Source organism: Triticum aestivum, chromosome 1B, assembly GCF_018294505.1.
Source record: "Triticum aestivum cultivar Chinese Spring chromosome 1B, IWGSC CS RefSeq v2.1, whole genome shotgun sequence".
NCBI classification, from domain to species: domain Eukaryota; kingdom Viridiplantae; phylum Streptophyta; class Magnoliopsida; order Poales; family Poaceae; genus Triticum; species Triticum aestivum.
Genome location: NC_057795.1, coordinates 675,516,172 through 675,587,772, shown reverse-complemented (window position 1 = coordinate 675,587,772; position 71,601 = coordinate 675,516,172). Strand labels below are relative to the sequence as shown.

Genomic DNA, 71,601 nt, shown 5'->3' with positions numbered 1-71,601 from the left:
AACATTATAAAATGTTGGTCTCTCTTTTGGATAATCCGCAGTCTTAATAGTACATGGATTCATCTTTTAATTGCTTTATCACTAATATGTGTTTTACAAATCAAGCTTCAAATTTTCGAGAACTTGAATGATCGGCCTCGATGAGATTGGACATTACCTGATGCTTTGCCGAGAACTTGAGAGCTTCACCCCCTCTGACCAACCCGACGCCATCACCTGGAAGTGGAGCGGTAGGAGCACGGATGCACATACTCTGCTAGCTCATGATACAGCGCCTGGAAGTTCATCTGGAAGAGTTGGTGCCTCCACATGTTAAGTTCTTCCACTGATTGGCCAAAAGAGATCGCTGCTGGACAGCAGAACATCTGCAGCATCGAGGTCTACAACACCACCCGAGATGTCTCCTCTGCGACCAGGCAATGGAAACCATGTCGCATCTCCTCATCGAGTGCCCATTTTCCCGGCAAGTCTGGCATGAAACCTTCTCCTGGCTAAGGTTGAAGCTGCCCCTGGTCTAGAGCCCTCCCCTCTGCCCCAAACACAGTCGCGCGCATCAAGGAGGAAGCTGCCCTCTGGTCTAGAGCAGGGGCCCTCGTCCTTAGAATGTTTTTGCCGACAACCTGGGACGTCCACAACGCCCATCATGTATTTTCTTAGCCCTCCTTAGAGGTTCCTGTATTGTTTTCCCCACCTTTTCAATGAATGAAACGCGTGTTTTCTCAAAAAGGAATTTGAATGAACTTGAGTAAACCAATGCCAATTATCAAGATTACATATGCTCAAACCTTGGTTCTATAGCTTGGTACAATAGGGAACAACTTGAATGAGAGTAATTTTCAACTTTGTTGATGGCCAGAGTTAAACTGAACAATTAGCTTGATACTAATGCTACTTTCATCAAAAGAATTAAATTCCAATGACTAATACGTTTATGCTACACCATTAGTAAAAGCAAGACAAGCATACTTCAGGTTATCCAAAAGATTCTAAGGTAAAATATGTGATATTCTAGGCCAAGTTTACCGACAGATGCAATTTGTATCATTGGTTTTCTTGATCATGCAAGGCCTATTCATGTCATATACCTGTCGTATTAAGTATTGAGCTCATATTCATGCTTCTGGTGGGAACAAGACTGTAATCAAGAACGGTGCCAAGTTTGAAGGGGAGCAGTAAAAGAATTTCAAGGGATGTCATGTGATGCATCAGCTCACTGTGCACTGAAGTAACCATCTTCGAGTTATACATCACATCAAGAATTAGTGCAGTTCAGGTTCACGCCACACATATTTTCACAGAACCAAGCAAAACATGGACCAACTAGCGATTGTAAAACAGGGCATGTCCTCTTGACATGGTGAGTTAAATAAAATGGTATTGCAAGATAATTCACAACAAGTAAGATCATAGGAAGCATATAGAAAAAGTGCAAGGATTAAATAAGTAAATGCAGCCCATGGTGCAGATCCTATGACATAATTCTCAACCCTAAGAAGTCGGGCTGCATAATAAAAGTTGTCTTTGTTCGGTTACAGTCAGCTTGTCATAATGTTGATTTTAGGTGAAACTAAATGTTGCTAACGATTTATAAAGGAAAGCTAATACTATACACCTCCATAAAGCCATTGTTCAAATATACAGCTTGTTAGCTATGCCTGACTAAAAAAATAGCATTCCAAGAGTTAATTAATCACAAAGAACATTGTGCATAGATTAGAATCGTGTATACAACATCATAAGGAAACAAAGGTGATTGTGCTCAGTTGTGAGATCAGGATGGTTAGAGGTGCTGCAAACGTGGTTGTAAGGTGTACACTTGCTCAATTGTGATACAAATCTCAGACGCAAGAGGAGTTTCTTGGATCTGTACAGGTGCTCGTCAGTGCGTGTAGCAGGGAAGGCATCACCATGGAGAAGAAAAACACTGGATAGAGGAGGAGGAGGAGGAGGAGGAGGAGGAGGAGGTAATAACCTTGGTGAAAGGAGGGTGACCTCCTGGCCATCGTCGTCGCCGGAGGTGATAGAAGCTTTGACACAGAGGGGAGCTGGATGACGCCTGGTCCGTCACCGTCGCCGCTGCCGGAGGGACGGACTGTGGAGGCGGTTCTCTTGAAGGAGGGCGCGGGGGGCGGCGCTGTCCGGTCGTCGAACGGAGATGGAGGCTGGAGGCGGAGGCCGTCACCATCGGTCGCAGGGAGAGCGAGCCAGTCGAGGGTTTACTCCCCGACCTATCGACATCGAGAGATCTATCCCGGGGATGGGCCGTGGAAAGGCCAGGGATCTCCCGCTTCCCCGGGGCGAATTCAGCCCGTGGTGTACCCACCCGGGGAAAATGCAGGGATCCCCCCGGATCCCTTACAACCAAATGAGGCCTCAAGGTGGATCCCGGGAAATTTGTGTCCCTGCCAACGAGACATGTTCGACGCCAACAAGAACGTTGCCGCTCCACATCCGGGATCTTCTCGAGGAGACTGCGGGACAACCATACCTTTTTGAGAACGAGGATGATGATGGCGTTCTGCATCTGATGTCCAACGAGGTGCCGACCTCGTTTGTGGAGGTCAAGCAAGAAGATTGTTGGTGCCGAGCGATGTTGGACCAGCTGTTGTCAATCAACAACAAAACTCCACTTGGACATTCACCATACTGCCTGCAGGGCATCGAGCTACCGGGCTCAATTGGGTGTTCAAGGTGAAAAAGAACGAGCACCATGCCATTGTCAAGCATAAGGCACACCTCGCCGCATAAGGTTATGCACATCGCATAGGAGTGAACTTCAAGGAAGTCTCCGCACCTGTGGCAAGACTCGAGTCTGTTCGACTGATGCTTGCCATGTCGGCACATCGAGGATGGGCGGTACCCCACTTGGACATCAAGTCGGTGTTCCTTAACGGTGATCTCGAGGAGGACGTCTACGTCTCCCAGCCACGTGGCTTCATCGCTGAAGGACACGAGCAAGGCGTGTAAAGGCTACACAAGGCCTTGTGCGGTCTCCGACAAACCCCGAGGGCGTGGAATGCCAAGCTAGATGTGAGCCTGGCATCACTTGGGTTCTCCCATAGCGCTTCTGAGCATGGCATGTACCCGCGTGGCACCGCGAACATGCTGCTCATCGTCGGCATCTACGTCGTCGACATGGTCATCACCAGGGCAGAGCCCGACAAGGTCCAATGCTTCAAGGGAGAGATGCAACGTCTCTTCAGCATGAGCGACCGCGGGTTGCTCCAATACTACCTCCGGTTGGAGGTAAACCAGGAGCGTGGTTGCATGAGGATCACACAGGTGACCTACGCCGCCAAGATGCTGGAGCGAGCTAGCATGTCTGAATGCCACACCATGCAAGCTCTAATGGAGGCACGGCTCAAGCTTAGCAAGGAGAGCCCCGAGAAGCCAGTGGACGCAACGTTCTACCGCAGCATTATCTGGAGCCTCAAGTATCTCGTGCATACCCGATCGGACATTTTGTTCGTTATCGGTTTTCTGAGCAGGTTCATGGAAGCCCCGAGAAGCTATCATCTCGCTGCCGTCAAACAACTGCTCTGGTACATCTCAGGCACGATCATGCATGAATGCGTGTATCAACGTGGCGATGGCGAGAACCTGGTCGGCTACAGCAACTCCGACCATGTTGGTGACCTGGACTCTAGGAAGAGCACCTCTAGCATACTTTTCTTCCTCGGAAGCAATCCAGTCAGCTGGCAATCAATGAGGCAGAAGGTTGTCGAAACTTCTTCGTGCGAGGCAGAGTAATTGCGACAGCTACAGAGCATGTCAGGAATCTCGTTGGCTCGCCTTCTCAACGAGATGCGAAATTGAGACATTGCCCATGCGCTCATCTTCGTCAACAACAAGGAGCACACTATCAAATCAATCCTTAGGAATTTTTCATAAGGATTCACAGGAATGGAATCTTATGAAAAATTCCTAAGGATTGATTTGATAGTGCGCTCCTTGTTGTCGACGAAGATGAGCGCATGGGTTTAGGCTTAGTAGAACTAAAACCGAGTACATGATGTGTGGTTTCAGTACTACTAGGTGTGAGGAGGAGGAGGTTAGCCTTAATTGCCAGGTGGTACCTCAGAAGGACATCTTTCGGTATTTGGGGTCAATGCTGCAGGAGGATAGGGGTATTGATGAAGATGTGAATCATCGAATCAAAGCCGGATGGATGAAGTGGCGCCAAGCTTCTGGCATTCTCTGTGACAAGAGAGTGCCACAAAAGCTAAAAAGCAAGTTCTACAGGACGGCGGTTCGACCTGCAATGTTGTATGGCGCTGAGTGTTGGCCGACTAAAAGGCAACATGTTCAACAGTTAGGTGTGGCAGAGATGCGCATGTTGGGATGTATGTGTGCCCACACGAGGAAGGATCGAGTCCAGAATGATGATATACGAGATAGAGTTAGGGTAGCACCAATTGAAGAGAAGCTTGTCGAACATCGTCTGAGATGGTTTGAGCATATTCAGCGCAGGCCTCCAGAAGCTCCAGTGCATAGCGGACGGCTAAAGTGTGTGGAGAATGTCAAGAGAGGGCGGGGTAGACCGAATTTGACATGGGAGGAGTCCATTAAGAGAGACCTGAAGGATTGGAGTATCACCAAAGAGCTAGCTATGGACAGGGGTGCGTGGAAGCTTGCTATCCATGTGCGAGAGCCATGAGTTGGTTGCGAGATCTTATGGGTTTCACCTCTAGCCTACCCCAACTTGTTTGAGAATAAAGGCTTTGTTGTTGTTGATCCCATTCCTGTGAATCAAATGACCTATGTAGGGGGGAAAATCCTTAAAATCCAAATCCTCCAAATATTCTATCGATTCCATCAAATCAAACCACTCGTGAATCTAGAACCCTGACCAGATGATGCTCCAATAATTCCAGTTGTCTTAACACTGCTAGCTAATATGACAATAGACTCAAGTCCTAGTCGGCATATAACACCACATAAAACCATAGTGCGCAACATTAGTGTTGCCTATTTGATAGTGAATCTGGAATTTTATTTTTTGATATTGAGGAAAACGTTCGGTCATGTCAGGCATGGAAAACAAATGCAGTATTTGATTTTTTTTTCAAAGTTTAATTTCAAATTTATTACTTATTTAGTAGGCAAATCTGTATTTTTTATGTTGATAAAATTTGGGTTCGTTGACTGATGCAAACTAAAACAAATAGTGAAAAACTTCATACAATTTACACATAATTTGTGCTTTTTTTATAGCATGCAAGAATGCACATATAACAATTGAAAGAAAATACAACAGAACTAAAACTAAACCAAAATTTGCACACAATTTACAAAGAAAATGCACTTTTTTAATATGCAAGAATAAGTATATAATAATGAAATTTTCTAAAAAAATAAATTTTCTAATAGGGAATGAATTAGTGGCATTGTTATTGCCCTTAAAGAAAAATAATTAAAATAATAATTTTTTCTAAGGAAGAATGAATTAATGACACTGGTATTACCATTTAAGAAGAAAGAAAGTGAAAAAAAGTAAGGACAATGTGTGCACAAAATTTACACAAAAATTGAGCTTTTTAATAATATGCAAGAATAAGTGTATAATACTGCTATTTCCATGAAAAGGAAGTTTCCTAAGAAGGTATAGATTAATGGCTTGGTATTACCCTTAAAGAAAAAGAAAATAAACTAAAAACCAAAACAAAATCAAAATAATGAAATTTTTCTAAGGAAGAATGAATTAGTGGCATTGTTATTACCCATGTAGAAGAAAGAAAATGAAAAAAATGCACATAACATATAATACTGAATTTTTCGCCAAAATAAAGTTTCCTAAGGAAGAATGAATTAGTCACATTGGTATTACCATATAATAAGAGAGAAAACGAAAAGATGACAAGATGTGCACAAAATTTACACAAAAATGCATTTTTTTAATAAAAATGTAAGAATAAGGTATAATAGCGCAATTTCCGCGAAAAGGAAGTTTCCTAAGAAAAAATAGATTAATGGATTGGTATTACCCTTAAAGAATAAAGAAAATAAAATAAAAACTAAAAACAAAATCAAAATAATGATGTTTTTCTAAGGATGAATGAATTAATGGCATTGTTACTACCCTTTCAGAAGAAGAAAATGAAAAAATTGCATATAATTTACACATAACTTGCACTTTTCATAATATGCGAGAATAAACTTATAATACTTAAATTTTCGTCAAAAGAAAGTTCCCTAAGGAAAGAATGAACTAGTGACACTGGAATTACCATTTAAGAAGAAAAAAATGTAATGACAAAATATGCACAAAATTTACACTAGAATTGCGCTTTTTTATAATATGTAAGAGTAAGTATATAATAGTGCAATTTTCCTGAAAAGGAAGTTTCCTAAGAATTAATAGATTAATGGCTTGGTATTACCCTTAAAGAATAAAGAAAATAAAATAAAAATTTAAACAAAGTCAAAATAATGAAGTTTTTCTAAGCAATAATGAATTAGCGGTATTGTTATTACCTTTTCAGAAGAAAGAAAATGAAATAAATTGCACATAATTTACACATAAATTGCACTTTTCTTAATATGCAACTTATAATAGTGAATTTTTTGCGAAAAGAAAGTCCTAAGAAAGAATTAAAGAAGAAAGACAATAAACTAAAAGCTAAATCTAAATAAGAATAATGCATTTTCATAGTTTATTATAATTTACACTCATTTGTAGTATAATACTTGTGCCTATACATTCATGTAAAAACAAACCGACCAAAAAAACGAAAAGCAAAATCGAAAACACATGCAAATGTCAAAAATTAATTTGAACTATATCTCATATCCATGGTTCGTCTCAGTTTCATGCATATGCACGACACATCACACAGATACACGTATGCACGCATAAAAGAACGTGCAGCTTGTATACCGGCATGGAGGCATGGCACCGCATGCAGCCATGCATACAGCTAGGCCAAAGCCATTCTCGGATGCATGCATGTACAGAGTAAAAAGAAAATCGACTGAACCAAAAGGGAAAAGTCAGGCGACTGTTATATAGCTAAACTGCAGTTATAATATATGAAGAATGTGTCAAAGTCAAGACGTGACTTGATGCCACGATAAAACAACTGTTTTCACACGAATGTCAAGAGAGATCTTATAGGATCCTAGTCTTTGTGAGGAGTTGGTTTTCCCTATTCCAGTTGATCCCCATGTACCATTTCTATTTATTTCTTTAGTATAGAAAACACACATTATATTTCCATTAATTGTTGGCACAATCTGATCAACGCCAATGGTGGGAGCAATTCTGGGACGTGTCGCGAACCAACCTGTGGTTGAGATGGTTAGGTGGATAGTGGTATCCCCAACCCACCAGGGTTCAAATCCTGGTGCTCGCATTATTCCTGGATTTATTTCAGGATTTCCGACGATGCGCTTTCAGTGGGAGGAGACGTTCCGGTTGACGACGAGGCGCCTACGGTGGCTTTGTAAATCTCAAGATGATATGCCGGCTCAGTCTCTCGGAGATGCTCACAGGGGTAGGGTGTGCGTGTGTATGCGTTCATAGGGGTGAGTGTATGCGCGTGTATATGAGCGCTTGTGTCTGTACTGATTCTCAAAAAAAAAGAAAAACTGGGACGTGTCATGCATTTATAGTAGGTACTACGAGTCTGTGAGTATGAAGTCCTGACTTGCAAGATCATAGGAGTTGGTTGCTTTGGAAAGATAGGATCACCTAGTAGCTGGGCATATCCAACTGAATTAACAACCTCCTGAGTGGTTCTACAAACCATCAGCTGTGCTCCGATACACCATGTACTACTATCGATTCATGGGTACGGCGGTGGCGTTTCTTCCTCGTCGGAGCAGGACCTCCCGCCTCCATCAGCAAGATCGGAGATGCGCGTAGAGAGGAGGGGATGGCGGCTTGAACAAGCGATGGATTGGTTAGAGGGTGTTTGTTTCCAGGGACTTATTAGCTTAGGGACTTAAAGTGGGCATTTGAGATTTATGAAATAAGACTCTCAAGGAGGGACTTATAGGGACTTATAGTTGTAATATGGTCTTATAGGGACTTATAAGTCCCAGGAACCAAACAGGTAGGGACTTTTTAGGGACTTGGGACTTATAAGTTGGGACTAAAAAAAGTCCTAGAACTTATGAACCAAACAGGGCCTTGATATAAATCCCGACTTTTTTTCTGCGGGAGATGAGTGGGCCAGGCGTTGGGCTGGGGATCTCTTCTTTTCTGTTCCCATCCTACGCCAAACAGTCGTGCACTGCATGCTCGGGTTAGACGTGTTTCTTTATGGATGATGGACTCGCTCGTACGTGCACGCGCGTGGGTGGTGAAGGAATCGTGACACGACACGATCAACGCAAGAAAGAAAGAAGTCCCATGAAAAAAGAAGAGAAAAGTCTGAAATAAACCTAGAGTTCGTGCTCTTAGCTAGTCTGAATCAAACCCTGATTGCAATCCTTGAAATGTTCTTTCTGATCCTGGTCAATCCTGGTCGTTTTTTGCTCATGCATACCTTGTTTGGATACCGGGATTGATTATGTGGCACGGGATTGAGGAGAAAGTGGCAACGACCCGACGTGCGACGACGACTGTGCATATGCGTATGTGCTCCTTTAACTTATCTTTTTTATTTATACATGATGTGATCCTCCATGGTGTCTGTTTATTGTGTCTTTGGCTAGTAACACGCGGACACACCAAAGCCGGTCGTGTACGTACGTCTCAGCTTTGTTGGAGTAAGCGTCCGGCTCGGTGGATGCATCACCCTTGTACCGCAACCGGATCTCCGTCGCCATGGCTGACACGTTGAGGCATGCCACGGCCTCCTTGTTCTGCCGGAACAACAGGTAGTCCAGCGGGATGACGCTGTTGGAGTGCACGCAGTTGTAGTCCTGTCCGGGATTGTGCTTTTCCCGGCATGACAAACTGGTTTAGGGCGAAGATTGACCGGGATTGGTAAATACAATGGGCTGATTTTAGGGATTAGAAGGTTAATGTTCGATTCAGACTTCGAGTACGAGTTCAAGGTTTATTTCAGACTTTTTCCAAAAGAGAAAGAAAGAGGAGAGCACGAGACGAGCGCCTCTGGATCGATCGATCCATCGTCCGCAAGCAACAGCAATCAGCATCATCATTCTTGCTCAGCTCTAATTAATTTGCCACCACAGCTATATATACCTTGGGCTGAGGAGGTGTTTGATGCACCAGATGAAGTGATACGTGTACTCGATCGGAACCATCAATGCGCCGCGTAGCATGAAGCAAACCGCCATACGAATTATACTCTCACAAACGAATGCAAGAGGGCAGGATCTTCACTTCATGTAGCCTATCTAGCATCAGTACACATCATGCATCAGCGTTCCATCTTATTTCTTTCGCATATTCACAGCAATTTGACAAACCAATTATAGAGTCAAGGGAGAGGCTGCCCTGTGTTGGCAGCTCTCACCAACTTCTGCGTGCCTCCCTAAACCACACCCCGCTCTCATCACTCTGCTGCTCATCATGAAATACATATATTTATTTACCTTCCAAAAATACTATGTCAACAGATTGGCCAGGCTTTGATCAGAGCAGTACTTCAACACCGGTCTGGAATCAAAAAGAAACTCCTTGCTTCCAAGATGAGGCCCCTTTTTTCTGGTTCTGGCTGAAGTGATAGACCCGCGCTCCAAGTAGTTGATGTAAACCGGAGACATCACACGACAACCTGATTTTGCGAGTTGTGACCATGTTCCACGCAGATCTTATCATTGAGCAAGGGGGTAGCATATGGCTGATACCTGATTTGATAAGACCTTGTGGAAACCAACTGAATGACCATACAAATACCTTGACCTGAGAAGGCCCCAGCAAGTCGGATGGCTTCATAAAATGAATTGACAGGCAGACATCACATTTGATGCCCAGAAGCCACACGGATCTGTATTTTCTCATCAAATAAGTGCAAAAAAGGTGACATGCACAAGATGGTTACAATTACAACAGAACTAAAATCACGAATAGCACATGTAACAACTGTCGTAAGGTTCCAAAATAATACAAACTTAAATAGGTTACAAAGGTGACAACAAATAAAAGCTAGGACAAAGTATGAAATTGGTAAGGATGCCTCCTTACAAAGGGATCAGCTAGATCCAAATCATGGACACCAAAATCCTTAATGCTGCGATGAGACCGATCCGGTGTAAAATGAAGACAAGCACCTCCCGAGGCCTTGTTATCCAGCTGAAGCATCTTACGTTGTTGTGCAAAAAACTCATCATTGTAATCTTTTGGATTAACCTGTAGAGTCATTAACTCTAGCATTCTCGCGTTTAGTAAAAAGAATGTGGCGAAGTTAACATGTGACTTGATGCCCTCATAATATTCCCAAACAATCGTCTTCAGACGAATGTCAAGAGATCTTATAAGAGTTTGATGCTTATGACGCCACGAGTTGGTTTTCCAAGATCCTATTGACTGAAAAGAGCATAGACAGATAAACAAAATGAGGACATTAAGTAGATCAAATGAGCACTGAACCATGATAGAAGAACTGTCACCTCAATGTACAACTTCTCCAAGCATGGAAAGCATCTCATCAAGTTGATAACATCATCCAAACTAAGAGCATGCATGTCAATAGCTAAAATCTTAACAGTGCACACTGTTTTCGTCAGGCTATGAACACGCAATCCCTTCATGAAGCATGGAAGACGACATTAGACCATCTATAAGTGCAGATAGTATGTAATTCATATGAACACAAAAATGCAGATAAGAAGGCTGCAGCTACCTGAATAGCCGTCGATTCGAACACGACTCTGGTATTACAATCAGAATAAAGGCAGCCTAAAGTCTTCAGTTTAGGCGCGGAGACTACCGATATATGCAGGGAGTCATGGAAACCAGCGTGGAGAAAATTTTCAAGACAAGGGGCATTCTCAATGACGAGTTCCCCAAATTTGAGCTCTTTTTGATAATTATAAGCTCTCACACCTACGCCTCTAAGACTAATCGAGTTGATTCGGAGACAACGGAAGCCAGAGCAATTCTGAATCAGCAAACACTCCAGAGTGCGGCAAGAAGCAATCATGGCGTGCAATGAGGATTCGGAGATGGTGACCCGCTCAAGCGTGAGCTTCTGAAGCTTAGGAAAGTGAAGCGCCTGAATGGTGCTGTGGCGGAGGTGGCACTCTCCTATGGTGGCAACACAGAGGGTGTCGGAGAAGCGGAAGGCGGCTTTGGGCGGCGGTTGTGGCGTCGCTGGTGGATACAGCAATCTGTAGTTGTAGCTGCACAGCTCAAGCTCATGGAGGTTGTCAAGGGCCGGGGACCGGAGCCAGGCGTCCGCGGTGGTGGCTCGATCGCCCCAGAGGTGGTAGACGGGTGCGGAGAAGCGGCGGCCGGGGCCCGGGTGGGCGGCGAGGACGCGCGACACGACGGAGTTGAAGTCGTCCGGGTGGTCGCAGAGCGAGCGGTGATCAAGGTTGAGCGGGGCTGAGCGCCAGAGATGGCGCCACCGGGAGGAGAGGACCTGGGTGCGTGCGCCTTCCCTCGTGGGGAGGAGCGACCGAGCGAGACGATATCCCCGAGGACGCCGTCGGGGAGGCCGCTGAGGCGGTCCTCCGCCGTAGGTTCCGAGGCGTGCCCTTCTGCAGTGACCTCCGTTTCCATCTCCATCGCAGGCGGCCTGAGCGAGACGGCGTCGGGAAGGTCGCTGATGCGGTCACCGCCGGCGCCTCCTCCGTCCCCATCCGCTATGGGAAGAGCAGGTTCTGGACAGGGCGCTTCTGTAGCCTGGGTAGCCGGTGCTTTCCTCTTCCTCGAGCTAGGAGCAGGAGCGCCTGCCTCCATCCCCATGGCTGACCGCTGACGGTTTGTGCGGCGGCGATGGAAGAACACGCTGAGAAGAAGTAGGCGATGGGCATCTAGGTTTTTTGTAGGGGTGCACGTGCAGACGTGGGCGCGTTGCGAGCCACACGAGTACGTACGTAACAAGATGAAATCAAAGGCCACGACAGAGCCCTGGTCGCCAAACAATTGCTGCTGATTGTTCTGACGAAAAAAAAACAATTGCTGCTGATGATTCTAAAAAAATCAACCGTTCTTTTTTCTTTACAAACTTCTCCTCTTTTAGAGCATCTCCAACAGTCTGGTTCGTTCTGAATTTGTGACACCATGGCATTGGCCTAGGTAAGGTAACTGATACACCTGTATTGTTCCTTTGTTTTAGCAGGCACAGTCACGTACTCCCTCCGTCCTAAAATTCTTATCTTAAATTTGTCTAAATACGGATGTATCAAGTCACGTTTTAGTATTAGATACATCCATATCTAAACTAATCTAAGACAAGAATTTTAGGACGGAGGATACATCCGTATCTAGACTAATCTAAGACAAGAATTTTGGATCAGAGGGAATACAAAGAATTTTGGATCGGAGGGAGTACAAAAGAGACAACTCTGTACTCTTTTCTTTCTGTCTGCATGTCTGTCTGTCTCTTATCTTTTTTTTAATAGACAACTCTATACTCAACAAAGACTGTTAGACAAATAATAAATAAATAAATAAATAAGCGTCGGCAGCAGATACTTTGGCTCTCTGAATATGAGGCCGTGCATAGCACATGGGCATTAGTTTCCAACCCAACACCGTGATGATCCCATGCATTGCACAGGAACCAGAAACCACAGCCTCCGCTGCCCGTGGTTTCATAGAAAGCGTCGTCAATGTTGATCTTCATTCAGGGAAAGATCGCTTGGGGGCGACCACTGAACTAAGACAAATGCCGAGAAGATCGACTCACTACGTTGTCTGTTGACACGACCAGGTCGCTCCACAGCAAATTGATTCACTAACAAGTGCATCATGCTTGCGATAATTGAATCCAATGACAAGTTTACAGTGTTCCATCCTTAGCATATTTATGTCGGCACGCAGCAAATTGACAAACAAACTATAAAGTCAAGGGGTTCTGACAGCGAATAAAATAGGAAATAATCCTGCTTGGCCAGCAGATCGGTGGAACAGCCAACTAAAGCAATTCAGCATCAGCACCATTCACTACCGGAACAGGGCCATACCCCGACGGCCAGAACAATGCCGACGGCCCCCGTCGGCTTCTCCGGAGATATGCCGACAGCCTGGTTCTGGCCGTCGGCGTACAAAGGCCGTCGGGCTACGCAGAGATAAGCCGACGGCACCCGTCGGCATAGAACGGCCGTCGGCCTAGCTACATATACGCCGACAGCTACCGTAGGCTTACGAAAGCCGTCGGCATACACGTGGGGCCCGGCCACCCCCTAGCAAACGGCGTCAGAGCTATGCCGACGGCTTAGACAGGGGGCCGTCGGCATAGGTCCGCAGGCCACGTCATTGATCCAGGCCGCACCATGCAGAGGCTATGCCGACGGCTGCCGTCGGCATATCTGCCACGTCAGTGATCCGCGGCACGCTGGTCGGATCTATGCTGACGGCTAGGCCGTCGGCATAGTTAGATTTTTTTCCGTACATATTTTTTAATGCTTTTTTGTGTATTATTATATCAACTAACATGTAGCATGTTAAATATAAACATACATATGAATATATATGTAGTTTGTATTTTTTTCATATATTATGAATATATATATATATAGTTTGTATTTTTTCGAGCACGTTAATAATGTGCGGTCATGTTCTTTTAAATATAGATCCTTATATTTTATTAAAATCAAAAACAGCTATGCCGACAGAAGTTTTGTGGCAGTTGCAAACGCCCGACACCCGTCTCCAGAGAGTGACCCCCCTCACATCCGCGGTGTGCCCCCCCTCATGGACGGCGCCGCCGCCGGCACCTGGAGGGGGGAAACGGACGCGTCGGGTCTACACGGAGTGGATGTAGCTGTGGGTTTGGCCCGGATGTTGCTCCAAAGTGTTCCTCCAGGCCGACCTAACACAACCGGGTGGAGAGGTCCACTGGTCAAAGCCCGTCCGTGCAAAGTCAAAGGGCTAGATCCCGTGGTCAAACGCTACAGGGTTAGCCGGGACGGGGGCCCTGGGGGGTAGCAATGCCACCGGAGCGTCGTACCGGGCCCTCATACATGCGGGGTGGTGTTGTTGCATGTCCGAAGAGGCGGCACACGTCTCCGGGTTGTGGCCCCCCTCACGGACGGCAATGAAACGGTAGTAGACGTTCTGCGGTAACGATGCAGCGTGAATATTATTAAATACTTGGAGCGCGATAAAATCATGAGTTTTTTACACAACTTGGGCACATGTGCTATAGGACTGATGGTAATTTTTCATAATTTTTTGTGATGGAGAAGTATCTGAACACTTCCCTCTACGCGGATTGCTCTTCGCATGTCTACGACTGTGGCCGGCGGCCTCCGGGGGCTAGCATACCGTCAAATCTTGCGTAGGCGGCCTCTCACAAATCTGGAAGTGTTGAGGCGGTTGCAAACGCCCAGCACGCGTCTCCGGGGTGTGCCCCCCCTCACGGACGCCGCCGCCGCCGGCACCTGAAGGGGGGAAATGGACGCGTCGGGTCTACACGGAGTGGATGTAGCTATGGGTTTGGCCCAGATGTTGCTCCAAAGTGTTCCTCTGGGCCGACCTAACACAACCGTGTGGAGAGGTCCACTGGTCAAAGCCCGTCCGTGCAAAGTCAAAGGGCTATATCCCGTGGTCAAACGCTACAGGGTTAGCCGGGACGGGGGCCCTGGGGGGTAGCAATGCCACCGGAGCGTCGTACCGGGCCCTCATACATGCGGGGTGGTGTTGTGGCATGTCCGAAGAGGCGGCACGCGTCTCCGGGTTGTGGCCCCCCTCACGGACGGCAATGAAACGGTAGTAGACGTTCTGCGGTAACGATGCAGCGTGAATATTATTAAATACTTGGAGCGCGATAAAATCATGAGTTTTTTACACAACGTGGGCACATGTGCTATAGGACTGATGGTAATTTTTCATAATTTTTTGTGATGGAGAAGTATCTGAACACTTCCCTCTACGCGGATTGCTCTTCGCACGTCTACGACTGTGGCCGGCGGCCTCCGGGGGCTAGCATACCGTCAAATCTTGCGTAGGCGGCCTCTCACAAATCTGGAAGTGTTGAGGCGGTTGCAAACGCCCAGCACGCGTCTCCGGGGTGTGCCCCCCCCCTCACGGACGCCGCCGCCGCCGGCACCTGGAGGGGGGAAACGGACGCGTCGGGTCTACACGGAGTGGATGTAGCTGTGGGTTTGGCCCGGATGTTGCTCCAAAGTGTTCCTCTGGGCCGACCTAACACAACCGGGTGGAGAGGTCCACTGGTCAAAGCCCGTCCGTGCAAAGTCAAAGGGCTAGATCCCGTGGTCAAACGCTACAGGGTTAGCCGGGACGGGGGCCCTGGGGGGTAGCAATGCCACCGGAGCGTCGTACCGGGCCCTCATACATGCGGGGTGGTGTTGTGGCATGTCCGAAGAGGCGGCACGCGTCTCCGGGTTGTGGCCCCCCTCACGGACGGCAATGAAACGGTAGTAGACGTTCTGCGGTAACGATGCAGCGTGAATATTATTAAATACTTGGAGCGCGATAAAATCATGAGTTTTTTACACAACGTGGGCACATGTGCTATAGGACTGATGGTAATTTTTCATAATTTTTTGTGATGGAGAAGTATCTGAACACTTCCCTCTACGCGGATTGCTCTTCGCACGTCTACGACTGTGGCCGGCGGCCTCCGGGGGCTAGCATACCGTCAAATCTTGCGTAGGCGGCCTCTCACAAATCTGGAAGTGTTGAGGCGGTTGCAAACGCCCAGCACGCGTCTCCGGGGTGTGCCCCCCCCCTCACGGACGCCGCCGCCGCCGGCACCTGGAGGGGGGAAACGGACGCGTCGGGTCTACACGGAGTGGATGTAGCTGTGGGTTTGGCCCGGATGTTGCTCCAAAGTGTTCCTCTGGGCCGACCTAACACAACCGGGTGGAGAGGTCCACTGGTCAAAGCCCGTCCGTGCAAAGTCAAAGGGCTAGATCCCGTGGTCAAACGCTACAGGGTTAGCCGGGACGGGGGCCCTGGGGGGTAGCAATGCCACCGGAGCGTCGTACCGGGCCCTCATACATGCGGGGTGGTGTTGTGGCATGTCCGAAGAGGCGGCACGCGTCTCCGGGTTGTGGCCCCCCTCACGGACGGCAATGAAACGGTAGTAGACGTTCTGCGGTAACGATGCAGCGTGAATATTATTAAATACTTGGAGCGCGATAAAATCATGAGTTTTTTACACAACGTGGGCACATGTGCTATAGGACTGATGGTAATTTTTCATAATTTTTTGTGATGGAGAAGTATCTGAACACTTCCCTCTACGCGGATTGCTCTTCGCACGTCTACGACTGTGGCCGGCGGCCTCCGGGGGCTAGCATACCGTCAAATCTTGCGTAGGCGGCCTCTCACAAATCTGGAAGTGTTGAGGCGGTTGCAAACGCCCAGCACGCGTCTCCGGGGTGTGCCCCCCCCCTCACGGACGCCGCCGCCGCCGGCACCTGGAGGGGGGAAACGGACGCGTCGGGTCTACACGGAGTGGATGTAGCTGTGGGTTTGGCCCGGATGTTGCTCCAAAGTGTTCCTCTGGGCCGACCTAACACAACCGGGTGGAGAGGTCCACTGGTCAAAGCCCGTCCGTGCAAAGTCAAAGGGCTAGATCCCGTGGTCAAACGCTACAGGGTTAGCCGGGACGGGGGCCCTGGGGGGTAGCAATGCCACCGGAGCGTCGTACCGGGCCCTCATACATGCGGGGTGGTGTTGTGGCATGTCCGAAGAGGCGGCACGCGTCTCCGGGTTGTGGCCCCCCTCACGGACGGCAATGAAACGGTAGTAGACGTTCTGCGGTAACGATGCAGCGTGAATATTATTAAATACTTGGAGCGCGATAAAATCATGAGTTTTTTACACAACGTGGGCACATGTGCTATAGGACTGATGGTAATTTTTCATAATTTTTTGTGATGGAGAAGTATCTGAACACTTCCCTCTACGCGGATTGCTCTTCGCACGTCTACGACTGTGGCCGGCGGCCTCCGGGGGCTAGCATACCGTCAAATCTTGCGTAGGCGGCCTCTCACAAATCTGGAAGTGTTGAGGCGGTTGCAAACGCCCAGCACGCGTCTCCGGGGTGTGCCCCCCCCCCTCACGGACGCCGCCGCCGCCGGCACCTGGAGGGGGGAAACGGACGCGTCGGGTCTACACGGAGTGGATGTAGCTGTGGGTTTGGCCCGGATGTTGCTCCAAAGTGTTCCTCTGGGCCGACCTAACACAACCGGGTGGAGAGGTCCACTGGTCAAAGCCCGTCCGTGCAAAGTCAAAGGGCTAGATCCCGTGGTCAAACGCTACAGGGTTAGCCGGGACGGGGGCCCTGGGGGGTAGCAATGCCACCGGAGCGTCGTACCGGGCCCTCATACATGCGGGGTGGTGTTGTGGCATGTCCGAAGAGGCGGCACGCGTCTCCGGGTTGTGGCCCCCCTCACGGACGGCAATGAAACGGTAGTAGACGTTCTGCGGTAACGATGCAGCGTGAATATTATTAAATACTTGGAGCGCGATAAAATCATGAGTTTTTTACACAACGTGGGCACATGTGCTATAGGACTGATGGTAATTTTTCATAATTTTTTGTGATGGAGAAGTATCTGAACACTTCCCTCTACGCGGATTGCTCTTCGCACGTCTACGACTGTGGCCGGCGGCCTCCGGGGGCTAGCATACCGTCAAATCTTGCGTAGGCGGCCTCTCACAAATCTGGAAGTGTTGAGGCGGTTGCAAACGCCCAGCACGCGTCTCCGGGGTGTGCCCCCCCCCCTCACGGACGCCGCCGCCGCCGGCACCTGGAGGGGGGAAACGGACGCGTCGGGTCTACACGGAGTGGATGTAGCTGTGGGTTTGGCCCGGATGTTGCTCCAAAGTGTTCCTCTGGGCCGACCTAACACAACCGGGTGGAGAGGTCCACTGGTCAAAGCCCGTCCGTGCAAAGTCAAAGGGCTAGATCCCGTGGTCAAACGCTACAGGGTTAGCCGGGACGGGGGCCCTGGGGGGTAGCAATGCCACCGGAGCGTCGTACCGGGCCCTCATACATGCGGGGTGGTGTTGTGGCATGTCCGAAGAGGCGGCACGCGTCTCCGGGTTGTGGCCCCCCTCACGGACGGCAATGAAACGGTAGTAGACGTTCTGCGGTAACGATGCAGCGTGAATATTATTAAATACTTGGAGCGCGATAAAATCATGAGTTTTTTACACAACGTGGGCACATGTGCTATAGGACTGATGGTAATTTTTCATAATTTTTTGTGATGGAGAAGTATCTGAACACTTCCCTCTACGCGGATTGCTCTTCGCACGTCTACGACTGTGGCCGGCGGCCTCCGGGGGCTAGCATACCGTCAAATCTTGCGTAGGCGGCCTCTCACAAATCTGGAAGTGTTGAGGCGGTTGCAAACGCCCAGCACGCGTCTCCGGGGTGTGCCCCCCCCTCACGGACGCCGCCGCCGCCGGCACCTGGAGGGGGGAAACGGACGCGTCGGGTCTACACGGAGTGGATGTAGCTGTGGGTTTGGCCCGGATGTTGCTCCAAAGTGTTCCTCTGGGCCGACCTAACACAACCGGGTGGAGAGGTCCACTGGTCAAAGCCCGTCCGTGCAAAGTCAAAGGGCTAGATCCCGTGGTCAAACGCTACAGGGTTAGCCGGGACGGGGGCCCTGGGGGTAGCAATGCCACCGGAGCGTCGTACCGGGCCCTCATACATGCGGGGTGGTGTTGTGGCATGTCCGAAGAGGCGGCACGCGTCTCCGGGTTGTGGCCCCCCTCACGGACGGCAATGAAACGGTAGTAGACGTTCTGCGGTAACGATGCAGCGTGAATATTATTAAATACTTGGAGCGCGATAAAATCATGAGTTTTTTACACAACGTGGGCACATGTGCTATAGGACTGATGGTAATTTTTCATAATTTTTTGTGATGGAGAAGTATCTGAACACTTCCCTCTACGCGGATTGCTCTTCGCACGTCTACGACTGTGGCCGGCGGCCTCCGGGGGCTAGCATACCGTCAAATCTTGCGTAGGCGGCCTCTCACAAATCTGGAAGTGTTGAGGCGGTTGCAAACGCCCAGCACGCGTCTCCGGGGTGTGCCCCCCCCCTCACGGACGCCGCCGCCGCCGGCACCTGGAGGGGGGAAACGGACGCGTCGGGTCTACACGGAGTGGATGTAGCTGTGGGTTTGGCCCGGATGTTGCTCCAAAGTGTTCCTCTGGGCCGACCTAACACAACCGGGTGGAGAGGTCCACTGGTCAAAGCCCGTCCGTGCAAAGTCAAAGGGCTAGATCCCGTGGTCAAACGCTACAGGGTTAGCCGGGACGGGGGCCCTGGGGGGTAGCAATGCCACCGGAGCGTCGTACCGGGCCCTCATACATGCGGGGTGGTGTTGTGGCATGTCCGAAGAGGCGGCACGCGTCTCCGGGTTGTGGCCCCCCTCACGGACGGCAATGAAACGGTAGTAGACGTTCTGCGGTAACGATGCAGCGTGAATATTATTAAATACTTGGAGCGCGATAAAATCATGAGTTTTTTACACAACGTGGGCACATGTGCTATAGGACTGATGGTAATTTTTCATAATTTTTTGTGATGGAGAAGTATCTGAACACTTCCCTCTACGCGGATTGCTCTTCGCACGTCTACGACTGTGGCCGGCGGCCTCCGGGGGCTAGCATACCGTCAAATCTTGCGTAGGCGGCCTCTCACAAATCTGGAAGTGTTGAGGCGGTTGCAAACGCCCAGCACGCGTCTCCGGGGTGTGCCCCCCCCTCACGGACGCCGCCGCCGCCGGCACCTGGAGGGGGGAAACGGACGCGTCGGGTCTACACGGAGTGGATGTAGCTGTGGGTTTGGCCCGGATGTTGCTCCAAAGTGTTCCTCTGGGCCGACCTAACACAACCGGGTGGAGAGGTCCACTGGTCAAAGCCCGTCCGTGCAAAGTCAAAGGGCTAGATCCCGTGGTCAAACGCTACAGGGTTAGCCGGGACGGGGGCCCTGGGGGGTAGCAATGCCACCGGAGCGTCGTACCGGGCCCTCATACATGCGGGGTGGTGTTGTGGCATGTCCGAAGAGGCGGCACGCGTCTCCGGGTTGTGGCCCCCCTCACGGACGGCAATGAAACGGTAGTAGACGTTCTGCGGTAACGATGCAGCGTGAATATTATTAAATACTTGGAGCGCGATAAAATCATGAGTTTTTTACACAACGTGGGCACATGTGCTATAGGACTGATGGTAATTTTTCATAATTTTTTGTGATGGAGAAGTATCTGAACACTTCCCTCTACGCGGATTGCTCTTCGCACGTCTACGACTGTGGCCGGCGGCCTCCGGGGGCTAGCATACCGTCAAATCTTGCGTAGGCGGCCTCTCACAAATCTGGAAGTGTTGAGGCGGTTGCAAACGCCCAGCACGCGTCTCCGGGGTGTGCCCCCCCCCTCACGGACGCCGCCGCCGCCGGCACCTGGAGGGGGGAAACGGACGCGTCGGGTCTACACGGAGTGGATGTAGCTGTGGGTTTGGCCCGGATGTTGCTCCAAAGTGTTCCTCTGGGCCGACCTAACACAACCGGGTGGAGAGGTCCACTGGTCAAAGCCCGTCCGTGCAAAGTCAAAGGGCTAGATCCCGTGGTCAAACGCTACAGGGTTAGCCGGGACGGGGGCCCTGGGGGGTAGCAATGCCACCGGAGCGTCGTACCGGGCCCTCATACATGCGGGGTGGTGTTGTGGCATGTCCGAAGAGGCGGCACGCGTCTCCGGGTTGTGGCCCCCCTCACGGACGGCAATGAAACGGTAGTAGACGTTCTGCGGTAACGATGCAGCGTGAATATTATTAAATACTTGGAGCGCGATAAAATCATGAGTTTTTTACACAACGTGGGCACATGTGCTATAGGACTGATGGTAATTTTTCATAATTTTTTGTGATGGAGAAGTATCTGAACACTTCCCTCTACGCGGATTGCTCTTCGCACGTCTACGACTGTGGCCGGCGGCCTCCGGGGGCTAGCATACCGTCAAATCTTGCGTAGGCGGCCTCTCACAAATCTGGAAGTGTTGAGGCGGTTGCAAACGCCCAGCACGCGTCTCCGGGGTGTGCCCCCCCCTCACGGACGCCGCCGCCGCCGGCACCTGGAGGGGGGAAACGGACGCGTCGGGTCTACACGGAGTGGATGTAGCTGTGGGTTTGGCCCGGATGTTGCTCCAAAGTGTTCCTCTGGGCCGACCTAACACAACCGGGTGGAGAGGTCCACTGGTCAAAGCCCGTCCGTGCAAAGTCAAAGGGCTAGATCCCGTGGTCAAACGCTACAGGGTTAGCCGGGACGGGGGCCCTGGGGGGTAGCAATGCCACCGGAGCGTCGTACCGGGCCCTCATACATGCGGGGTGGTGTTGTGGCATGTCCGAAGAGGCGGCACGCGTCTCCGGGTTGTGGCCCCCCTCACGGACGGCAATGAAACGGTAGTAGACGTTCTGCGGTAACGATGCAGCGTGAATATTATTAAATACTTGGAGCGCGATAAAATCATGAGTTTTTTACACAACGTGGGCACATGTGCTATAGGACTGATGGTAATTTTTCATAATTTTTTGTGATGGAGAAGTATCTGAACACTTCCCTCTACGCGGATTGCTCTTCGCACGTCTACGACTGTGGCCGGCGGCCTCCGGGGGCTAGCATACCGTCAAATCTTGCGTAGGCGGCCTCTCACAAATCTGGAAGTGTTGAGGCGGTTGCAAACGCCCAGCACGCGTCTCCGGGGTGTGCCCCCCCCCTCACGGACGCCGCCGCCGCCGGCACCTGGAGGGGGGAAACGGACGCGTCGGGTCTACACGGAGTGGATGTAGCTGTGGGTTTGGCCCGGATGTTGCTCCAAAGTGTTCCTCTGGGCCGACCTAACACAACCGGGTGGAGAGGTCCACTGGTCAAAGCCCGTCCGTGCAAAGTCAAAGGGCTAGATCCCGTGGTCAAACGCTACAGGGTTAGCCGGGACGGGGGCCCTGGGGGTAGCAATGCCACCGGAGCGTCGTACCGGGCCCTCATACATGCGGGGTGGTGTTGTGGCATGTCCGAAGAGGCGGCACGCGTCTCCGGGTTGTGGCCCCCCTCACGGACGGCAATGAAACGGTAGTAGACGTTCTGCGGTAACGATGCAGCGTGAATATTATTAAATACTTGGAGCGCGATAAAATCATGAGTTTTTTACACAACGTGGGCACATGTGCTATAGGACTGATGGTAATTTTTCATAATTTTTTGTGATGGAGAAGTATCTGAACACTTCCCTCTACGCGGATTGCTCTTCGCACGTCTACGACTGTGGCCGGCGGCCTCCGGGGGCTAGCATACCGTCAAATCTTGCGTAGGCGGCCTCTCACAAATCTGGAAGTGTTGAGGCGGTTGCAAACGCCCAGCACGCGTCTCCGGGGTGTGCCCCCCCCCTCACGGACGCCGCCGCCGCCGGCACCTGGAGGGGGGAAACGGACGCGTCGGGTCTACACGGAGTGGATGTAGCTGTGGGTTTGGCCCGGATGTTGCTCCAAAGTGTTCCTCTGGGCCGACCTAACACAACCGGGTGGAGAGGTCCACTGGTCAAAGCCCGTCCGTGCAAAGTCAAAGGGCTAGATCCCGTGGTCAAACGCTACAGGGTTAGCCGGGACGGGGGCCCTGGGGGGGTAGCAATGCCACCGGAGCGTCGTACCGGGCCCTCATACATGCGGGGTGGTGTTGTGGCATGTCCGAAGAGGCGGCACGCGTCTCCGGGTTGTGGCCCCCCCTCACGAACGCGTCGGGTTTACACGGAGGGGATGTAGCTGTGGGTTTGGCCCGGATGTTGCTCCCGGGTGTCCCTATGGGCTGACCTAACACAACCGGGTGGAGAGGTCCACTGGTGAAATCCCGTCCGTGGGAAGTCAAAAGGCTAGATCCCGTGGTCAAACGCTACAGGGTTAGGCGGGACGGGGGCCCTGGGGGGGTAGCAATGCCACCGGAGCGTCGTACCGGGCCCTCATACATGCGGGGTGGTGTTGTGGCATGTCCGAAGAGGCGGCACGCGTCTCCGGTGCGTGGCCCCCCTCACGGACGGCGCCGCCGCCGGCACCTGGAGGGGGGAAATGGACGCGTCGGGTCTACACGGAGTGGATGTAGCTGTGGGTTTGGCCCGGATGTTGCTCCCGGGTGTCCCTATGGGCTGACCTAACACAACCAGGTGGAGAGGTCCACTGGTCAAATCCCGTCCGTGCAAAGTCAAAGGGCTAGATCCGATGGTCAAACGCTACAGGGTTAGGCGGGACGGGGGCCCTGGGGGGTAGCAATGCCACCGGAGCGTCGTACCGGGCCCTCATACATGCGGGGTGGTGTTGTGGCATGTCCGAAGAGGCGGCACGCGTCTCCGGTGCGTGGCCCCCCTCACGGACGGCAATGACACGGTTAATAATATTTGAAGACAGTTAATAATATTTGAAGACAGTTAATGCCACGTGGCGCCTTCGCCTCCCCTCTGTGTATAGAAATATAACTGATGACTATAAAAACATCAAAAATTTATATGAAATAAAAAAACAGAAGGAAGAAAAAATATAAGCTATTAAAATCATTAAAAAAAATATGCCTACGGCTAAGCCGTCGGCATAGCTGCCACGTGGCGACCTCAGCTATGCCGACGGCTTAGCCGTCGGCATAGGGTGGCCTTATCCACCCACGAGCGCGCAGCAGCCTGCAGCCACTCGTTCTTTGCCACCCCCCCCCCCACCCCGACCTGCCGCCGCCGCACGGCCCTCCCCCGACCCCAACATCGCCCCGGCCTCCCCCCGACCGCGCGACCCTCCCACCCCGTCGCTGTCTCCACCCGCCGTCGCCCCGGCCTCCCCCGGCTGCACTGCGCCGCCACGGCCTCCCCCGACCCCAACACCGCCCCGGCCTCCCCCCGACCACGCGCCAGCCGCGGCTCCTGCCGGCCCGCACGCCCGGCCCTCCCGTCCCCGGCCGCCCCTACCTTGGCCCTCCACCGCCGCCCCCTGCTCGCCGCTGCCCCGGCCGCCCCTGCCTCACCGTCCCCGGCCGCCCCTGCCTCACCGTCCCCGGCCGCCCCTGCCTCACCGTCCCCGGCCGCCCCGGTGAGCTTTTTTTTCATTATTTTGCATTTGTTTTGCATTTTTTTACTGCTTGTTATATGATAGATGCATGTTGTATGGATGAATGGATGGATTGATGTATATTGGTTAGTTATAGCTTTGGTCAACTTAGTGATGTTGTCAAATGTTGTCAAATTTGAAGAACAAAATTGGCATATTTGAGATGTTGTCAAATAGCTATAGTTTCATTTTGTGATGTTGACAAAATTGGTATCTGATGAGTAGTTATTTTATCATGATGATCTTGCTAAAAAAATTGAAGAACAAAATTTGACACTTGATGAAAATTAGGATTTGAAGTATCATGATGATCTAAAACCTTGACTAGATGTCATTAGCAATATGATTTTTTTTCATAGTTTGAAGTGTCAATGCTTTATGTGATGTGGTGCCGTCAAAATTTACAGGCTTTGTGGTATTCATCTCCCTGGAGCCTTCGTCGTCTGGGTTTGGTCTGTGATCCTGCCGCTGCTCGACTACTTCTTCTACAGCGGAGGGTGAGCTACGAATCCACCTTCACCTCCTAGCCTCTTTTAACTAGATTGAATTTTCACATCAAGTCGCGTAACCTAGGTCTCCCGTCCGAAAGGGTTGCATCGATAAATATGCATTCAATTGCATATTTATCACCGCAGCTCTTTCGGATTGTCCAGCGCTTTCCACGGACAGCCCGAGGATGTGTAGATTGGGTACGTTGTTCATGCTCTACCCCGTTCCGAGACAGGATTTCGGCGGCGCCTCCCTGTTGTTCTCCGGATGCACATTCTCTCGGCATTTTGCCGAGACGTGTATTTGGAGAACAGCGGGGAGGTGCTGCCGAAATTTTGTCTCGGAATGGGGTAGAGCATGGACCGTACTCAATCTACACATTCTCGGGTGGGATTAGGACCCATCTTTACCTATTAGAGATGTAGGTGGATTACTCGTCAACCTTGTAAAAAATAAAATATTGATGTTGGTAATTAAAATGAATCCTTAATTTTGTTGTGTGGCTTCCAATAAAGCAGAAATGGCAGATAATCAGTGGATGTATAGTGGGTTTTTCCGTCGGAATCAAGTAACAACAGAGTGGGTCGAGAAAACTGATGTGTTTTTGAAAGAGATATTCCGTAGTCCAATGAGGATGGTGCCAGAATGCCCGTGTGCCAGATGTAAGAGACGTATCCGCAGAGATAAGAGTGAGATGACTAAGCACCTTCGCACGCATGGATTTATGCCCAACTTTAATATGCCGATAAACTTTGCCCAGCGGGACCGTGGTAGAGAGGATGTGATACGACAACGCATCGCTGGTTATGAGGACGATGGGGTTAGAGACATGCTAGATGATGTCTTTGCTGCACAGCCGACACCTCCGTCACATTCAGCGAATGAACCGGAGGAGCCGGAGGAAACCGCAAAGGCCTTCCTGGAAATCTTGGCCTCGTCAAAGAAACCTCTCTATGAGGGTGCCAAGCTGTCTGTGCTGGATGCCATCTCGCAACTGATGGCAGTGAAGGCTGAGTACGGCTGTAGCCGAGGTTGCTTCGAAGCATTTCTGGGAGTATGGGCTAACAGCCTGCCCGAGGGCCATGAACTGCCGAAAACCATGTACGGTACGAAGAAAATCATGAAGGCGCTCTCCATGGACTATGAGAAAATACATGTTTGTCCAAAGAATTGCCTTTTGTTTAGACATGAGTATGCGGATGACAACTACTGTAGGAAGTGCGGTTCCTCTCGGTATATTGAGGTGGTCGATAAGCATGGTCAGAAGCGGCAGCTAAAAATCCCTGTGAAGGTTCTTCGGTATCTTGATTTTATAAAAAGACTGCAGCGCCTTTTCATCACCGAGGAGTCTGCCAAAATGATGAAGTGGCACAAGGAAGGGAAAAGGTACAATCCAAAAAAAATTGTACATACATCAAAAGGTGAAGCATGGAAGTCATTCGATATAAAGTACCCGGAGGAAGCAGCCGAGGCTAGGAATGTCAGAGTTGCTATAACAGGTGATGGGTTCAATCCATATGGTATGTCGTCTAATCCATACAGCTGCTGGCCCATATTTGTTATTCCGCTCAATCTCCCTCCCGGCGCGGGAAGAATTTGAGTGTGTTTATGCAGCCGTTGGTGGATGATTTGCACCATTCTTGGTACTTCCCGAGGTTGACATACGACCGGCATCTGCAGAAAAATTTCTTGATGAAAGTTTGGCTACAGTATTGCATGCATGACTTTCCCGGCTATGCCCTGTTCTGCGGATGGTGTACAAGTGGAAAGATGCCTTGCCCAGTGTGCATGCAGGCCTTGATTTTCATTTGGATGAAGAAGGGTGGCAAGTATGTTGCCTTTGACCAGCATCGACAATTCCTCCCTCCAGACCATCCTGATAGGGAAGACAAGAAGAACTTCACAAAAGGCAAAGTTGTCCATGAAGTAAATGAGATTCCAACGTTTTCTGGTGAGGATGTGCTTGCTCAGCTCAAAGCTCTTAAGCCTGCCTGTGAAGGGAAAGGCAAAGGCAAAGGCAAAGGTAAAGGGAAAAAATATTTTGAAGGATATGGTGAGACGCACAACTGGACTCACATTACCCCCTTCACGCAGCTTCCCTATTTTAAGGACCTCAAACTTCCATACAACATCGACGTGATGCACACCGAAAAGAATGTCGCAGAGTCCCTTTTTAACACGATCCTCAACATTCCTGATAAGACAAAGGATAATGTTAATGCTAGAGTCGATCAACAGAATATTTGTGATAGACCACGTCTTCACATGCAACCTCCCACAGGCAGTCGAAAATCTTGGTTCAAGCCAGATGCTGACTTCGTACTTAAAAAGGATCATAAGATGGAGGCATTCAAGTGGCTGAAACACGTCGTGAAGTTCACTGATGGTTATGCGTCGAATATAAGTAAGGGGGTCAATCTTTCAACGGGCAGAGTGACCGGGCTCAAGAGTCATGACTATCATGTATGGATTGAGCGGATTATGCCGGTGATGGTTCGGGGCTATGTTCCCGAGCGTGTCTGGCGTGTGCTTGCGGAGTTAAGCCATTTCTTCCGAACGCTTTGTGCTAAAGAAGTATGTCCTGAGAAGATAAAAGAAATGCATAAGAAGGCGCCGGAGTTGATATGCAAGCTAGAGAAGATCTTCCCGCCAGGCTTCTTTACTCCGATGACACATCTCATTTTGCACCTTGCGAACGAGGTATTGTTGGGGGGCCCTGTGCAGTATCGTTGGCAGTACGGCCCTGAGAGACAGAACAAGCATCTGAGACGGAAATGTGGAAACAAAGCTAAGATTGAAGCTTCCATAGCTGAGGCAGTTATCCTAGAGGAGGTGGCAGACCTCAGGACAGCCTACTATCCGGACCATGTTCCCACGTTGCACAATAAGGTGTCTCGATACAATACAGAAGAACCCAAGTATAAACCCAAGTTGCCTCTATTCACCGGGCAAGGTGGCAGGGCTGGATGCTCGACATCTTATGTCATGCCACGAGATGAGTGGGAGGATGTCATGTTCTATATCTTGCACAACATCAAGGAAGTTGAGGATGAGTGGATGAGGTAATACCTTTGCACCATTCTTTTAGTCAATTCGTTATGTTCACTTTGCCTAGTTCTTATACCGCTTTTCTTATTGTAGTCGATTCGTTGAGGAAGAATGGACAGGAATGCTGCCTCCTACTGAAGCGGAGGCACTTGCTCTTCTCCGAAAGGGTGCTGATGGAAGGAAAAATTTCGTTGCGTGGTTCATGGAGAAAGTAATTTTTCACACTTTCAATTAAACTCATGCACCCTATAATTTCAATTAAACTCATGCACCCTATAATTTCAATTGAACTTGTAGGGAAATGATCCGACCGAATCAATGGATGAAGAATTGAGATGGGTTTCCATGGGTTTTGACCCTGTCGTCATGACATGCGAAAAGTATGATGTGAATGGGTATCGCTTCCATACAGAGGAGCACCAGAACAGTCGGCCTGATCCCAAAACCATAAATACCGGAGTCTTCACTGAAGGAGATAATAAAATAGATTACTACGGAAGGGTAGGAAAAATATACGAGCTTACATTCAAACTTGGCCGCGAACACCTAAGTCTCACTGTGTTCAAATGCCGATGGTTCGACCCCAAAAAGGGCCTGAGACATACGCCTTCTATTGGTTTAGTTGAAGTTAAACCATCAACCGTCTATGCCGGAGCTGATCTCTTTATCGCCGCTACCCAGGCCACACAAGTATATTATCTGCCTTACCCATGCCAGAAAGAGTACCTAAAGGGTTGGGAAGTTGTGTTCAAGGTGTCGCCGCATGGTAAGCTACCGGACCCGAACGATGATGATTACTACAACATAAACCCCATGACATACGAGGGAGTGTTCTATCAAGAGGAACATGATGACGTGGTCCGAAACAACGAGGATGATGACTTGGGTTATGTTGACCTGGACCCAAACGACGACGACGCAAGGATTGATGGTGAGGCAGTTGTGAATCAAAGAGACATAATTATGCTTGAAAAGTTAAATGAAGACGCTGATGATGAGGAAGAGCCTCCACCTCTGTCAGACAACGAAGAAGATATGCGTGATAGTGATGATGAGACCGCTCCACAAATAGATTACAATAGTGATGATTCATATGGGTTCTAGAAAATGTAAGTTCTTTTAATGATCATTACAATAGTATGCTTAATATGCACTTCTGGTATTAATGTTTTTCCTGTATGCTTGTTTAATTGATATCCTTACTAATTGTTTATTCTCTTCTCAATGCAGGTTTGCTAATCATGGGCAAGTCCAGTGGTGCCAGTTTCCTCAGTAAACTCAAAGGAGGACTTACTCGGAGTGGACGAGCCCACAAGGTTCCCTCCCGACTACGCGAGGATGGCACCTCACAGGGAGGTGGAGGGGTCGGGGGAGGAGACCCTAGAGGAGGAGGCGGTGGGGGGAGAGCCCCTAGAGGAGGAGGAGGTGGGGGGAGAGGCAGCCGGGGCAAAAAACTCCGGGCCGTGTCCGAAATAGGAGGGTCTTCTTCGATGCCCTCCCATACAGAGGCACCTTCTGAGTCTGAGGAGGAGGAGTATGTTCCTGATGGCGAGGAGGAGGCGAGGAGGGGGAGGAGGAGGCCGAGGAGGAGGGTGAGGAGGAGGAGGCCGAGGAGGAGGGTGAGGAGGAGGGCGAGGAGGGTGGAGGGGAGGTTGATCCCGAGTTGTGGGGTGACTTGCCACCGGGTGCTCCGCAGGGGTGGCTGCGTGGTAATGCCGGACTACCTACACCACCTTCTATCGAGGAGCACAAGTGGATCATTGAACCTGTGGGGACAGAGTAAGTGCCTCTCAATCATATTTTCAACACATGACAACATTTTCTTATTGTACACATGGCAATCATTTGATTCTTTTGCAGAAACTGGATCCTTCGCGGAAATGGCCGTAAACCGAACGGCCTTATCACTGTCCTGTTGAAGCACTTTTGGCCTGGCCTATTCTGCCCGCGGCCAGACAGGGACCCGCAGCTGCGGGTTTTGGCCACGAGCTGGGCCCACTACGAGGCTTGCAGCAACGCGGAGTACGGGACAGCCGCTAAGGCCGTGATCACCAAATTTTGGGTAAGTTCTCTTCTTAATCACTTGTCTTCAGTTTCGTTCATAGTTTATCATTGGATCACTCAACTCATGCCTTGTTTGCTTCTGGTTTATGCAGCAACTCTATAGAGTTCTTGACGAGCACAAGGCCAGAGCCGACGTGGTCTTGCTTGCGGCTGCGAAGAAGAAAGCTCGTCAGTTGCAGTACGAGGTGCGCTGGGTTGCCGTCTCGCAGTACTACCACTACTACCTGCACCAAAAGATGACCAAAAGTCAAGCGCAGAAGCAGCGACTTACCTTGAACAGGGAGCAGTTCATGATGGTAACTATTACTAACTTTTCATTGTTTCAAGCAGTCAACTCTATGTTTCGTGCTCACATGTCATGCTTCCAAAATTTGCATAGGTTGTTCCTCGTTGGTGCTATGGAAGGCATGACGGATGGGCGAGTTTGGTGGATAGGTGGCTCGGCGCCGATGCAGAGTTTGCTGCCAAGAGCATCAAGGGCCGGGCTAACCGTGGAGCCGACGGGACACACGGCCAAGGAAACAGGAACCACTGGAGCTTCAAGGCCATGAAGGTATATCTATGTGCATGATGCATTTTTGTTCTTCTTTACCGTCATGTTCTTATGTATGGCTAACTTCTATTTGACGTTGTAGGAGGACAAGTTGAAGAGGCCGCTCTCAGACATGGAGTCGTGGAAGCTGGCCCGCGAGCGGAGTCGTCGCAAGGAGGGCGAGAGCCAGTACTACGGCAAGACCGAGGAGCACCTGGGGTCTTACATTCATCACTATCAGGAGTTGCATCCGGATGTTCCTGTTGCCGAGGTCGCCCAGTCTCAGATCGACGACACGGCGGTGGTGGCCATCCAGGGGAAGAAGAATGGCCGGTATCCGTGTTTCGACGGCTTGATCACTCCTTCGATCTCGTACACACAGCTTCGGGCTAGCAACCCGAGCCAGTTAGAGAGTACGGGGCGTTCACAGACTCCTTTAGCCCGCCAGCATGCTGTAAGTACTTCCTCTTTATCTTTTTCTATCTAGCATTCTCAGTTTATTTTCAGCATTGCTCACTTAGAAACAATCTAAATTATGTAGGCATATAAGGAGTTTGTCGAGCATAGGAATCTCGAGGTGCGGGAGTACTTGAAACGAGTGAAGGCAAACGATGATTACAACCGTCAGATGATGACGGTTAGTTCTGCCCTCTTAAAACCAAGCTAAATTTTTGCACTTTCATTCCTTCTGATCTTCTAGTTTGCTTGTTTAACTAACATTCAGGCTATGTTGGCGGCTTGGAGTAACGGCACGGGTCCACCACAAATGGGACCCCCACCACCACCTGCGGGAGAACCCCCACACGTGCCCATGTTCGATGAATGGGTGGCACTAGGCAGTGATGGTCCGGTTAGTACATTTGCCTAACTACTGACAAACTAGTTCTCGTTCATTCAACACTATCATATCATATTTACTGTTAGAATCTTTTCTGAAACATGTAGGGGACCGGTGGGTCGACTCCTGCTCCGTCGACCCCAGTCACTCCGATCTGGCAGAGTGGTGGTGGTTTTGGTGGAGGTGGTGGTTTTGGCGGAGGTGGTGGTTTTGGTGGAGGTGGTGGTTTTGGTGGAGGTGGTGGTTTTGGCGGAGGTGGTGGTTTTGGCGGAGGTGGTCTTGCTTGATGATTCCGTGCATGTGGCCGTCGTGCCATGCCTTTCATATTCCTACTTTTATGATGTTTCATGTCTTGCACAACTTTTATGTTCATGAACTTGAGTCGGTGATGATCTTTAGATGATGTGATGAACTTGAGTATGTTTAGATGATGATGGTGAACTTGAGTATGTTTAGATGATGAACTGTCATATTTCTGCATAATTTCATATTGTTCTGTTTTGAAATGCTGTCAAATGAATTGGAAAAGAGAAAAAACAGGGAAAATAATTAAAAAAAACTATGCCTACGGCAAAGCCGTCGGCATATATAAGCCCAGGAGTCACCAGGGCTCGCCACGTGGCGGATCTATGCCGACGGCTTTGCCGTAGGCATAGGTGAAAATCTATGCCGACGGCAAAGCCGTAGCCATAACTCTGCTGCCAGGAGTAACCAGAAGAAGACACGTGGCAGGGCTATGCCTACGGCAAAGCCGTCGGCATAGATTCATCTATGCCGACGGCTTTGCCGTAGGCATAGCCCTGCCACGTGGCCTTGCATGATTCGTCCCCGTTTTTGACGGCGCCGTCCGTTGCCGTCAGACGAAAAAGACTGCCGACGGCTATACTATGCCGACGGCTGACGCCAGGCCGTCGGCATAGGCCCCTATGCCGACGGCTTTACTATGCCGACGGTCTGACAAGACTACGCTGACGGTATCTACGCCGACGGGTCTATGCCGACGGCAGCCGTAGGCATAGACCTATGCCGACGGCTTGGGGGCCTATGCCGACGGCCCTTGGCCGTAGGCATAGACCGCGAGTCCGGTAGTGATTTATGCTGCAAACAAAATGAATTCCTTGCTTCCAGGATGAAGCCCCCTCTTTGAAGTGATTGATCCGCGACGCAAATAGTGATTGATCCGTGATGAATATCATGTCTAAAAACCACGAGGTTCCAAGATAATACAAACTTAAACAAGTTATACAAACATGAGAACAAATAAAAAGTTAGGACAAAGCATGAGATTGGTATAGATATCTAAATGAAAGGGGATCAGCTAGATCCAAATCATGAGAATCAAAGTCCAAAATGTGTTGATGAGAGACATATGGTGTAAAATGAAGTTGAGCATCTCCCGACATCTTGTTATCCAGCTGAAGCTTCTTACACAGTTTAAAAAAAATCATCCTTGTAATCTGTGTCATTAACATGAAGAAGAGTCATTAGATCTAGCACTCTCACATTTAGTAAAAAGAATGTAACAAAGTCAACATTTGACCTGGTGCCCCAATAACAACGCCAAACATAGTCTTCAGGCGCATGCCAAGAGATGTTATAAGATTCCGATGTTTAGGGCACCACAAATTGTTTTTCCCTGGCCTACTTGACTAGCAAAATCATAACCAAATGAAAAGCAACCAGTTTAGGACAATAAGCCCATCAAATGAGAGCCGATTGTTGTGAATCGTCAAGGAAGAATTGTGACTCGAATGTACAACTTTTCCAAGCATGGAAAGCATCCACTAGTAGAAAATAGGGCATTTGTCCCGATTCGTAAGGGCCTTTAGTCCCGGTTCATGAACCGGGACTAAAGAAATCGGGACTAAAGGGTCATTACTAATGTCTCCCCCCTTTAGTCCCGGTTCTAACACGAACTGGGACAGATGGTCCTCCACGTGGCCGGTGTGCTAAGCCTAGGCAGGGGGGCCTTTGGTCCCGGTTGGTGGCACCAACCGGGACCAAAAGGCGATGTTTTTCTTTTTTTTTAAGAAAAAGTGGCTGCTTTAGGGTTTTGGGGGGTTATTTTTAGGTTGTTATTAGCTAGCTAATAGAGAGAAGTGTCCTCTCTTATATCTTCGTCCTTGGTTTATCAAGGCTGCTGCTATGTTCATTTCACCCGCTGATATAATAACTCATGCATGCTCGCATCATACATCATCATATATAATAACAACTCCTACTAATCATGCATCATCATACAACTTCTACTCGTTATTAATAATAAGTCATACGATCATCATCCTCATAGTCATCGAACCCAACCCTACATAATTGTTCTTAGCACATGATCATCAGTATCAGGTAGGACCTAAACACCCTTAAGGTAAAATAGCATAAAATAATATAGACCCAGACTCTCCATTATGAAGAATGAAGATCATCCTGTCTCCAATTCTTGCGCTTCGCTGCCTTTTGCTTCCAAGAAGCTCCTTACGATTGTCCATACATTTTCTCCATTCTTTGATTGTCATGTCTTCACTTCTTTTAGAAACCCGGTATGGACAGTTCAGATTCGTAGGAAGACCCGGTTGTATGTTCAAAACATGAAGGCTACCGTCCGTATACATCAGATGAGGCACACAATCATTCGGGATTATCTGTTGAAAAACATAGTAATAACTTCGTAGTTAGCAATGATGTACTAGTTTTAGAAGTGTGCAAAAAGATGCACTAATGTCGTAATAGTAAAAAATCTTACCAGGGTATCTCCATGGTAGTTACCGTAGTTCAACACGTGCACTAATGGCATGTATTGACCATAATGTTGAGGAGTTCGATTGTAGACATTGTAATTCTCAAGATCAGTACAAAATGCGATCAGATGATTTTTCTCCCTATAAGTTAATTTGGAGCCATCGGTGTAGTGGGTTTTGTCTACCATCTTCCGCACATTCTTTGAAGAATGAAAATAAGTTGTCAATGGAAATAAGATGTCAACTATTTTGAAATAAACAATATAAATTACTTAATAATTAACTATGTTAAGCTCACATGGGGGAAGAATTGGAGGTGTATCCACAAGGACCCAAATCGAAGGTCTGTCTTGCTCGATTGTAGGATCACCAAGATCCATGGTGACAAGCATACCCTCATCAAAACCATACATCTTGCAAAGTGCTTTCCAATTTTTGCTATTCTTTTTGCTTTCTTATACAACTTTACTTGAAAATCCATACCATGATGGGTCCTTAGGAGAATTTGTTTTGGTTTCCATACTTTCATGGTCTTCAAAACCCATCCTCTCCAAGACATAGCGTTTTGCATAGCATGAGATAATCTAGTCGAATTGGAAAAGGAAAAATACACGTTAAAATAGTTGAAGTCGTGCTTAATTACGAAAAAAACTATTGCCGTCGTTGCGTACCGTATGAACATCGAAGGTCTCCTCGAGCTTAATGCTGAAGCGTCAATCTTCGTCCAGCTCAATGAACCTGTCGCACATACCTCGGTCATCGTGGCACCAGTCGTACTCCCCGGGCGATTTTCGTCGTCCGAGTACGACATTTCCGGCCTATGTTCATAATTCAAATATTAAACTAGATCATTACTATTAATCACGGGTTGACTATCGGTGATGGTACGTAGCTCCTCCTTTCATTCCCGAGTGCATTATTACACCAAATTATCTAGCACACGGGAATGAAGGAGAACTTTTCCAATATGAGCATTCAATAAGCAAAACCAAATCATAAAATAAGCAAATCAAATCATAAAATAAAGTAGTATTCAAATTAGCATGCATTCAATTATAAGCAAAAGTACATCATCTCTTGGTGTCCATACATCGTCGAATATTATCACTAATACTAGACCATACTGGCGCGCGTTGCTGCGCCCGTCTATTTTTTAATAAAATGATAGAAATTTCCATAACTATATGAAGTCAGATTGCATCAAAGTTAAATTCATATAGGCTAACTTGAGATACTGAAGTAAAGGTCGTTCTGAATTTGCAGCAGAGCCATATGTCATGGACATGCACACGAGTTTTATCTTTACATGAACCCTTTATCATACAATGAGGTTTCTAAGGATTGAGGGTGCCAAGTCTAATATATGTGGAAAGAGCATGTATATTAATTCAAACAACAATGTTCAAAAGGACAAGATAATAGTGAACACATTTATGCTATTCTTTTTGCTTTCTTATAGGATTAACTATTTCTAGTATAGTCATGGACTATGTGACAGAATTTGTGTATGTCAAAAAAAGCACCTACAACTTGGAATCAAAACCAGGATCAGAGAGGTGCTTCCTAAACTCTCGGGAGATTATGCTTGATGAGCACCTGAGCTGCGATCCCGCTTCACTGCACAAGTTTGTCGAAGATATGCACCTTGAATTCCTTGGATCTGACCACATTAGAACACAAAATAGGGAAAACACTTCACAAATGCAGTAACAGTTTTGGTGCTCTCACTCACTGAAAGCTGTGTGACTTCTTATTTTTCTGAGCCCAATGCTACCCAAAAATGGAAGAAAGGCGAGAGTTGCAAGTGCACAAGCTTACCAATGCACAGTCATGATGCAGTATATGTGAAAGAGAAACTTCAAGTTTCCGTAGTGCACCAACATCTAGGCTGAAGCGAATCATCAAAGGAAGGCTATACAGAGATAAAATATGCGAATTATATTGGAAATATAATTGTATAAAACAGGAACTGTTTTTATTGGTAGGATGGGAAAGCCCACCATCAAAGGAAGCACATCACCACAATAACAATATCTTTGACATTACAGAGCGTAGTAGTGGCTGCTGGATGTCACAAATCATTTCATTCTTGTGTGCATGTTCAAATAATCATCTTCATCTTATTTCCAGTAGCATTTAGAAGTCCCCACCTAGCTGCATTTGAAAAAGATCGAATCTTTCATCATATGCTGAAGACAATATTTAAATTGAAAGGTTATGTTGATATGAAATCAAATCACATATTTGCTAGACCAGGGTAGCAAACACGATGTCTGCGCAAGACAAGGAGCAGAACATACAGGAGCTCAGATAATTTTAGGTTTAACCAATTGAAGATTTAAATCAAATCACTGGCATTTACTTGGTTGCATAACTCAATCTCTTACCAAAGGGAACCCATCCTTGCTATGAAGCATTTGAAGATAGGGAATTGAGGATATAGAAGGCACTGTCTTGCTCCTGCTACTAAAGGTGACATATAATGCATTAGAAGAATGCTTGTGCTATGAAAGATTCAGAAGTACCACTAAATATATAGAAAAAATAAATCATAAAAGGAAAGTCATACTGTACAACTCTGATGAATACTGCAAATTAATTTGCAAGTGCGATTATTGTGGTTTCTGGAGAGGTAATGGAACGTGATAGCAAAGGGCCTGAAGGTCAGGAGAACGTTGATCTTGGCATTGAAGATAATGTGACTGCATTTGCTCATGGGCGTAATAATTAAAACTCGATGAAGTTTCTAACAAAAATATACACAATGAAGTGCAAGGAGGCTCTGACCATGATACTGGCAGTGCTGGAGGATGACCTTCATAACATTGAGGCACACGTGGTCATTGTTGACAGCCATGACCCGTATGCTGACCGAAAACTGATCCCTCTCCCTCTCCATCAAGCCCTTCCTGGCCTCCATCATCATGGCATCCAAAAGCATCCCAATTTGCACCAATTTTGGGAAGGAAGGGAAGAACGCTTTTCCAATATCAATTAGCAGGTGACGCGGGAAGAAGAGAAGAACGCTTTTCCAATATCAATTAGCAGGTGACAGTCAGTTGGTAATTCTCACCGAAGACTATGTCGACGGGGTTCATGGCCGTGTCGCCGATGAGCCGCCAGGCGTTGGAGAAGTTGACGCGGGACGGCATGCTGAGCTTTCCTAGTCGTCGGGGCCAGAGTGGAGGGCGTGCAGGTGAATGAGCTAGGTCGGGGCGGCGTCGCTGGAGCACGTGGCGTCGCTCGACCGCGACCGAAGAGGGAAGAAGGAACACGTACTACCGGCGGCGGCCGAGGGAGATGAAGGCGGAGGTCTTGCTGGTTGCAGAGGAGCTCGATCGGGGCGGCGTCGCTGGAGCATCTCAAGATCGCGGCGGCGCTCAAACGGGGCAGCAGAGGGAGATGGAGCAGGTCCTCGTCGCGGAGGCGCTCGTGAGGGGCATCAGGGGGAGAAGAAGGCGGCGCTACCGGGGCGTCTGGGAAAGGGCGGCGTGGCCGCGTCCTTCGTCCCGTCGGCCGCCGGCGCGAGGCACATGGAGCAGTGGCGGCTAGGGTTGGGGTCGAGCGAGCCGCGTGGGAATGGGCCTGTTGGAGGAGAAGGGCCTGCTCCATTCATCAGCGACGTACACGGTCCCGGATGAACCATGGGCCTCCAAAAATGTTACTGGAGTAGCGACCCTTGACGAATAAGGCCAATCGCTGTCCACGGCGCGCGGTGGAGTGATTTCCACGTGAATCGGACGACCTAGAATGATTGGATCGCGAGAATGGATGGCTGAGAATCTGATAGCCTGAGATGCCTCGAAAAGTGCTCGGTTATAATCTTTCCCTACTAATAAACCACGGATCGCTTCTGGTCGTCCGTCCTTAGTACTTTTGCAGAAAAGTCCCTGATGTTTTAGTTATTCAACCCGCAGTCCCTTTTTAAGTCAGAAAACGTTTCGTTTAGGATGTTTTCGTTAAAAGCCCCTGTAGTTTCTTGTATTTAACGCGCGATCCTTTTAAAGTGAGAAAACGTTTCGTTCGTTTCTGGGCTTGGGCCTTAATTTTATTCGGCCTAACACAAGGGTTGGAAACCAAAAAGAAACACAGGACACACGGGCATGTATGCATCGAAGGAGAGCCCGGGGTATGGCCGCCGCCGCCGCCACGCGTGGATGATCTTCCTGTCCGGCCATCGGCGTAGCCCACGCGGGCGAGCTGCAGATTTGGATGGGCTGCCTGGCCCACGCAGCGGACCGCGGTGGTTCGAGCAACTCCTCGACGCAGGGGAAAAGATTGGCGGCGCTGGAGTTCGCCGGAATGGGCAGGCGGCCGGTGGGTGACGCGAGGCCGCGGCGCCGGCGCGAGGAAGACGAGCGGATCCGGGGCGGCGGCGACCGATCCGGCTGCTGGTGCGGCGGCTTGCTCCGGTGGCGGCGGCGTCCTGCTCATCCGTAGAAAGAGGGACAGGGCGTGAGGGAGAGAGGAAGAAAGGAGAGGGTGAAGGGGGCGCAGGGTCAGGGAGGTGGTCGGTAGCGGTGGCGGCTCCGGCGACCGGCCGGCGGGCTTGCCAGGCAAGGCTAAGGAGTACGCCAGCCTAAGATTCGATAGCGGTATGTTTGATTTTTAGAATTGGCCTGAACAGTCTGTTTGCTGTGTTTCATCTTCTGAATTGGAAACCATGGCGTGCCTGAATTTTTTTCTAGAACATGCTGCTTGAGTTGGTAATCATTCTTGGTGATTTATTCGATATACTGATGAATCATCCTTTGCAGTGCATGACTTGAATGGATTTCTGAATTCCAAACAGTATGCTGTTGTGATGTTTGATTAGTGTCTTCTGTGAATCTGTACCAAAACAGACTAGACAGCAGACCAAGGCCATGGATCGGTTGATTCAACAGGGAAGGAAGAGACAGCAGGTTATAAAACGAGCTTGGGGATTAACTGGCCTGAAACTTAAACAGGGCCGCCCTGATGATGGACTCAAGCTCCAGGTTTGCTCGCCTAGCACGTCCTAATTACATTGGCTCTTGTCAAAATGTCTAGCAGATGGATAATGAATTCATTCTGTGATGCCACATAGATATGCAAAGTCATAGTCCTGCATGTATGCACGTACCTCTTCCTAATGGCATGATGTAGTCTTTCTACTGATACATACAAGTCGATAGACGGGCACACACATTAGTAAGTTTTGCTACTAGCCTAATGAAGAGCCTTTTATACATCCTTGCAGATAAAAAATGAATTGAATTATGAGCATCAGACAACTACGATCAATTTCCCGGTTATACCTGAAATAAAAGTGGCCGACCAAATGAAAGGAGGGATGCTTTCCTTGATGTGAGATTGTATAGATTATCTTACTTGATCTGCAATATTTCTTTGGATTTCTTTTTTATGAAAGATACATGACACATAGTTTGCTGGATGGGTCTAAGATAAATATTTTAGTTATAGGAGGATTTTTTGAACGAGTAATAGTATTACCACCATTTACTTGGTCTGTTGTGCTTTCGGTAGAACTTTCATATTTCAACACAAAAACAACAATTCAAGTTGGGACCAGAATCGCACAAACATCAAGCTCAAAGGAAATATCAGTTGGGAGTGATCAAGTATTCATTTTCTTAGTGATCTAATAGGTCTTATATTTGTTTAGAGAGGGAGTATGTTTCTAGATAGCCGTCAATTCCAATGTTTCGTTTATTTACTGTCTGAATATGAAGAAGATAGGTTTGCAATGTAGCTTTTTACATGATAATGTAACAAACATTTATGTCTTATAACTGCAAACATTTTTTTTAGTCCGTCACAGAGCAAATGTTTGGGAGTTGAAAATTATTTGGATACACATGATCTCAGCAAAGAAAGATTCACACATACTGCAACCAAAGGAGCTCCTGCACTCTCTATGCAACTAGAGAAATTATCCTTAATTACGAGCAGTACCCTAGATTTAGTTGTGGTTCTAACATATTAGAGATGTGGTTAGAATACCTACTGCTATGAACTATTAAGTGGTTCGCACAAATCACCGATTCCCTCGTGCAGTGTACAATGTGATATTGATCACCATAGGATCAAACTTAATACAGGAAGTACGCACTTAATTGTTTCTGAACTATACTACTTTGTATGTTCATTCTCCTTTCCTTTTAAATCTCCAATTTAGTTGCAAGTATTTTATTTGTTATCATTTGGCTTCTTAATAAGAAATTTAGCAAGCAACTACTCCACCGATGAAAGAGATGTTGACCATTTTTGCTGCAGTGAGGTGCATTCTCGATCATGTTAATAATCTGTATCTAAATTATTCAAATGTGAAACTCATCCTTCTTAAAACATCTGCAACACATATGTGCACTCCGATATGGTAAAATATTTGCATTCTATAGGCCTTCAAGTTTGTGTAGCATCCCCATATTTACCTGGTTAGTGTATATGTTGGTATGCATTTTGCCTGCACAAGATTGGAAATGGTGATAGATTTGCACAAGACTACTTGCCACTTCTTATAGGATTGGTGAAAGAAGATGAGTAATTGCTGAAATTTGATGTTCTATGTACAGAATCAAGATATGCCACTGTAGATGTTTTTTTAAAGGCAGCTAGCTACTTGGATTGCGCAAATCAACAAGTACTCCCGCATATAGCATCAGAACTAAGGTTATTCTTAATTAAGTAGCTCACAAGATCACTTTAAGATTTTTTTTCACATGAAAATAATAACCTTGAAGTTCAAATCTTCTATTGAAACTCCTTTCCTATGTATGAACCTCAGGAGACAACTTCCAGTAGACCTGGCCAATGGAAATCTCAATTCTCTTAGCCTGTAAGCTCAGCTCTCAATCAGGTATTCTATTCGTAACTCAGCGTATTTTTCTGAAGTTTTAGGCCTAACTCCCAAACATCTTTTGTCAAGAGTAAGAATGTAGCTGTTGATGGTTGCTTGCTGAAGAAGAGTGGTATCAATATTACCATAGAAGTAGATGTTTTTCGAATTATTCTTGATTTTCTATTATGTTAATATATCTCTGCTCTGTTTTTAATTGGGAATCCTTGCTCCTTGGGTCCCAGTAAATTGTACAAAAGGTAATTTATCTGAATTTTATGGTCTTTTAGTTTGTTCCGAGCCTCTGAGTTTCCTCAGTTCTTCTGTACCTTTTATTTGTTGGTTTACATTTATTGGATGTTCCAATGTTATTCTATGTTCATATGTGCAATCGGATTTACAAAACAACAAGCAAAGCAATTTATGAACATTGCATTTTCTATTTTATCAACGTTGCATTTTCTTAGTTGTCGTTAGTTAGCAGATGTGCTAGAACAACACACGCATGTGTGCGATTTTGCCCTGGCTTTCTGATTTCTGAATTGAAACGAGCAGGTGCATGGGTTTCTTGATAGAGTCAAGTAGCGGTGCTTTGAGCTTGATGTCCCGTGACCCAGTTCCTTGAACTGGCTAACCCTTATTGATGTCGTATATCCTGAACTAACTCTCATGACCAAGTCCTCAACACGTCTGACACTCACATGCATGTTGTGCTGTGGCTCAATTCATTGCATTGTGATTGAATACATTTAGACACATTAGGATTAGGCGGTCGCCAACATCGGTGAGGGTGGTGAGGAAGAAAAGCGACGACATGGGTCAGCACCGTGTTAAAATAGAGGACATGGACATGTGAGGGAGTCTTGATCCACGCTTATGTCTTAGGGGCATGCGATACTTTTTTTCCTCCTCCCGTTGCAACGCACGGGCAATTTTCCTAGTGTTTCTAAATAGCATCACTAATACAACTAGAACCGTAGTATCCGACGGGTATGATCGCAGGCGGTGGACACCAAAAATAAGGAACCATCACAGGATCATAACTCCAGTGAGATCCTTGAAGAATCTGCCAGGTATTGTCAAACCTGCCCTTCAATGCAACAATGTAGCGACGGACGTGCTCGTCCTCCTCGCTGACACGGTGACGTACCACCTCCGCGGTGTCCGGAACGGCACCGTCACTGGCCCACGCGACCGCCACCAAACAAGGACCGGGTCAACAATGGGCTGCCTCCTCACCAAACTACGTTCCCCGGAAGGTAGCACCTCCCAATACCAGCCCGGCGGAGCCCAGTCCCGAACATGGCCCTGATCAAGCAGGCCTCCACCGCCGAGTCGACGACGAGGAGGATGCGGGATAGGCTCAATGCTAACCTGCACGTTGCTTAGCTTTAAGCCTTGAGGAATAGGGTAGACTGCACGGAGCTATGCGCAGTGCAGTTTACACTATTCCGAAAGGTTTGAAGCTAATTAACGAGCATGACGCCTCTTTTTTATTTTTAATGACTTATTACAACTCAGAAAAAAATAGAAAAAAATAAATATAGCAGAAAAGAAAAAAAACTATATAAAAAACTACTCAGAAATAAATAGAAGAAAAAATAGTTGTGACTAACTTTACTAAAGAAAATGAGCATAGATGCGCTTATAGAGAAAATTCAACCTAAATTCATAATAAATTTCTACTAACTTCAGAAAAATTCAATATGAATTTAGGTCAAATTCCCTCTATAAGGGCATCTATTTTCACTTTGAGAGGGAGGGGCTTATAAACGGGTGTGAGCACCCTTCGGTTGGCGAGGTGGGACTAAACTCTGACCGCAACGAGGACCAACCCTTTAGTCCCGGTTGGCGGCACGAACCGGGACTAATGGGCTGGATTTGGTCCCGGTTCAAGCCGCCAACCGGGACCAATGATGGTGGGCCAGGAGCGAGGCCCATTGGTCCCGGTTTGTCCCATCAACCGGGACCAAAAGGTCCAGACGAACCGGGACCAATAGCCCACGTGGCCCGGCCGGCCCCCGGGGCTCATGAACCGGGTCCAATGCCACCATTGGTCCCGGTTCTGGACTGAACCGGGACTAATGGGCTGACCCGGCCTGGACCATTGCCCCTTTTTCTACTAGTAATCTCATCAAGTCAATAATAGCATCGAGACGAAGAGCATGCATATGAACATCTGAAATCTTGACACTGTGCACCGTCGTGGTCAGGCTATCAACACACAATCCGTTCATGAAGCATGGACACAATTAGACCATCTATAAATGCATAAATTATGAAATTCATCAATGGCATATAAATGTGGATAAGATGGATGTGAAGACAAGTAGGAAAGCCATAGCTACCTGAATAATTGTTGAACCAAACATGACTGTGGTACTACAATAAGAAGAAAGGCAGCCCAGTGTCCCTAGTTTAGATGCAGAGATTACCGATATATGCAAGGATTGAGTTAAACCAAGTTGGATCAACCTTCCCAGACAAGGGGCATTCTCGATGATGAGCTCTTCAAACCTTATATCTCCCCAACTACAATATTTCACACTTATGCTTCTAATGCTATGTGAGTTGATTCAAACATAACGGAAGCCATGACATAGGTGAATTAGCAAGCACTTCGGAGCGGGGCAACGGACAATCATGGTGTGTGATGTCGATTTGGATAAGCTGGCCCGTTTAAGTGTGAGCTTCTAAAACTTAGGTAAGTGAAGCATTTCCATGGTGCTATCGGGTAGGTGGTAATCACGAATTATTTTTTTTCGAATTCAAAAGATGTTCATCAATGTAAAAAAAATATTCATCAATTTCAACTTTTTTCATTGAATTAAAAAAATATTCATCAAATTCAAAATTTGTTCATCAATTTCAAAAAATGTCATCAAATTCAAAATTTCTGAACCTTTTTGTAATCCTGAACTATTTTAACATAGAATAAAACAAAAGCAGAAAATAAAAAAAGAAAGGTAAAAACAAAAAACAGGGGGCGTCTTGTCCTGCAAACGGGTCAGCCCAAATTGGCGCGCCAGGGTGTGTGTTCACACGACACCTAACACGCGCCATATAGGAGGTCCCTTTTGAGCCTATCTGGACTCTTTTAAGGGGCTAATATTAAAAATATTAAAAATAATAATAAAAACAGTAAACGGGCCGTGTCATGCCCAGCCTCGCAGCCCGGGCACGGCCCTAGACGGGCCACGTGCCGGTACGACCCGATTACGAAGATGCCGGCCCATTTCGCTTGGTCCAAGACTGGGTAGCTGGGCCCGCGCGTCAGTGAGACAGAAGTCCTCTCCGGTCCCTCTTCCCTCGGTCCCTCCTGTCTCCTGGCCAGTTCGTCTTCCTCTAGTGGCTCCCTCAGAAGTTCTAATGGCGGATTCGTCGGCGTCGCGCCGGATGCAGGTCCGATTCGAGGGGAACGACTCCCCTTCTCTCTCTCTCTCTCTCTCTCTCTCTCTCTCTCTCTCTCTTGCGGATTGGTCGCCGCTCGCCGGTGATGCCTACTGCTAGGGTTAGCAGAGAGCAGGCAGATCGATCCACAGTTCGCCGGTGATGCTTCTGCTAGGGCTGCTTGGTTGATTAGCTAGCTCGTCTAGTTCCCAATTTATCTAGTAGTGATTTTTCGAGTTTCTGTTGCTGTGGTGATTGATAGAGAAATTGTGGAACTAACTAGACAGTGTGAGATTTCACTGGCGCCAGGTTAGGTTATTGCTGATGCGTTGAGCTAATTCATGTAATTCCTTTGAACACCACACTGTTGTCACCATTTGAAATTGTTGGTTGTTTCTCTGTTTATTTTTCTCTATAAGTAAACGGCGATTCCAAATCTACTTTCGCCTTTCAGCTGTATGTTCAGTTGAACGCTGCTGTAAATGGGTATATCAAGACATGTCTAATTGCGTTGCCTTCTGTTTTCCTGTATTTATCCAGGTCAATTCTTGCAGAGTTACCCAGGTCAGCTAAAACTCATAAATACTCAACTTCTTAGAATTCTCCAGCAAAGTCTTGGTCTGGCATTGCTGGTATTTGATTATGCTCAGAGTTTAAACCAGCTGTCTTCCTTAAAAATCAGCACTAAACATGTGGATGGTTCAGGTTTTGCTTTGCAGCCCTTGTGAGGTTTATATTCTTTCTGTCTTCTTTCGTTTCTTTTCTTATGATATTCCTTCTTACTTTCATAGGGACTCCTGACCCTGAAACTGTGACTCCTGTAGTGCCCCGGCACCAAAAATCATATACAGAGGTTCACTATTTGTGTCACGCACTAACGCTAGCATGAGAACTTAGTTCAGTCTGAATATTTTGTAATTTGTTAATTTACTGGGCTAAGCATTTAGTTCAGTCTGAATATTTTGCAACCTTGAGCGTTCCTTTTTCTTTCTCTCACAGGCTCATGCTAGCACGTGCAACTTATTTCAGTCTGAATATGTTGATACTGAACCAGAAGTTGTCTCTAAACTGTCATATTGCTGCACTCGACAGGTCTGAAGTTTTCCAGACTTAACACTTGACTGGTCAAGGAAATGACATAAAGGGGAGAGCGGCCAGATGGTATCCAGGTATTCTCAATTTCTGTTTGTCTCCTAGTATTATTGCTGCAGACTCTGTAACCCTGTTGTAATGTGATATAGGATATTATTATGACTTTATGAGCCGATCTCGGAACTCCGTATGGCACCCAAGCCCAAGGTTTGCACTTGAAAACTACTGCCTAACCAAACGTCCACAGTATGAATTTGCCATTTTTTTAGTGTCACCGTTTTGGGGGAAAGAACATGTGTATGTGCATGGTAACCGCACACACCATTTGATGAGGAATATAGACCTTTTAGAGAATCTTCATGATGCCCATTCGTGTCGCTGTTGAACAGCCATTGGAGAAGCAAGCCCAACACAGTTCTGGCTGGGTCTGAGAGATCACCCAAGCGAATCAACGTCCAGAGTTCAAACCGATGGCTTGAATTTGTGAGTACGCCACATCTGTTTGCACTTTGAAGTTTGGCAATCATACTGTGAGCTTGATGCGGTGAAGAGCAGCCTGCAGTAATTCATATTTACCATTTTTTGGCTGGGAATCCATTGTCTAGATGTTCATGTGCAGTGAAACCAGGTTACGATTATGCTTCTCACTTCGTGACCTGATTTATGCTTTCAAACTCACATGCTGCTCATTCATGCATGTCTGTGACTCCATAAAAAAACACTTACTGACCTCAGCTGCAACCACCAATCTTGGTGACTGATTGATTGATGAAAAAGTAATCATTCCACGTCAGCATTCACAGCGAAGTTGCCTGTAATTAATAGGGAACTTAATTAATTAGGCACGGGAGTTAGTGCCTCTTGTCTCATCCTTTGGGTATCTCTTTTGTTGCCAAGAGTTGTTAGCAGCTCAAAGTTGACATTTATATATATGTATTTCAAGTTGGCCATCCACTTACGACTTCTTTGTTAAGCTCTTGTCTCATCCTTTTGGTCTTTCTTATTTATGTGGAAAGTTATATTTTGCTGGTACGTACATGGTTGCTTGCATTCTACAGCGGCAGGTGTAGCTTTCACAATAATTTGGGCATCACTAGCTGCCGGCCAGCCTTGTCTTGTTTGTTAAAAAGCGAGGAATTAATAACTGCTAGTGGTTATACAACGATTGATACATGGATGATTTTGTTATCAGCAATATCCATGCATACCTGCCCAACTACTCCATTCCTAAATAAACCGGCATGTACCCACGCTAGCATGAACACTTATTCAGTCTGAACATTTTGTAATTTGTCAATTTAGTGTGCTGAGTACGAGAAAAATGTATATGGCATAGTATTTGACTTTTTGATACTGAACCAAACGTTGGCTCTAAACTGTAATATTTGACATGACACTTGACAGGTCAGTAAAATGATACAAAGGGGACACCGGCCAGATAATATCCAGGTATTCTCAATTTCTATTTGTCTCCTAGTATTATTACTGCAACAAGAGGACTTTGTGACCCTATTGTCTTGTGATATAGTCCCTCCAGTCCTAAATATAAGCCTTTTTAGAGATTTCTATATGGACTACATACGGATGTATATAGACATATTTTAGAGTGTAGATTCACTCATTTTGCTCCGTATGTAGTTCATATTAGAATCTCTAAAAAGACTTATATTTAGGAATGGAGGGAGTAGGATATTAGTGATGAGCCCCCAAACCCAGATCAACCACGTCAGCATTCACAGCAAAGCTGCCTGTAATTAATAGGGAACTTAATTAGTTAGGCACGGGAGTTAGCGCCTCTTGTCGCATCCTTTGGGTCTCTCTTTTGTTGCCAAGAGTTGTTAGCAGCTCAAAGTTGACATTTATGTATATATATTTCAAGTTGGCCATCCACTTACGACTTTATGTGGAAAGTTATATTTTGCTGGTACATGGTTGCATGCATTCTACAGGGGCAGGTGTAGCTTTCTCAATAATTTGGGCATCATTACCTGCCGGCCAACCTTGTTTTCTTTGGTCCATGAGCAGTAAGGGATTAATAACTGCAAGTGGTTATACATCGACAGATGCATGCATGAATCTAGTCAAAAATATCCATGCATACCGCCCAACTACTCCATTCCTAATTAAACAATTGCTATTAGTTTTTGAATCACACTACTACTGCTTAGCTAGCAGCATCACCTGTAGGACTAGCTGCTGGCTTGCAAAGACCGGACTAAGTGAGTTCGTCATAGTTTAAAATTTCAAGAAGGGGTTCTTTAAACAACTTCCAATGTATTCATATTTCATCTATATAAACGAAGCTCCGTCCCTGGCACTTCCACAAGCTGCACTACTGGCTAGAGCAAGACTTACGGGAACAAAATGCACACTATCCATCCGTCTTGTTGAAGATAATTTTGTGCTCCCTGCCTGTTATACTTATCTGGTTCATCTCCACTCTGTGCTTCACTTTAGTAGTTGTTCCATATGGCACATGGAGTATGTGAGCTCTAGCTCACATGATCTCGGATGAACAGTAAATTCTGAAAAATAGTAAAAAGTAGATTTGTTTTGGCAAGAAACGTGATGTTTTCTCTACATGCGTGCAAATTTTTGATCGAATCACATTTGTGGAGGTGTGAAAAAAAACAAAATCGATGCTCCAAAACAAGTGTTTTTGGAAGCATTTTGGAGCATCAATTTTTTTTTGTCTACACCTCCACAAATGTGATCCCATTGCGAAAATTTGCATGCGTGTAAAAAAACATCAATGTTCCTTACCAAACAATTTTAGAATTGTTTGTTTCTTTTTACTATTTTATCAGAATTTACTGTTCACTTGAGATCATGTGAGCTTTCTATTTGTTCCATATGGGCTTTCTATTTATACTTTTCAGTGCCGCGCATCATTTCTTCAGCAATTTTGTGAGAATTAAGCCACTCCATAAAAAAAATCACAAACTGAACCCGGCTGCAACCACCACTCTTGGTGGCTGATTGATTGATGAAAAGGTAATCATTCCACGTCAGGGTTCACATCAAAGCTGCCTGTAATTAATAAGGAACTTGATTAATTAGGCACGGGAATTAGCGCGTCTTGTCGCATCCTTTGGGTCTCTTCTTTTGTTGCCAAGAGTTGTTAGCACCTCAGAGCTCATACATTTGTATATATTTCAAGTTGGCTATCCATTTGCAACGTTATGCGGAAAGTAACATAGTTTGCCTGTAATTAATAAGGAACTTAATTAATTATGCTCAGGAATTAGTGCATCTTCTCGCATCCTTTGGGTCTCTTCTCTTTTGTTGCCAAGAGTTGTTAGCACCTCAGAGATTATACATTTGTATATATTTCCACTTGCAACTTGTTGGGGAAAGTATATATTTTGCTGGTACATGGTTGCATGCATTCTACATGGGCAGCTGTACCTTTCACAATAATTTGGGCATGATTAATTAGGCTCATGACGTTACAGGAATTAGTAACGTCAAGTGGTTATATACATCCGCAGATGCATGCATGAATCAGATCAACAATATCGATGCATACCTGCCCAACTAATCAATTTCTAATTAAACAGTTGCTATAAATTTTTGAATCGTACTACTAATACTACTACTGGTTAGCAGCATCACCTGCATGACTAGCTGGCTTGCAAAGACAGGACTAAGTAATTCGTCATAGTTTAAAATTTTAAGAAGGGTCTCTTCAAACAACTTCCGATGTGTGCCCATTTCATCTATATATAAACGAAGCTCTGTTCCTGGCGCTTCCACAAGCTGCATTACTAGCTAGAGCAAGACCTACTGGAGCAAAATGCACGCGATTCATCTGTCAGGTTGAAGGTAATTTCGCTCCCCCATCCCCACCCCTAAAATAATTTTGTGGTTCATTGCCCACTCCGTGCTTTCCATCTGGTTTCCATATAACTTCCCATCTATATTTTTCAACATCATGCGTATCATTCCTAAAGCAACTTTGTGAGAATTAAGCATGCATATCAGGATGTAGTGTTCCATCTCCTGCATAAGGATTAGCTAGCAGTTTCTCTATCATACCCGAAGGAATTTCATAGTAAATATTTTCAGTAGGTTCAGTAGGTTGAGGGGCAACTATTTGTTCTTTTGGTAGGGGTGAAGGTACCCCAAAGTCAAACAAGCCCCTCAAAGGATGACTCCTCATCTAGGTTTGCCACGAGATTTCCTAAACTGCTGTTATTGGTTGCAATGTAACTGTAGCCGGAACAAACAAACATAATTGGCTTTGTTCCAAAAAAAGTGTATATATTTGTGTTCTTCGTTTTTGGGATGGATTGTAATCTTTGTTTTTCTTTTCTGATCATTGTGCTAATTGATTATGCATACCAAATGGCAAATGATGTGGACTTTAATACATCATCGTTCTAATCGCACATGAGCACCTAAGGGCTCTTGTGGACCTTGATGGTACCACATGGCCAATTAGCAATTCAGTGCTGAAAAACTTAAATAGAGATGTATAACCTCACTAGAACAAGACACACGGACAAGGATTAAAAGGTAGAAGCTATACTTCCTTAAATAGTGAGTTTCTATCAAACTCAAAGAAAAACAGGTAGCTATAGCAGAACATCACAAATAATGAACCCGTGTTTTAACATTCGGCTTACTACATGATACAAGGCAACATGTGTTTTTCCTGTAGTGAGCTGCTAGTTTTCTCTCATGAAAGTAGGATAGCTACCTCCATCATGAAAGTTGATGGTTGCAGCTCATCACCAAAGAGGCAAAGCATCGTACAAAGGTGATCTAATGCATATGCCTAACAGTGTTTTGTGTATGTGTGTGTGTGTGCGTGCCTGCATGTGTGTGCACGTAAGTAGAAGACTATCAGCTTTATAGTGGACCGGATACTATCCAAGATGTTCGACTTGCTCCAATAGATGCTTTCTCCTGATATGGTTTTCTTCCATTTTCTCTCCCTCTTTATAAACCATCTGCAGATTAGCGGATTGCCTGCTGCCTCCTACCCACACTACACAAGAAGGAAACAAACTCTAGAGATCTTCAGAGAGCAAACAATGGCGGACTTCGCGCTTGGGTTGACCAAGACGGCGGTGGAGGGGACACTGAGCAGGGTCCAGTTGGCGATCGATGAAGAGAACAAGCTGAGGGTGACGGCGAAGCAAGATCTGCGATACATCACAGCCGAATTCCAAATGATGCAGTCCTTCCTTAAGGTCGTCAACAAAGAGCGCGCTAATAATGAAGTGGTGAAGACCTGGGTGAAGCAGCTCCGAGACCTTGCCTTCGATGTCGAAGACTGCGTTGAGTTTGTTGTCCACCTGGACAACAACAACACGACCTTGATCTGGTTGTGGCGCCTGGTGCCATCCTGCATGGCACCACCTCGGACTCGGGAGCTGGACAGGGCAGTCGCTGAGTTAAAGCAGCTGAAGGCGAGGGTCGAGGAGGTAAGCCAGAGAAACACACGCTACAACCTCATCAGTGACTCCGGCTCCCAAGCCAAGACCACCACGCCAACCGAGCAGGCCGCCCTGGTCACCACCAACCCATCAGCATTCCACATGCTAACTGAGGTCTGGGAGGCTGCTGGGAAGCGACGCGGCATGAGTGACCTACAGGAGTTGATCATGGGTGAAGGCAGTGACCTTCAAACAATCTCCGTATGGGGAAGTTCAGCAGCTGATCTTGGGACAACGTCCATTTTTAGCATGCTGTATGGTGACCCAGGAATCTGCCGAGCATTCAAAAGACGAGCATGGGTAAAGTTGACGCATCCTTTTAAACCTGATGAGTTCATCAAGAGCTTGCTGACTCAGTTCTATGTGAGCTCTCACCAAAAAAACATTGCCGTGGACCGTCTCACGGAGGCTGAGCTCATGCAGCAAGTGAATGCACACAAGTATCTCATCATTCTAGAAGAAGTATTCAGTGTGGTGGACTGGGATGCCATCCGAGTGTGCCTGCCGGACAATGAGAATGGCAGCCGAATCATTGTGTCGACAAAGCAATTAAGGACTGCACTTTTGTGCACAGGGGGGCCATACAAAGTTTCAGAGCTCAGGAGATTCTCCGATGATCAATCTCTTTGTGCCTTTTCCAAGAAGGTAATTAACCCTAGAACAATGTTTCTACGTCCAAACTACAGTTCTTTTTTAAAAATCCCAGGTTTGTAGCACTAAAAATTCTAAAATATGATATATTCAACACATAAACAATAGTGGGACAGAAGTGTTTTCGTTGCCTTTGAATCCTTGTACAATCTACACAACATGCTCATCACTGCTTGACTAGAAATGAGGAAGAAATCATATCGTGGAGGAGCTTCTCCTTGAGCAGGGGATGGCAGTAGGCCTAATGCTGCTGGAGGAATGGGTGGCGGCAGGTCTTGTTCTGCTGGAGGAAGGGATGGCCACAGAGAGCTGCTCCACGTGTTGGCCATCGTGCTCCTGGACGAGCTGGGAGATGCAGAGGGCGCTGGTGCTTCAGCTCCTGGGAACAACGAGAGGGAGATTCAGAGGGCGGGGAGCTCAGGCCGAGCTAGCTCCGGTCACCGGAGGCGAGCTGGGTGGCGGTGGAGGGGTGATTGGGGAGCAGGGTGGCAGCGCGCTGGGCAGTGCCCAAACCATATCGAGCGGGGTGGGATATTGTGCGGGAGGCAGCTAGAGGGGAGGGCAAATTTTGAGGTTTCTGCCAAGAGGGGCCTAGCCAGTTTATCGGTAGATGCCCGATAATTCGCTTGTCAGGTCGATAAATCAACCCAAACCGACTAACACAACTGATATGGCATTAATTTTAGCGGTGACCCCCTGAGTTGCGATAAATCGGCCGATATCATATGTTGGTCTAGCTGTCTTTATATCATCTGATGGTGTTGTGTGAAAATTTGGGACATCTTGAAGAACTTTCTAGAAAACAATCAAAACAGTTGCATAACGGGACATAGCATTTCTTACACCATGCACGTTTTTAAAATAAAATCTAATGCACTTTGCGTAAAAAAGAAGGCGGACCGGGCTTAATTAATCGATAAACTAATATGATAAAATTGAATGTTGTCAAGTAATTCCTAGTTTATCCTATGTGCACCCGGACACAGGTATTGAATAGTAAAATAGAATGCAGGAAGGCTTATTGGCACAATATGGGATATTTAGTTTCAGAATTTTGGTAGGTCGAGCTAATCGTAGATAAAAATGGTTAGAATACTTTACTAGTATAATAATTGAAACGGTAAACACCCCCCCCCCAACCCCCTTCCGCCCCAAAAAACAAAACCAATCCTAAACCAAACACATGCTGGCCCTCTAGTTTAACAATCATGTCCCTTGCTTGCAGGTAGGGCGTCAGAGTGGTATGCGAGATCTTATTTGGCAAATAAGGTGTCGTAGTGTGATTTCGGTATGGGGGCTTAGCAATGACAAATCAACACTCATCAATAAAGTGTACACTAGCATAGTGTATAAGTGTAGACAATTCGAGGGGGTTGAATTTCAACGACACAGCTGGGTCAATGTACCCGCTCCTTTCAATTTGGAGGTTTTCTCTCGGCGCTTACTTGTAAGTTTTCGTTCAGAAGATCTCCAAGCTGAAGAAATTGCGGTGGTTAGTATGATGGGAGAGTGTGTCTTAACTCAAGAGTGTTGCAAGTTTCTGCGTGAAGACGATTGCCTCGTCGTTATTAATGGTTTGCAGTCCACACATGACTGGGACTTGATAAAAGCTGCCTTCTTGTCTGAGCCTATTAAAGGATGTATTCTTATCATTACAAATGAATCAAGTGTTGCCACACATTGTGTAGAGGAGGAAGATGGAGTTCTCAACATCAAAGATTTGGAAGCTGACATTATGCTTCGCCCCTTGATAAAGGTATGCATCCGTACACACTTCAACCTAAATTTGAACCCAATTCTCTATGTCATCCGTCATCTCATTGATGGGCACAATCATATTGATGGAGGTCGATCATACCATTGGAAGGTCTTCAGAGCAGCTGGTCAAACTCTTGTGCCTATCATCTTAATTATTATGTATCTTTACTTGTAGGGTTGGAGAACTGGAGGGAAGGAAGCTACTCACAGGGATTTCCTTTTCTCCATCAGATTGGGAGAGACACGTGAATGGTTCACAAAATTTGGAAACATGCATGGGGAACAAAGGAAGGACCTTTGGTTCCAATTAGACAATCCTGGTGTGATCTCGTTGTGGGGACCTGCTGGTGCTGGGAAATCAACTCTCATAAGAATCGTGTACTATTATCTAATGTTTAGAACTGATGCTTATCGGCAGTTGGAATATCAAGAGAGAATGGTTCACCTGGAAGGGAAAATTGCAAAGTTTAGTTGGGTTGATGTGCCGCATCCTTTCAATTTGAAAGACTTCTCTTGGCGCTTGTTATTGAATTTTCATTCAGGTGATCTTCAGGCCCAAAAAAATGCAGCAGTTGGTATGATGGAAGGCCAAGACCCAATTAAGGAGTGCTCTAAGTTTTTGCATGAAGACAAATGTGTCATCGTTATTGATGGTCTACGGTCCACTGATGATTGGGATTTGATAAAAGCTGCCTTATTATCTGATCCAGTTACCAGCCATATTATTGTCATTACAAATGTTGCAAGTGTCGCCATGCATTGTGTAGACGAGGGAGATCGAGTGATCAAGATCAATTGTCCAGAAGCTGACATGGCCCTTGATCCCCCAATAAAGGTGTGTTAATCTCCAATGATTAGCTAATTCTTTACCGTGCCAATAACCTATGGACTAATTTCCTGGACGCGTGTATATATTTAGAAAAACTTCCATTTTATGGTGCAAATGGAGTCTGGACCTTTGTCTCTAAATTTAGTGCCTAACCTTCTAAACCCGCTCATTTTAGATCATTTGATGATCCTCATTGAAACGAGAAATCACAACAATGGATTATTTTTTCCTCAAACTTTGTCTAATATTCCCGCTTATCATGGTTTTCACACATTTGAGCGTATTTTGTATGTTAGTGAATAATTTTTTGAATTGGAAATACAGTAGTTTGAATTTCAGACAAAATTTCTTGAGTTATTTTTCCAGTCAATCATACTATCTTAAACTGTCGGTGGTGAATCTGTTGCAGGTATTACAGTTAATTTTGCGGTTTGGATCTCACCATGTTTTGTCCATCAGTTTAAAATAAACTTTTTATTTTTCCATAATTTTTTAATATGAAATACACAAGCTGCTGTATTGTGTAGACTTATTTTCACTCCTCTTTTTATGTATGTTTAAGGAAATGATTTGTACACCAATTGTTGAATTTATCTTAATTCCATGTCATCTTATTAGCTTAAATTTGTGTGTATGCCACACTTATTTATGGAGAATTATTATTTACTGGGGTTTGTCAAGTACCTTCGATAATCCAGATAAGGGGGGTGATCTTTTTCGATGATAGAAGAGAAAATTTTCACCTGACTCCAGCCAGGCGATCCTATGTTCATATAAAAACAGTGAAAAAAAGGGCTGTCTGGTGCATGTAGCTCCACTTGTGCAGGGTCAGACCAATTTGGGTCTATTGTACGCAGCCTTTCCCTGCATTTCTGCAAGAGGCTTTTTCCAGAACTTGAACCCATGACCTCATGGTCACAAGGCAGCTGCTTTACCATTGCGCCAAGGCTCCCCTTCAAAAACAGTGAAAATAGTTTAAAAAAAATTATCAATTGATCTAAGATGAAAATAAAAATTCATATGCATCAATTTGGTTCATGTGGAGCGTGAACATGTATGGATCCAATGTCTAAGTTATGAATTTGTTCTGGTTGGAGCTGTATTGTAAGTTTTTCTATGCATACTAGACCAGAGTTGATGGGCGTGGCTTGTGCTAATCTAACAGTTCTGCATCTGACTTGCAGGGTTGTGCTTCCCGCGTATTCTCCAACAGGAGTGCAGAGGCACTTAACTTTATCAACACATTTAGACTTCTTGGGTGTCAGGATCGATCAGCTGATGAGCTTCTCCGCCGTTTAGATTCCCCAGGCCCTAGTGTGACCTCATTGTGGGGAATTGCTGGTGTTGGGAAATCAGCTGTGGCAAGAAGTCTGTACTGCCACGTGATGCTTGGACTGGAGCAAAATTTCAAGTGTAACCTCGCTGGTCCCATAACGGAATTTACAATGTGCAGCTGGGTAGACGTGCGTCATCCATTTAATTTGACAGACTTGTCTTGGCATTTGCTCCTGGATTTTCATTCAGATGATCTTCAAGCTAAGGAAAAGGCAGCAATTGGTATCTTGGAAGGGCAAGATCCTGTTCAAGAGTGTCGCAGAATTATGTGTGAGTACAGAAGTCTTGTTGTTCTCGATGGATTACGTTCCAGAGAGGATTGGGACTTGATAAAAGCCACCTTCTTACCCGATTCTACTAATGCATGTATCATCGTAATTACAAATGAAGCAAGTGTGGCTACACATTGTGTAGATAATAAGGAAGATCGAGCGGTCAATGTCAAAGGTCTTGAAGCTGACATGACGCTCGTTCTCTTCAAACAGGTGTGTGTGCTCTCAACCATTTATTTATTAATCTTCATTGAATCAAGGTATACAAAGTTTAAAATCCCATACTGGGATCAGCATACCGCAATGCGAATAAGTGGGCAGCATCATTGAAAAAACACTCATGCTTTTGAGATTATTGTGTATATATATTTAAAACATCAACAACGAAAATGATTTAATTTAACATGGTCCCTCGTACCTACTCTTTTTACATGAGAGGTAAGAGTATATAATAGATCTGAACCACTGATCTTATTAATTAGTGATCGATTAAGTTTTATCTTTTTATCTCACATGTAAAAAGGGGAGATAAGCGGGAGCATGCTAAACTTTGCCATGGAAAGAAGAAAATCTTGTTGACCTAGCGAAGGAATGATGTTGTAGTGGACTTGTAGAGCGGCTCGTAGCAGACCAGTATAGTGGCCACACTGCTGTCCACAGAGCACAACAGTGGGAAAGTAACTGGTATACTCTGCTACCGCAACAGTGGGAAAGTAACTGTTGTAGTGGACTTTTGCTTCTTGTTCACACACTAGTATTAGTTCGTAATGCATGTACTATGCAGTCCATAGTCGGTTCATTTGTCATATAAAAGGATTTGTAATCTCTCCTTTATAATCAAGCCATTCCTTGAGAGAAAACTTTCAGCTTCAAATCTTAGTACTATTTGTGCAAGTGTACCTGTGTGTGAGTGAATATACTCAGCTTTGGGAACCCCTAGCACTCATAGAATATGACCCCTACCACAAACAGGGCACCCCTACCACTCATAGTGTAGGACCCCTTGCACTCACAAAACAGGCCCTAACACTCTCCTACCACTCACAAGGTAGAACCCCTAGCACCTATAGTACACACCTTCCATAGTAGTTTGGGCTAACAATTGGCATCAGAGACTCGGTCAAGTGGCCATGTCAGGTGACACAAAGAAGCCCTCCGCCTCGGGCGGTTCCAAGGCGCTGCTAGAGACGCAGCTGCGGACCGTGACGGGCGGCTCCAAGTCACCGCCTCCACAAGGGGAGCGCCATCGCTCGGTGAGTCGAGGCTGCAGTCTGGTACGGCGTGGCAACCACAGTGACATCATGGTAAGGGAGATTGCGCGCGAGATCATTGGAGGTTGTAGCGGCACAAATATCTCCTTCCCGATGCTCACTCGCTCGAACTACAACGAGCGGGCGCTGATCATGGAGTGCAAACTATAGGCGGCAAACTTATGGTTCCCCATGGAGGACGACACCGTCTCCAGGAGCGAGGACATGCAAATGGTGGCTGCGCTGATCAGCTCTACCCCGGAGGAGATAAATGGCATGCTTGCGGTGAAGGCGAGCGCCAAGGAGGCATGGGCGTCCATCAGGACCCAGCGCCTCAGCAATTACCACATGCGCGAGGCAAGCGTGCAGAGGCTGCGGGGGTACTTCGAGAACATCGTCTTCAAGGATGGAGAGCGTGTCAATAACTTCGTTATGTGGATCAACAACCTCGCGACACAGCTCCGCTTGCTTGGTGACACTGTCGACGATGAGAGAATTGTGTATTAGTTCCTGCAAATTGTCCCCTCTCGCTTTGCTTAGGTAGCAACTGCTATCGATACTCTGCTTGACCTACGCACACTCTCCATCGAGGAGCTCACAGTCCGGTTGAGAGTGGCCGAGGACCACCTCGATGGTTGTCGCGAGAATTCTGGTGACAGACATCTCCTTCACACATAAAGGGTGTGGGAGGTGAAGAAGCGGCAGGGTGACGACAGTGGCGCCTCAGGAAGCCAGGGCAACCTCGGTAGAGGCGGAGGCCAGGCTCAACGTGCCGGTGAAATCCAGGGTAGCCTCAACAACAGGGCAGGCTAGCATGTGGTCTTGGCAACAATGACCATCAGGACAAGTGCCGGTACTACGGCATAAAGGGCCACCGGGTCCGCGATTGCCGTAAGAGGATAACTGACGAGGCTATCGCGGTCGCGGCGAACCTCGTCTAATTTGATGTAGACGGTGGGCCAAAAAGGATGCTGGCTTGCACCCAAACCGTGCAGGAGGGCACAACGCCTGCCACGAGCACGGTCTCAACAATTGTCGAGTCCGTGCATGCGACACGGAGCCCGTCAGCAGACTCCATCCCTATAGTGTTGGGAATTTACCCGACACCGTCATTCTCGGGGCCTATTGACTGGGAGGCGATGAAGGCACATGCGTGTGAAAGCCACGCCCCGACAACCAAGTCCCTAGCGATGCTGGTTCTTGTCTCGGCAACCGCGACCCATACAACCTCGGGTCCTGCAAAGTCCGTGCAAGAGTGCACGACGACTAAGGTCACACCTCGACCATGATGTTGACGACCATCAAGTCTGTGTAGGAGCGCACGACGACTCGGGTTGGCCATACCTTGACAACCAAGTGTCGGGGTCCACCATGTTGGTAGGAGATGGCTCGCTGAAAACGGAGTGTGTGTGTGGTTACATCGTCCTCAATGAGGAGAGAGTTGTGACCACACCCGTGCTTGTTGGAGACAAGCGATGCGAGGTTTGGTTCCTCGACACCGGCGCCATGAACCAAATGACTGTTACGGTCGACGTGTTCGCGGAGCTAGATCGCTCGATCACTAGGAAGGTGCGGTTCACGGACGGCTCGGTGGACGACATCCACATGCATGGGACCATCATCTTCGCCGACAAATGGGATGACCATAGGGCGTCCATGGATGTCTTCTTCATCAAGGCACTCAAGAGTCGCATCATAAGCATCGGCCAGCTCGACGAGAGCTGGTACGACATCACCATCCACCGCAGAGTGCTCTCCGTGCAAGACGAGCGCGGCAGTTGCTCATCAAGATAACCAAGGATCGAATCTCCTATACAAGTTCTTCATTGGCCCCGTGCATCTTGTGTGCCTCGCCGTGGGCCATGTTTTCGACGCTAGGCATTGGCATGCTTAGCTCAAACGCCAGCACTTTGACAGACTGCAAAATATGGCTCGTGGCGGCCTTGTGCGTGGGCTGCCGCACATCATGCACGCCGACGAGCTGTGTGATGCATGTCTTGTCAGGAAGCGCCGGCGTCTGCCTTTCCCAAGAAGGCAAGGTATTGGGCAAAGAAACCACTAGAATTGGTCCACGGGGACCTTTCTGGCCCGATCACCCAGCAAAGCCAGGCGGGTGTCGCTACATCCTGTTGCTCATCGATGACTACAACAGGTTCATGTGGACGATACTTCCTCGCCTCCAAGGACGAGGCGGATCAAGCCATCATAAAGCACCAAGCTGCTGCAAAGCTGGAGTACGGCCACAAGCTGCGAGTGCTGCGTATGGTTCGTGGCTGTGAGTTCACATCGGCCAGCTTCGACAAATACTGCAATGACAAAGGGGTACAACGACATCTCACGGCACGTACTCCCGCAGTAGAACGACATTGTCGAACGAAGGAACCAGACGGTGCTCGGCATGGCACGCTGCATGTTCAAGGTAAAGCAGGTGCCTAGCACGTACTGGGAGGAGGCCATGCTCATATCCGTCTTCATCCTCAACCGCTCCTTCAGGAGGCTTGGTACGGGAGGAAGCCGTACGTCTACTTCCTCTGCACTTTCGGATGCGTTGGGCACATCAAGACAAGACGCCCACAACTGAACAAGCTTGATGACAGGAGCACTAATAGTATTCATGGGCTAGGAGACAAGGTCCAACTAAGGCATGCAATATGCATGACCTCGTCGTGAAGCGTGTACACATCTTCCGGGATGTTGTCTTTGACTAGGACACACACTGGTGCTGGGAGGCACCGGGGGAGACTGCAGCAAGCAGCTCCTTCACCGTTGAGTTGAGTGCCCGGTGTACTTCGGCTCCCCGGGAAGTGCAATGTCAGGCAGAGTGACCCCGGGAACTGCAACCCTGGGAGCTGGGGGCCGGGAAATGTTTTAGAACGCAGACCCCGAGAACATTGTCCCTGGGTACAAAAACTCAAGGTGGATCCCGGGAAATTTGTGTCCCTGCCAATGACAAGGTCGGACATGTTCGACGCCAACGACAACGTTGCCACTCCACATTCGGGATCTTCTCGAGGAGACTGCAGGACAACCATACCTTTTTGAGAACGAGGATGATGACGACGATGATGGCGTTCTGCATCTGATGGACAACGAGGTGCCGACCTCGTTCGTGGAGGTCAAGCAAGAAGATTGTTGGCGCCGAGCGATGTTGGACCAACTGTTGTCAATCAACAACTCCACTTGGACATTCACCATACCGCCTGCAGGGCATCGAGCTATCGGGCTCAACTGGGTGTTCAAGGTGAAGAAGAACGAGCACCATGCCATTGTCAAGCATAAGGCACACCTCGTCGCAAAAGGTTATGCACATTGCGTAGGAGTGAACTTCGAGGAAGTCTTCGCACCTGTGGCAAGGCTCGAGTCTGTTCGACTGATGCTTGCCATGTCGGCACATCGAGGATGGGCGGTACCCCACTTGGACATCAAGTCGGTGTTCCTTAACGGTGATCTCGAGGAGGACGTCTACGTCTGCCAGCCACGTGGCTTCATCGCTGAAGGACACGAGCAAGGCGTGTAAAGGCTACACAAGGCCTTGTGCGGTCTCTGACAAACCCCGAGGGCGTGGAACGCCAAGCTGGATGTGAGCCTCGCATCACTTGGGTTCTCCCATAGCGCTTCTGAGCATGGCATGTACCCGCGTGGCACCGCGAACATGCTGCTCATCGTCGGCATCTACGTCGTCGACATGGTCATCGCCAGGGCAGAGCCCGACAAGGTCCAATGCTACGTCTCTTTAGCATGAGCGACCTCGGGTTGCTCCAATACTACCTCGGGTTGGAGGTAAACCAAGAGCGTGGTTGCATGATGATCACGCAGGTGACCTACACCGCCAAGATGCTGGAGCGAGCTAGCATGTCTGAATGCCACACCATGCAAGCTCTGATGGAGGCACGACTCAAGCTTAGTAAGGAGAGCCCCGAGAAGCCGGTGGACGCAACGTTCTACCGCAGCATTATCGGGAGCCTCAAGTATCTCGTGCATACCCGATCGGACATTTTGTTCGCTGTCGGTTTTCTGAGCAGGTTCATGGAAGCCCCGAGAAGCTATCATCTCGCCGCCGTCAAACACCTGCTCTGGTACATCTCAGGCACGATCATGCACGAATGCGTGTATCAAGGTGGCGATGGCGAGAACCTGGTCGGCTACAGCAACTCCGACCATGCCGGTGACCTGGACTCTAGGAAGTGCACCTCTAGCATACTTTTCTTCCTCGGAAGCAGTCCGGTCAGCTGGCAATCAATGAGGCAGAAGGTTGTCGCAACTTCTTCGTGCGAGGCAGAGTAATTGCGACAGCTACAGAGCATGTCAGGAATCTCGTTGGCTCGCCTTCTCAGCGAGATGCTAAATCGAGACATTGCCCATGCGGTCATCTTCGTCGACAACAAGGAGTGCACTATCAAATCAATCCTTAGGAATTTTTCATAAGGATTCCATTCCTGTGAATCAAATGACCTATGTAGGAAAAAATCCTTAAAATCCAAATCCTCCAAATATTCTATCAATTCCATCGAATCGAACCACTCGTGAATCTAGAACCCTGACCAGCTGATGCTCCAACAATTCCAGTTGTCTTAACACTGCTAGCTAATATGCCAATAGACTCAAGTCCCAGCCGGCATATAACACGACATAAAACCATAGTGCACAACATTAGTGTTGCCTATTTGATAGTTAATCTGGAATTTTATTTTTTGATATTGAGGAAAAGTAGGTTCGGTCATGTCAGGCATGGAAAACAAATGCAATATTTGATTTTATTTTTCAAAGTTTAATTTCAAATTTATTACTTATTTGGTAGGCAAATCTGTATTTTTTATGTTGATACTGAATAACTTATGGTAACTACTATTTGCCAAATAGAGATTTTACATTATTTAGAAGCTAATTTATTTCTGGATTTTAGATAATAAAGGATGGGATGGAATTTACTCCTGACGAGATGGAGCTCTCCAAAGTTACCTTAGGCAGATGTGGTGGGATTCCTAAAGTTATTGCTACTATAGGCCAACTCTTCACCAAAGAGAATGCCAGGTACTGGTCTATGTCAGCCACAGATTTGTTGGAGTTTATAAACGATGACTTTATGAGCAAGTTGGAGACCCATGATTGGTTTCACAGTTTAAGGGGTCTATTTTCTTGGATGCAGTCCTACTTTGACGGTTGCTCAGATTCCCTCAAGCCATGCATTTTCTATCTGTCAATCTTCCCTCCAGACCACAAGATAAGGCAGCGGCATTTGTTGAGACGGTGGATTGCAGAGGGTTATTGCAGGGACACATATAGTGGTACTGCAGAGGAGAATGGGAAGATATTGTTCTTGGAACTCATCAGCTTGAGCATAATCCAACAATGTCAGAAGGAACAGAAGTACCTATACCAAGTCAATGGTTTCTTTCATGAATACATCATTTCACGGCCAATGGAGGACAATCTTGTCTTCGCACTGGAAGGGAATTGCAGCCCGAACTCGCAACATGCAGGTCAACATCTCACCATAAGGGAGGACTGGGACAGGGACGAGGCAGTATTTAGGAGCATGGACTTCTCACATCTGCGGTCCTTGACTGTGTTTGGGGAGTGGATGCCATTCTTCCTCTCTTCCAACATGAGTCTACTTCGGGTGTTAGATTTGGCAGACACATCAGGTATACTAGATGCTGACCTTGAGCAGATCGTGAAGGTGCTACCTCGTCTTAAGTTTCTCTCTCTGCGAGGATGCAAAGAGATAAGCCATCTACCAGAATCATTCGGTGGCCTGAGGCAGCTGCAAACTTTGGATGTCAGAGACACCTCAATAGTCAAGCTACCATTGTGTGTCATCAAGCTACAGAAGTTGCAATACATTCGTGCTGGCACCATCATATCATCAGATGAAGGTGATGAATCTGTTGCAAGTGTACCAACAACAAACGTAGAACAAACATCATTGCCACCGGAGGGCAGTGATGACATGGTCACAACACTACCGAAAACAACAGAGGAGGTTCAGATATCAACACCACCTGAAGGTAGTGATGGCGTGGTCACAACTCTACCGGAAACTACAGAGGAGATTCAGACATCAACACTACCAGAAACGAGAAGAGAGGTTCAGACATCAGCATCACCTGAGGGCAGTGATGACATGGTCACAGCACTAACGGAAACACGGTTGTTATGGAGCTGCCGGCCATGTAGTTTGGTGTCTAGCTGGTTATCCAAGTTGCGCAGACGCCGACTTGATAATGATGGTGTTGAGGTTCCTGAAGGGATTGGGAGCATGACGGCCTTGCATACTATTGGTGTTGTCAATGTCAATATTCCTAATGGAAAGGCAATCCTAAAGGAGCTTAAGAAGGTTACACAACTACGCAAGCTCAGTGTGTCTGGCATAAACGGGCAAAACATACAAGAATTGTGTAATTTCATATCCGGTCACAAGCATCTGGAGTCCTTGTCAGTGCGACTCGATAAGCATAAGGATAAGGATAAGGAGGGGTTATTTGCTTGTTTCAGTGACATGATTTCCCAGCCACCCAAGACCCTAAAGAGCCTTAAGCTGTACGGGCATGTAAACAAACTGCCAATTTGGATCAAACAGCTTGATAATCTCACGAAGTTCGATCTTGAGTTGACTATACTATTGCCAGAGGACATGCACTTCCTTGGTGAATTGTCAGATGCATATTTCATACGCCGCCTTTGTGTCAAGCCAATTCAAGACGGTGAACTCCATTTTAGCACCCTGGGACATGTTCTCTTTTGGACATTACAGGTCCTAGAGATCGATTGCACCTCCAAGTTACTGGTAACTTTTGTAGATCATGTGATTCGGACAACTGAGGTGCTGAAGATTCACTGCTCTGGTGGGGCGTCCTTGCAGATTTCTGGACTAGAGCATCTAGCTAGTCTCAAAGAAGTGTGGCTGAAGGGTTCCTACAGCGACGAACTCGCGCAAGAGTTGCAACAGCAACTTTCCGAGCATGCAAAAAAACCTGTCTGGAAGCTAGTGCAGCGACGCTCGTCTTGATAGGCTCTCTTTCTATTCATGTGTTATTTCTGTACTTATAAGTTGTAACAAGTCCTGCAGGAAGGAATACAGTTCTGCATTGCGCATCGTCGTTGCACTCTGTATACGAACTTCTGACAAAGAAACCGCCCTTGTGGTGCATTTATTTCATTGTCGTTCTGTAACATATATAGTGGAGTATTATTAGTATCTACTATTTTTGTGGTTGGATAAATTGATTCGTGAGCGGAAGACCAGAAAAATTGAAGCAAAGATAGATTTAGTTAGGTATCCATGCGATGTGCGGAGGTGAACAAACTCAAAAGTATGTGTTGTACCCCAGTGCAACTGCCTCTGAAGAAACAGAAATTCAATGAGCTTGCCGGTTTATCTGGCGACTCTCTTCTTGCTTCAGTGAACTTGCTTGCTTGTGTTTATGTGATGGTAGGGAGATCCTGGAGCAATTTTATCATGGCACCATGGCATTGGCATTTCTAGGTTGCTCGTAGATTAACCTGATGATGATTTATCACATGTCTGGGGCTTATTTACACTACCGGTCCATAACCAAAAAAAATGTGTAGGTAGATATCCTGTACTATACTATTGATTCACTAACAAGTCCAAGGAACTCTAGAAATGGATACAACTTGAATCAGCTCAACATCAGGACCATTGGACCTTCTTATGTTGAAAACAGAAACAGTTCCCTACTTCCACGGTGAAGCCCCACCTCTTCCTTGTTCCGACTGACAGGTGATGTGAACTGGAGACATCGCCCAACATTCCGAATCCGCAACAAACTTAAACAAACTACAGATGTGACAACTAACAAAGTTAAGACAAAGCATGAAATTCATACGGATATCTCCATTTAAAGGGATCAGCTAGATCCAAATCATGGACACCAAAGTCCATAATGTAGCGATGAGAGGCATCCGGTGTCACATGAAGACGAGCAACCCCCGAGGCCTTCATATCCAGCTGAAGCACCTTACGTTGTTGTGCAAAAAACTCCTCATTGTAATCGTTTTGATTAACTTCAAGAGTCACTAACTCTAGCATCCTCGCATTCAGTAAAAAGAATGTGGCAAAGTCAACATGTGACTTTATGCCCCGATAACATCGCCAAGCAATTGTCTTGAGACGAATGTCAAGAGATCTTATAAGATTCTGGTGCTTACGACGCCACAAGTTGGTTTCCCCTGGTCCAGTGGACTGAAAATAAACATTGACAAATGAAACAAAACCATTTCAGAACAGTAAATAGATCAAATGAGCATTGAATAACATGAACCATCGTCACAGCAGAATTGTAACCTCAATGTACAGCTTTTCCAAGCAAGGAAAGCATCCCATGAAGTCTATAACACCATCCAGACTAAGAGCATGCATATGAAGAGCTAAAATCTTGACAGTACGCATCGTTGTCATCAGGCTATCAACACGCAGTCCCTTCATGAAGCATGGAAGACAACATTAGACCATAAGTTGCAGAAGAAATTATGTAACTCATCAGCACATAGAAATGCAGATAAAAGGCATGTAGGAAGGTCATAGGTACCTGAATAACCGTCGAGTCAAACACGAGTGTGGTACGACAGACAAAAGAAAGGCGGCCTAAGGTCTCCAGTTTAGGCGCGGAGATTACCGATATATGCAAGACATCAGTTGTTAAACCAAGTTCAAGCAACCTTTCAAGACGAGGGGCATTCTCGATGATAAGTTCCCGAAATTTGAGCTCTTTCCTATGACTATAAACCTTCCAACCTATGCCTCTAAGGCTAATGGAATTGATTCGGAGACAACGGAAGCCAGAACTGTTCTCAATCAGCAAGCACTCTAGAGTAGGGCAAGCCGCAATCATGGCGTGCAGCGCGGGTTCGGAGATGCTGACCCGTTCAAGCCCGAGCTTCTTAAGCTTAGGGAAGCGAAGCGCCTGAGTGGTGCTGTCGGGTAGGTGGCACTCTCCTATGGTGGCAACACAGAGTGTGTCACAGAAGCGGAAGGCGGCTGCAGGCGGAGATGGCGGAGGGGATGGCGGAGGGGCACGCAGAAGCGGCGGCCGGGGCCCGGGTGGGCGGCGAGGACGCGCGACACGACGGTGTCGAGCTCGCCCTTGTCGTCGCAGATCCAGTGGTGGTTGAGGTTGAGCGGGGCTGAGCGCCAGAGGTGGCGCCACCGGGAGGCGAGGATCTGCGTGCGCGCGCCTTCCCTGGTGGGGAGGAGCGAGACGATGTCCCCGAGGACGCCATCGGGGAGGCCGCTGATGCGGTCACCGGCCCCGCTCCCTTCCGCTGCGTCGAGCGGCGGCTCCTGGTCCTCCGCCGTAACTTCCGGGCCGCGCCCTTCTACAGCCGCCGCCGCGTCCAGCGAGGCGTCGAGTGCCGCAGACTTCCTCTTCCTCGAGCACGGGCCGCCCGCCTTGGCCCCCATCGCCGGTGGACTCCGCGGTGGGAGGAGGAAGAGGAGGCTAGGGTTGGCCTCGGGCTACGCTGGGCGTCGCTGGAGCGGAGGTGGCGCGGCGGTTTGGAGGAGGGAGGAAGGGAGGGAGGTGGTGCGGAAAATGAAATGGAAGCCCAGTAGAGCCAGCCCGGTCCGTCCAAGACTAACACTAAACAGGGGGGCCCGCACGTCAGTCACACGTACTGAAATGTAATATCCATCTTGGGTTGCTTTGAAATTATTCCCACATCTAGATATGACAATTCAAAAGAGTTGGCACAGCAAAGCATCCGGCTACTATCTTACTCATGGTGCATCGTATTTCTATCAATAGCCGATGCTTAGTCTCGTCAGAATAGGTAAGGCCGAACTGAAGTCCACCGCTTCAGCCACTAATGAATTTTTCTTATGCATGCGAAAGTAAGGATTGGAGAAAGTTTATTGTTGATTATCTGCAAAATCCTAGCAAAAGGGTGAATTATATGGTTCCGAGGATGACCTTGAGATACATATCTATGGAACTTTATCATTGGATTGTTAATGAAGTTGAGAAGGTTTCACCAAAGTTTGCATCAAGGATTCAAACAAGTAATGGCCGATATATATTTATCGCCCTAAGCACATGCAAAGTGTCCGATGGAGTGTTGACATCGTCCTTAGAACCAACACGGTACAAGTTATTTTTCGGCACGCTAGCTTTGCCAAAAAACAGGAGGGCATGTGTTGACGCTCAAAAATGGCATAATCACAAAGTGTGACTTGAGGCTATAATGAGATGATGTTAAAATTATGAGTTCATGTCACCACTAGATGGCTCTCTTCAAGCCGATCGAAATAAATATAGAGATGGTCCAAAACAAAGCTCGGATGCAAAAGTTATGCCAATCTTAGAGATGCTCATATTGACAATAGATTAAACAATGGCATGAAACCTAATTAAACGACCTCAGATGAAAAACTTCACAACTGCAAAGTTCTTCGTCTCGTCGAAACGGGCGATTTTGATATAAAAATTGTCCTCATCGGAGGTCGTATGCAAAAGTTACAGGCAAAACCGTGCGCTGCAGCAATGTTTGGCCGGATCATCCGGGCCGGGTCCGAATCATCCGGTAATTGAAGCATAAAGACACCAGAAGGTTGGCGCTGAAGCCGGATGATCTGGGTCCAGTTCCGGATGATCCAGATGGAGGCCAGACAGTTCGGGTAGAAGTCCAGACGTCACGGCAGTTTTTTCTGCTGTAGATGTTATAAAACAGCCTGAAACTTCCTCAAGATGACCTCAGATCGAAAAGTGTTCAACATGAAAGTTATGCGTCTCGTTGAAACGGTTTATTTTTTTATAAAATTCGCCCAAATCCAGGGTCATGTGTGGATTCTAGAGCCCAAACAGTGAGCTGCTGTCAGAAAACTGAGCTAGGCCGGATCATCCGGGCCGGAGGTCGTGAGAAGTCCGAGTTTGGTTAGATTTTGATGATTTGGACGGAAAGGCAAGTCCTTTTCTTGTACGTGAAGTCCATCCGACTCTTATATAGATAAGAGGTGATGGCTGATTGAACAACAACACACAATCGAACAAATCTATCTACATCTTTTATCTTTACTTTTCCTTCTCCCTTGTTCTTCTTCTTCCTCGTTCTTCGTTCGTTCTTCTTTTGCAGGACGGCGAACCTCGAGGCCCTAGGGGCGGTCAGGCCGACCTAGAGCAGCCCATAGCTGCCGCGCGTCCAGACGGGGTCCCTTCCGGGCGCGTGGGGTTTCGGGTCCTGAAAAGCACCCGCCGGATTGCTTGCATACCGTGCTTCCGGACGGGTCTCCTTCGGCGTGAGTTGCGGTGCATCACCCTCAGTGTTGGAGGTACACGGTGACGTGTGTTTTGCTTTTTCTTTCTCTAAAAAAACTCAACTAGTTCGGAAAAAAAAATCGCTCAGCTGACCCTTTCGTGTGGCGCCAGACATCTAGGCGCCACAACCTACTGTGCAGTGCCTAGTTCTCAGGCGCCGCATGTCTGGCCACCGTGGCGCCGCTGGCCCCCTCATCGACCAGTGCAACGCCTAAGTGCTAGGCGCTGCACTGTCTGTTAGTAGCCGCCGCGCATTGGCCCTCCTCCACCCCCACCCCATTCCCTTGCGGTTCCCCCTGAACAGAAGAAGGCGACGGCGGCTTCCTTCTCTCCCCACCTCAATCCTCTCACCCAAATACTCCAGATCTGAGGATTTGTTGCGGGGATTTGTTCCCCAATCCATCCTATAAGGTAATCTTGTCCGATCCCTTTCTTTCTATCCAAATAACCACTAGTGCAGAATCAGGCTTTAGTGCCGGTTCGTAAGGGCCTTTAGTGTCGATTCAGCAACCGGCTAGGCGATGTGGTAATAACGGAGGAGCATATAATGCAGGCTGAAATGCTCAAGATCTCTGTTGGACAACTCCTCGAAATTGAGGCCATGTCTACGCTTAGAGAGGAGGAAACAAAATGCAAATATGCCCGGGGCAAACCTTTGGTCCACCCAGACAAGGTCAAGAACCTCCCAACGAGAATGTATGAATTGCATCAATGGTACATGAACATTTCCAAGATTTCCAATCGAGAGTCCCTCATGGTGAATGTCAAGAAGGAGCATTACTACCATGAGAAAGCTCTGTGCGTTGAGTATTCAGAACAATATCAGTTATACAATCAAGACGCACTCGACAAATCTCTCGTCAGTTGCTATTGTTTGTAAGTGATTTCTTTCTGTAATTTTTGATCAATCATTACATGCAACTTTTTTTTGACTGGTATCATTACATGTAATTATCCTCACGATATATTCTTTTCTGTGGTATTATATGCAGGATGAAGATGTATGAAATGAAAAAATCTGGACGCTATGGCATTGGCTTCATTGACCCAAATACCATTAATGAGTACACATGGAATCTTGCGACTTCTAAAGCAGGTGTAGAGGAAAGCATGCTAGAGTTCTTGAAGTGCCTCAATACCAATGAAGATATACTACTTCCTTACAACTTCACGTGAGTTAGTACATATTCTGTTTTTGCTTACTAGCTAGCTAGATGTTAATAACTAAATGTATACGGTTTACGATATATAGTTGATTAATTTTATGCACATGCCTGCTTAATTAAGACATGTAAACGTGTGTGCATGCAGTTTCCACTGGATCTTATTAGTCATTAAAGTTGACAAAGCAACAGTCGAAGTACTCGACTCGCTACTTAAAGAAGATAAAGACTACACCATCATGAAGGGGATAGTCAACAGGTAATTTCAATCATTATTAACTATATCTCGGCCTATTATTAGTTCGTCATTTCCTGATATGAACTATTTAATAACCCCTTTATTGATTTTCTTTGCCGACGGGCAGAGCTTGGGCAAAGTTCATCAAGGTGACTCCAGGCAATTGGCCAAAAAAGTTGTTGTGGCATCGACCAAGGGTAAGTAATTAAGTAGTACTAGCTAGCTAGCCATCTCTTTAATTCTTGTTTCAATACCATTAATTAATTATCATGCTTGATTAATCATTATCTAATTCAATTCCATTCTCGTAAAGGCCCTGAAGCAGGCGCCGGGGAATGATCTGTGTGCATTCTACATTTGCGAAAACATTCGCATGATGGCGTTCGAAAGAAGCAGATCTCAAAGACAGGAATGGGTACGTTGTCAGAACTCTATTCACATCATTATCGATATCTTGTAACACAACTAATACACATGCATATTGATCTCCTTCTTAACAGTTCAGAGAGGTGCGGGATAAGCTCCTACCCGAGGAGCGCATACTAGCACTTCAAGAGGACATAGCCGGATTTTTACTCGACCAGGTCATAGATCCCAAAGGAGAATACTATTACCCGCTACCGCCCCATGAACCACTTGTCATCGTGCATGCTCCGAAGGCACCAAGGCAACATGTAGGAGAAATTGTATATGTATATACATGTGTATGTGTGAATAGTTAATGGTGTTGGCTGTGAGACATTCGATGATTATATATATATATATATATGCGGTTCTATGTATGAGAAAATCTATTTATATATATGCATAACGTGTACAATTTGTAGTATTGTGAAATACCAGCAAACAAAAAAGAATTAAATGGAAAATAAAGCCAAATTAAAAACACAAAATTAAAGCAAAAATTAAAGAAAAAACACCCAAACATTTAGTACCGATTGATGTTACCAACCGGTACTAAAGACCTACGCGCACACGGACCTGGCTCGTGCCACGTGTTTGCACTTTAGCGCCGATTCATGACGAACCGGTAGTAAAGGGGGGACCTTTAGTCCCCACTCTTTAGTGCCGGTTGGTGAACCGACACTAAAGGCCGTCACGAACCGACACTAAAGGCCAGTTTTGCACTAGTGACTGTCTCCATTTTGTGGCCTTCGCTCAACCACTATTTTTCTCCAAGCCTTGATTTTGAGGCCTCCATCTGTTTTAGAGGTCGAGTATGCATATTTGAGACCCTCTGACCATGGTCGTACGCAAACAACTGTCATCTCACCTTCGACAAACATAAATGAAGGCACAACGACATCCGGGAGCTTCTGTTGAAGAGCATAATAGTAACATATATAGTTAGCAATGAAGTTTACTTCAGAAGAATGTATGGAAAAGATGGACTAACTAGTGACACAATAGTAAAAATCTTACCATGATACTAGCACGAATGTTAGCATCTCACAACTCGTGGACTAGTGTCATGTATCACTACTGGAATCAGAGATTTTGCCGTCTGCCAGTTCTTTGTCGTCTGCTAGCAGACAACAAAGAAGGTCTTTGCCATCAGCTACCAAACAACAGACGGCAAAGAACTGGCAGACGACAAAGAAGGTCTTTACCATCTGTCATTTCTTTGTCGTCTGTTGGCAGACGACAAAGAAGCTTTGCCATCTACCAGCGGACGGCAAAGAGGTGCTGTTAGGGTCCACTGGATGCTAGACTGCAATGATCCATCCCCCTCTTTGTCGTCTGTTGGCGGACGACAAAGATTCTTTGCCATCTGCTGGCAGACGACAAAGAGGTGGGGCTATCTTTTTTTGGGGTAAAAAACATTGCCTATCCTGCCCCACAGCCGAGCGTGTGGTGTTTTTTGGGGTAAAAAACACCTCTTCTATCTCTATCCCCTCCTCTCCGCCCACCCCTCTCTCTCCTGCTCGTCTCTCCCTCTCCACCCTATCCTGCCCCACAGCCGAGCGTCGCCCGACGCTGCCTCCCTCGACCCCGCGCCGCTGCGCCACCTCGCCTCCGCCCGCCGGTGCGCGTCGCCACCTCACCGAACCCTAGGAGCCCTGCCGCCTGCGCTGCATCACGCGCTGCCACCTCCACACAAACTCGCCGCCCCGCCGCGGAAGCCTCGTCGCCGGTCACCCGGACCTCGAGATCCGCCGCCGCCATGGGAGCAGAGCACCGAACTCCTCTTCGCCCCGCCTGCGTCCCCGCGTCGCCGCCGCCGCCCCATGCTGC

At 47.2% G+C, this 71,601-nt stretch overlaps 1 protein-coding gene, 3 long non-coding RNA genes and 1 pseudogene across 34 annotated transcripts in view; 3 read left to right on the top strand and 2 right to left on the bottom strand.

Moving 5' to 3' along the window:
* Positions 1-7,001: 7,001 nt before the first annotated feature.
* On the bottom strand, positions 7,002-11,838 carry LOC123082305 (F-box/FBD/LRR-repeat protein At5g56420-like; annotated as a pseudogene).
* Positions 11,839-33,952: 22,114 nt separating this feature from the next.
* On the bottom strand, positions 33,953-37,567 carry LOC123148015 (uncharacterized). Of its 8 annotated transcripts, none has more exons than XR_006473589.1 (7): positions 36,239-37,567; positions 35,852-36,005; positions 35,670-35,763; positions 35,375-35,511; positions 34,523-34,669; positions 34,150-34,435; positions 33,953-34,051 (listed from the first exon to the last, which is right to left on the bottom strand). It is a non-coding gene; the product is annotated as an uncharacterized lncRNA (long non-coding RNA). The 8 variants fall into 8 exon arrangements; XR_006473596.1 differs by having other exon boundaries at positions 35,379-35,511; XR_006473597.1 differs by having other exon boundaries at positions 35,448-35,511; positions 36,239-37,566.
* Positions 37,568-37,926: 359 nt separating this feature from the next.
* LOC123099940 (uncharacterized) lies at positions 37,927-41,360 on the top strand. Its single transcript, XR_006448310.1, has 4 exons — positions 37,927-38,446; positions 38,696-38,830; positions 40,409-40,505; positions 40,621-41,360. It is a non-coding gene; the product is annotated as an uncharacterized lncRNA (long non-coding RNA).
* Positions 41,361-43,958: 2,598 nt separating this feature from the next.
* On the top strand, positions 43,959-63,915 carry LOC123147882 (disease resistance protein Pik-2). 24 transcript variants are annotated; one of them, XM_044567289.1, is made up of 13 exons: positions 43,967-44,073; positions 44,602-44,766; positions 44,853-44,914; positions 45,154-45,230; positions 45,303-45,360; positions 45,543-45,636; positions 46,558-46,602; positions 50,115-51,242; positions 52,474-53,004; positions 53,182-53,841; positions 55,020-55,440; positions 55,561-55,655; positions 61,596-63,915. In XM_044567289.1, the coding sequence occupies exons 5-13, from the start codon at positions 45,320-45,322 to the stop codon at positions 63,699-63,701; spliced, it is 5,121 nt and encodes a 1,706-aa protein (XP_044423224.1). In that variant the 5' UTR covers positions 43,967-44,073; positions 44,602-44,766; positions 44,853-44,914; positions 45,154-45,230; positions 45,303-45,319; the 3' UTR covers positions 63,702-63,915. The 24 variants fall into 24 exon arrangements, with proteins under 24 accessions (XP_044423261.1, XP_044423142.1, XP_044423208.1 ...); XM_044567364.1 differs by having other exon boundaries at positions 55,020-55,655; positions 61,596-61,723; positions 61,839-62,150; XM_044567222.1 differs by having other exon boundaries at positions 44,023-44,073; positions 44,602-44,625; positions 44,744-44,766; positions 55,020-55,655.
* A 7,327-nt stretch (positions 63,916-71,242) lies between these two features.
* Positions 71,243-71,601, top strand: part of LOC123147879 (uncharacterized) — a 6,236-nt gene continuing 5,877 nt past the window's right edge. Inside the window, exon 1 of the long non-coding RNA XR_006473520.1 lies at positions 71,243-71,601. This exon is cut by the window's right edge and continues 131 nt beyond it. This is a non-coding gene — a long non-coding RNA (uncharacterized lncRNA).

Coding starts and splice junctions, on each gene's coding strand:
- LOC123147882 (XM_044567207.1), top strand. CDS start 45,320: ATGAGCCGATCTCGGAACTCCGTATGGCACCCAAGCCCAAG. Junction 45,637..46,557: donor CAAACCGATGGCTTGAATTT/GTGAGTACGCCA, acceptor GACACTTGACAG/GTCAGTAAAATGATACAAAG. Junction 53,842..55,019: donor CCCTTGATCCCCCAATAAAG/GTGTGTTAATCT, acceptor TCTGACTTGCAG/GGTTGTGCTTCCCGCGTATT.